Source organism: Oryctolagus cuniculus, chromosome 18 (assembly GCF_964237555.1).
Source record: "Oryctolagus cuniculus chromosome 18, mOryCun1.1, whole genome shotgun sequence".
In the NCBI taxonomy this organism is placed as follows: Eukaryota; Metazoa; Chordata; class Mammalia; order Lagomorpha; family Leporidae; genus Oryctolagus; species Oryctolagus cuniculus.
The window spans coordinates 16859121-16921683 of NC_091449.1; the positions used below are offsets into that span (position 1 = coordinate 16859121).

Below are 62563 nucleotides of genomic sequence, written 5' to 3' on the forward strand. Positions count from 1 at the left end.
TCTCCTGGTCTCCCATGGGGTGCAGGGCCCAAGCACTTGGGCCATCCTCCACTGTACTCCCGGGCCACAGCAGAGAGCTGGGCTGGAAGAGGGGCAACCGGGACAGAATCCGGCGCCCCGACCGGGACTAGAACTCGGTGTGCCGGCGCCGCAAGGTGGAGGATTAGCCTAGTGAGCCGTGGCGCCGGCAGATTTTCTTAAATTTAACAATAATTTATTTGGACTGGATGGATTTTATAAATAAAGCATAAAAAATAAGAACTGGGGCCAATGTTGTAGCACAGTGGGTTAAGCTGCCGCCTGAGACACCAGTGCCCCATAAGGCTGCAGGTTCAAGTCCTGGCTGATCCACTTCCAATCCAACTCCCTGCTAATGCACCTAGGAAAGCAGCAGAAGATGCCCAAGTACTTACACTCTTGCCACCTATGTGGGAGACTTGGATGGAGTTGAGTTCCTGGTTTGGGTCTGGCCCAGCCTTGGCCATTATGGCCATTTGAGCAGTTAACCAGTAGATGAAAGATTCTCTCTCTATATATAACTCTGCCTTTCAAATAAATAAAATCTTTAAAAAAAAAAAAAACACAAAAACTAACAGCATTTCTAACTTCTCTGAATTTTCTTTTAATGCAAATATACTGAAAATAATAAAGAAACATAAATAAAGCTTTCCTATGTTATATAAAAATATGGTATCTGGATGTAAATATTTGGATGAGTTAAAAAACTTGAAATATTATTTATATTCTCAAGGGTTCTCACCAAACTAATGCTTTCTAAGAACTAAACCATACCTAAAAACATTTGCACATTCTTTCCTAATTGTTTCTCAATGTAATAAATATACTGTACATCATCTAGTAAACACATATGCCTTTCCACAGCCCTTACATTCTTAAAGTTTCTCTCGACTATGAATTCTCCGGTGTACTTTAAGACTTGAACTATGCCTAAAGTACTTACCACACCTGTCACATTCAAAAGGCTTCTTGCCACTGTGAATACTCTGATGTAGAGTAAGTCGTCCACACACGCTAAAGGCCTTCCCACATTCCTTACATTGATAGGGCTTCTCACCTGTATGAAGTCTATGATGTATAATCAGTTGACGGCGACTCCTAAAAGCCTTCCCACAGTCTTTACATTCATAGGGCTTCTCACCAGTATGAATGCGTTGATGCTTAACAAGGCTTGAGATATAACTAAAAGCCTTCCCACATTCTTTACATTCATAGGGTTTCTCACCTGTATGAATTCTCTGGTGCATCCTAAGGCTCCCACCATGTATAAAGGCCTTCCCACATTCTTTACATTTATAGGATTTCTCACCAGTGTGAATTTTCTCATGATGAATAAGTACTGAGGTATGATTAAAAGCCTTCCCACACTCGTTACATTCATAGGGTTTCACACCAGTATGCGTTCTCTGATGTGGAATGAGCTGATAGACGTGACTAAAGGTCATCCCACATTCTTTACACTCAAAGGGCTTCTCCCCAGTGTGAATTCTCTCATGTTGAACAAGATTTGAAGCACGACTAAAGGCTTTCCTGCATTCTTTACATTTATAGGGTTTCTCACCGGTATGAATTCTATGATGTACTCTAAGATCTATAACACGACTAAAGGTCATCCCACATTCATGGCACTCGTAGGGTCGTTCTCCAGTATGAATTCTGTCATGTTGCATAAGGTAAGAGGCTTGACTAAAAGCTTTTCCACATTCCTTACATTCATAGGGTTTCTCCCCAGTATGAATTCTCTGGTGGATTTTAAGTCCTCCACGTTGACTAAACGCCTTCCCACATTCATGGCACACATAGGATTTCTCACCAGTATGAACTCTTCGATGCTGAGTTAGGTAAGAGGCACGACTAAAGGCCTTCCCACACTCTTCACACTCATAGGGCTTCTCACCTGTATGAATTCTTTGATGAACCCTAAGGTCTATACTACGACTAAGGGTCATGCCACATGCTTCACATTTATAGGGTTTTTCACCAGTATGAATTCTCTGATGCTGCAGAAGGTTGGATGCACAATTAAAAGCTTTTCCACATTGCTGACATTCATAGAATTTTCCACTAGTATGAATTTTCTGATGTACTATAAGGTCTGTATGATGAGTAAAAGCCTTCCCACATTTGTCACATTCATAGAGTTTCTCTCTGTTATGAATACTCTGATGCAGAGAAAGAGGTGGACATTTTGTATAAACATGCACTTTTCCAGAACTGATTACTTCTTGCCTTGATTCCAAATCTAAAAAAAAAAAAAGAAAACATTTTGTTAAATATTCTATACAATTTTTAAAATCTCTAATTAGAGGTAAATACTTGAAAGCACTCTATATAATTTACAATAGTTACTGCAACAAATGTCTCCATGAATTATCACACTTCACTACAATGATTAAATATACTTTCTTCTATCAGTTTTTATATAACATAAAAAATTAAATGCAACATTTATATTTTATCTTCCTCTAATTACATTTTTCCTTAAAAATAGGTGCTGTGGTTCACTCCTTCCTATGCGTAGCCATGTGAAATTGTTGTTGTTAACCATATCAAAATATTGAGTTTTCATTACCTTTGCTGAGGCTTTTCTTATCCATTCTACAAATTCTCCATTTTCTTTATTCCTTTCTACCTTTTCCCAGGTCCTCTCGCACTTTCCATTTAGCCACAGCTGGCCATCGTGGTAATTTTCAGAAGTGTTTTAAGGAACTTTCACACACGTACTAGTTACGTTGCTGGGCTTATGCTCTACTTAAAATCTTATAGAATTCCGAGTATTTGAACACTTCAAAAAATTAGGCTACATAATGAAGGAGTCTAGAAAAAGAATAGCCAGGAAATATATGGAAAAGAACGGAAAGATTTATACTGGAGGATAACAAGGTATAATAAGGAATGCCTTGAGCAAGTTCAACCGTTCTAATGCATCATTTAAGGCCATGAAATAGCTCATTGTGAGTACAGGATACTGTCCAAAGACTGAAATAATATAAATAATATTCTCTCAAAGATAGTATCAGTAGAAATTAATCAGAAAATCAAAACTCTCTGTATGAAGACAGAAATATCCTCTCCAGAATAACTGTTGAGTCAATATGAACTAAAAATCGATGAAGAAAAATTATAATAATAGAAAATAAGTATATGATAGAAATTTAGGCATTCAACACTCAAAGAATTCAGATTCAACTAATTAACTCAATAAAAATGAAATAAATGTGAAGGATCCAATCACAAACTTTAGAAAATAAAAGCAGAAAAAAATGATAAAAGCAAAAATATAATGAGGTGGAAAGCTGTAGTGCTAAATAACTTAAACAGCTGGTGCCTAAAATTTTTAGTAAGTAAAATAGTGGGAGTAAAGCCAAGAAAAAAAAATAACAAGGGGGGAAATGTGCAATAAAAATAATTTGCTCAATATTATGCATAATTCTGAATTTTATCATGAATACTTTTGAAAATATAATGGAATGGTACATTCCCCGGTAAGTCCACTTAAATCCATCTTTTCTCTGACAAAATGCTAGATTAAAAAAAAATCAACTACCTGAGATTAGTAAATAAGAGTAAACAAAATAGAATTGTGGGGGCTGGCACTGTGACGTAGCAGATAAAGCCTCCACCTGCAGTGCCGGCATCCCATATGGGCACCAGTTCAAGTTCTGGCTGCTCCTCTTCCAATCCAGCTCTCTGCTATGGCCTGGGAAAGCAGCAGAAGATGGCCCAAGTCCTTGGGCCCCTGCACCCACATGAGAAGACACAGAGGAAGCTCCTGGCTTCAGATCAGCGCAGCTCCAGCCGTTGCTTGAATGGAAGACCTCTCTCTCGCTTTCTACCTCTCTTTCTCTCTGTGTGTAACTCTTTCAAATAAATAAATAAATCTTTAAAAAAAAATAGAATTGTGGAGAAGAGTCAAAAGTTTGAACAGTGAGCTTCATTGGTCTGAGTTTCCTGCTATTTTATCTATTACTCATGGCCTTGTTCAAAGCCTGTTTTGGTGGAACAGGGTTGTGAAACACCAACATATTTCTTGCTATAGAAAAGAAGGTAAGAAGCACTAACAAACTGGAAAGGGAGGGTGGATTATGGTGGAGAATATTGACCAAAGTAGGTTTTCTAATTTTAGGTATGAATTAGTATAAACCCTGGCTTAATGCTAAATCACACATAAATAGAAAGGACGCAATAGAAACTGACAAAGCCTTAGAGAAGAGAAAAAAAGAATAAAACAGGAATTAAACCACTGCCCGAAACATGAAGATAAAAATTAGATTCAAATTTTATTTCTTTTTAAACTGAAAAGTATCAACACACAAACCTACCAACATTCTCCAGAAGAATGAACACAATTCAGAATTGATCAAAACAAGCATTCACAATGTCCAAGACACAACTCAGAATCATTCTGCACATACAGAACCAAAAAAAGGCGGACTACCCTTACAGGAAGGCAGATCACAGATGCTAACCCTGAGATGTTGGTATTACCAAATACTTATATGCAGCTATTTTAGTTATAGTCTATGCGATACAAAAAACACACACTTTTAAACTGAAATGAGAGAAAATATAACCTGAAAAAGAAAAACTGCATCAAGAGAAAATGAAAATTGTAGAACTAAAGAATATAATTTTAGGGTTGGCACCGTGGCACAACGGGTAAAGCCGCTGCTTGCAGTGCCAGTGTCCCATATGGGCCCTGGTTCGAGTCCTGACTACTCCACTTCCGATCCAGCTCTCTGCTATGGCCTGGGAAAGCAGTAGAAGATGGCCCAAGTCCTTGGGCCACTGCACCCACGTGGGAGATCCACAAGAAGCTTCTGGCTCCTGACTTCAGATCAGCAGAGCTCCAGCCGTTTGTGGCCAACTGGGGAGTGAACCAGCAGATGAAAGACCTCTCTCTCTCTCTCTGCCTCTCTGCTTTACAAATAAATAAATAAATCTTTTTTAAAAAAAGAATATAATTTCTATAATTGTTGGATGAGCTTAGAACAGAAATGACAGAGTAAATGGTATACTTCATAGGACTATAATAGATGGTATTCAAAATGGAATTTATAGATGATACAGGTTGAATTATTTATAAAAGAACTTCAGGGATCTGTGGGAATATATCAAAGGATATGGCTGGAATAAAAAAAAAAGAGAGAGAGAGGGGCCAGGGGCTGGCACTCCAGCGCAGTGGGTTAAAGCCCTAGCCTGAAGCACTGTCATTCCATATGGGTACCAGTTCTAGTCCCAGCTGCTCCTCTTCTGATCCAGCTCTCAGCTATGGCCTAGGAAAGCAGTGGAAGATGGCCCAAGGACTTGGGCCCTTGCACCCACATGGCAGACCCAGAAGAAACTCCTGGCTTCAGATTGGCGCAGCTCCGGCCGGTGTGGCCATGTGGGGAGTGAATCAGTAGATGGAAGACCTCTCTCTCTCTGCCTCTCCTTCTCTCTTCTGTGTAACTCTTTCAAATAAATAAAATAAATCTTAAAAAAAAAAAAAAAGAAAAAGAGAGGGATCTAAAGAGCTGTGGCATAGTGGGCTAAGCCTCCATCTTTGGCACCAGCATCCCACATTGGCACCAGTTCAAGCCCCAGCTTCTGCTCTTCCGATTCAGCTCTCTGCTATAGCATGGGAGAGCAGTAGAAGATGGCCCAAGTGCTTGGGCCCCTGCACCCACATGGGGAGACCTGGAAGAAGCTCCTGGCTCCTGGTTTCTGATGGGCCCAGCTCTGGACATTGCAGCCATTTGGGAACTGAACCAGTGGATGGAAGACCTTTCTCTTCTGTCTTTCCCTCTCTTTGTCTATAACTCTCCCACTCAAAGAATTAAATATTAAAAAAAAAGAGAGAGAAAAAGATAGGAAAAATATTTGAGGATATAATGGCTGGAAATATCCCAAGTCTGGGTATTTTAATCTACATAGTTTAATTTGGGCATTTAATGTACATAAATTTGTAGATTAAAGATGCCCAGTGATTGCCAGATAGGAAGATGAAAGAAAAACCACATCCAGACATGTCATAATCAAACTGCTTAAAAAACAGATGAAACAATCTTGAAAGTCGAGAAAAATTAAATATGATATTCAAAGGAGAAATAATTCAAATGGTATAGATCACTCGCCAGACATTGTAGAGGTCAGAAGAAAATGAACAGGATATTTACAGTGATAAAAAGATTGTCAGCCCTGAATTCCAGCTTCATTGAAAATATCACTCAAGAATGAGGGTGAAATAAAGACATTTTAAGATAAGGTGAAATTGAGAGGATCTGTTATCAGCAAAATTGTTCTAGAAGAAACACTAAAGTAAATTATTCAGGCTCATGGGAAAGGATGCCAAAAAGAAACCTGAATCTCTTCAAGAATGAAAACAAGTAACCAGAAAAGGTAAATAAATAAGATCATTTATTCCCCTCTTAATTCTTTAAGACATGTATGACTGTTGAAAGCAAAATTTAGAATACTATATTTATGGTGTTTGCAATGTATGTAGATTATGAAGGCGAAAGGTGGTATAAAAATACTAACAGCGCAATATTTTTTTTGAAAGATGTATGTATTTATTTGAAAGAGTTACAGAGAGAGAGGTGTTTTCTGTCTGATGGTTCACTCCCCAGTTGGCCGCACAATTGGCCACAACGGCTGGAGCTGCGCCAATCTGAAGCCAGGAGCCAGGAGCCAGGAGCCTCCTCTGGGTCTCCCATGTGGGTGCAGGGGCCCAAGGACTCAGGCCATCCTCTGCTGCTTTCCCAGGCCATAGCAGAGAGCTGGATCAGAAGTGGAGCAGCCAGGTCTTGAATCGGTGCCCACATGGGATGCCAGCGCTTCAAGCCAGGGCATTAACCTGCTGCGCCACAGCGCCAGTCCCAGGCACAAGATTTTCATAATAAATTTTATAATAAATGGTATAATATCAACTGTAGATTATGAAAAGTTGGATATATTGTAACCTCTATGGCATACATTAAAATAAATTAATCAGAGATATAGCATAAAAGATAAATTTTTTTTTAATTATAAGAAAAGTCAGCGAGAGATCTAAGATGGTTGAAGAGACAGCCCCTGTGCTACCTCTAACACAGAGAAGAACCAGAACAACAAAGTGAAGACCATGTTTTTAGAAGACAGACTGGGGGAAAACTTCTTTAAAGAGACTTGGAAAGCAGCAGAGAGAGGGGAACAAGGCGTACAACCCATGCTCTGGCTCCATGGCCAGGGGAACTCCTACTTGCCAGGAAAAGCTAAGTGGGAAAGCTCAGCCATCCCTATTGTGGTAACAGACAGGCAATCCTACCACTACGAGATTCCACAGTCCTCAGTGGTTTTAATCCAGTCAAGCAATTTGACTGGGCTCCAAGCAACAGGCTTGCTCCAAAAAAGGAATCCACGGGGGCCAGTGCTATGGTGCAGTATGCTAAGCCTCTGCCCGCAGCACTGGCATCTCATCATGGGTGCTGGTTCATGTCCCCAGTGTTTCTTTTTCATTCCTGCTCTCTGCTTACGGCCAGGGAAAGCAGCAGAAGATGGCTGTGTGCTTGGGCCCCTGCACCTACACGGGTGACCCAAAAGAAGCTCCTGGCTCCTGGTTCTGGATCAATCCAGCTTCAACCACTGCAGCCAGATGGGGAGTGAACCAGTGGATGGAAGACCTCTCTCTGTGTCTCTCCCTCTCTGTCTATTACTATAATAAATAAATAAATAAAACATTGAAAAAAATAAATAAAGGAATCCACATTGTCTCCCCCTTTGAAAGCCCCAGACCCAAGCTGATACGGCACAGTCGCTGCAGACTCCTTTCTGTCTTAGGGTCCAGCAGGTAGCCCCATCACAACCAGAAGCCTAGGGAGCCAATAAACTTCACAAGGCACACAGCAGGACTCTCTGTGCTTTGGAGCTGCAAGACTGCTGGACACAAGCCCCAGAGCTATGCTTGCTCACTCTGTGTGATCGAGGGAAGTTCCCCTCCACTTTTTGGAGCTCAGTGCTAAGTGGTAGCCAATACACAAGCCCAAAGGCCAGATCTGAGGAATTTCACTTCTGTGTCTCTTCGTTCAGGGCTCTGGGGAGGTGGTTATGGCTTTACCTATGTTTGTCCTGTTGTAGGGTAATTTTCTTCACCATATACTTCACCACCTGATATTATTTTTTCTACTTCTTTATACATTTATTTTACATCTTCCTTAATATTTACTAATACTCCCATTTTATATGCCAAATATAAGAATGAGTATATTTTTAGGCAACAGAGCCACATATATAAATCTAAGAAAAGAGGATCTCGAATCAGTTGAATCCAAGATTGGTAAAATGTTACACTAGGGGAGCCTACACTGTGGCGTAATGAGTAAAGCTGCCACCTGCAGTGCTGGTATCCCATATGGGTGCCAGTTCAAGTCTCAGCTGCTCTTCTTCTGATCTGGCGCTCTGCTATGGCCTGGGAAAGCCACATAAGATGGCCCAAGTGTTTGGGCCCCTGTACCCACATGGGAGACCTGGAAGAAGCTCCTGGCTTCTAGCTTTGGATCGGCTCAGCTTCAGCTGTTGTGGTCATGTGGGGAAGGAACCAGAAGATAGAAGACTTTTCCCTCTGTCTCTCCCTCTCACCGTCACTTAAATATTTTATTTATTTCTTTGAGAGGGAGAGTTACAGACAGTGAGAGGGAGAGACAGAGAGAAAGTTCTTCCTTCCATTGGTTCACTCCCCAATTGGCCGCAACGTCCAGAGCTGCGCCGATCTGAAGCCAGAAGCTTCTTCTGGGTCTCCCACGCAGGTGTAGGGGCCCAAGGACTTGCGCCATCTTCTACTGCTTTCTCAGGCCATAGCAGAGAGCTGGATTAGAAGAGTAGCAGCTGGGACTAGAACCGGCGCCCATATGGGATGAAAGAGCTGTAGGCAGAGGATTAACCTACTGCACCACAGCGCCGGCCCCCCAAAAAATCTTTTTTTAAAAAAATATTTATTTTTTTGCCATGGGAGACCAGGAAAAGCACCTGGCTCCTGGCTCCTGCCATCGGATTGGCGTGGTGCGCCGGCCACAGCGCGCCGGCTGCGGCGGCCATTGGAGGGTGAACCAACGGCAAAGGAAGACCTTTCTCTCTGTCTCTCTCTCTCACTGTCCACTCTGCCTGTCAAAAAAATAAAAAATAAAAAATAAAAAAAAAGATTTATTAAAAAAAATATTTATTTTTTTGAGAGGAAGAGTTAAAAACAGAGAGAGGGAGAGACAGAGAGAAAGGTCTTCCTCCTGCTGGTTCACTCCCCAAATGACTGTTACAGCCATAGCTGAGCTGATCTGAAGCCAGGAGCCAGGAGCTTCCTCTGGGTCTCTCATGCAGCTGTAGGGGCCCAAGTCCTTCAGCCATCCTCCACTGCTTTCCCAGGCCATAGATTGGAAGAGGAGCAGCTGGGACTGGACGCAGCACCCATATGGGATTAACCCACTGTACCACAGCACCAACCCTTAATAAATACATCTTTACACTAGGAAAGACAGTGCCCATCACTTAACTGGGATGGGAAAATATGAGAATAAAGAGAGGAATGATTAATTCAGGTAAAGAGGAAGGTCAATGGGTACCTCATATAGAATATTTATCTCCCCTCTAGATCACAAGGCACTCCTCTACTGTGAATTGAGATTTCTAACCAATATTCCAAATGTGTGTTACTGCCTTGAGCACTTGGGCTGTTACCTACAGAGACAGCTAACTGCAGCCAGAATTACTTTTACTTACCAATACACCATCTTCTTGTTTCTTCCCTTAAAATCATCCAGGGCTCTTTTCCTTGCTCTAATAATGTGATTACGTCAGGCTTAGAAATGGAATATCTGGCTTATAAAGAAAAAAAAGTCACATGATCGAGAAAAAATACGCAGTCAAAATTATACTAAAATAAATGTCAAAATGATATTGAGTAAGATTCTGGAAAACAAATTAAAGAATAAGAAATCAGTTAAGCAGAACAAGCTTTTTTTTTTTTAAAACAATTTACACACCTATATCCTTTTTCCTTGAAAGTACAAATAATATGCAGCTCAACATACAGATTCTGTACGCTGGTATCCATTCCTGCTTTACCATATTCTGGCTGTAGGTGAACTTGGGTAAGTCACTTAACCCCATTGTTCAGTATTTGCATTTGGAAAATGAGAATAATAATATTAAGGTTGATGGATTTAATAAGAATGAGACCATACGGACACACACACATAGCACTTGGAGTATTATCTATAGTAAAAACAATGCTAACTATTTTTTTTTTTGACAGGCAGAGTGGACAGTGAGAGAGAGACAGAGAGAAAGGTCTTCCTTTGCCGTTGGTTCACCCTCCAATGGCCGCCGTGGCCAGCGCGCTGTGGCCGGCGCACTGCGCTGATCCGATGGCAGGAGCCAGGTGCTTCTCCTGGTCTCGCATGGGGTGCAGGGCCCAAGTACTTGGGCCATCCTCCACTGCACTCCCTGGCCATAGCAGAGAGCTGGCCTGGAAGAGGGGCAACCGGGACAGACTCCGGCGCCCCGACCAGGACTAGAACCCGGTGTGCTGGTGCTGCAAGGTGGAGGATTAGCCTAGTGAACAATGCTAACTATTAATATCATTGCTTAACAGTACACAGAAGAGATACCTACAGAATATCCACTCCATTTAAAGTGTAATGTTTATAGATTACATCAACCCACAAATCAGATTCAGTTGGTCTTAGGAAATGGAATGTGTGTGCTTCAGTTTTAAATGAATTCTGCTGATCCAATCCATCACTATATGTACATCAATAAAGGTTTTTTGATTATTAGAGCAATTGAAGACCTTCTGTCAAACTGATCTCCTTGCAGGTGTATCAAATAATATAATGGAGTATCTACATTTAGCATACATAAATAGGAAACCATAATCATTTGTCACTAATTACACAATATTAGAGTTCTTCAAAAAGTACATGGAAAATGGAATTAAAGACAAGTTTGGGCCAAGCACGGGGATATTTAGGGAACAAGTCAGTGGAGGGAAGATCTCTCTGTCTCTGTCTCTTTCTCTTTTTCTGATGCTTTGTCTTTCAAATAAATAAATCTTGAAAACAAAACAAATTGGCTTTGGTGCCAAAAAAAAGTGAAATCCATACTTTTTCATAATATGAATATATATGAACTTCCTGAAGCCACTGATCCTACTCTAGGCCTTCCTCACAAAGGAAAAAAGCAATTCCAAGTAGGACCAGAGAAAGCTTAAACATCACTAAAAGACAGGGAAGATGAATGTGTTTAATGGAGTTAGAATTTCTTTGGAAAAAAGTGGAAAAGAAAAGTAGTAGTTTCCTAAAAGGCAGCCCTGAAAATTAAGAGTAGGAACAAACATATAAGCTAGAGAGAAGATTCTAAAGTACCCTAAATTACTTGAGGCAGAAAATGTACCCAGTGAGACCAAGTTAGCATAGTTCTCCATCATCACATCCTGGTATAAGGTTTTCTGAGTAAGGTTAAGACATTCCCATTCCTGCCGAGAGAAACCTACAGCCACATCTGTGAATGTCACTGATCCCTGAAATGGAAAATCCGCATAATATTGGAAAAATGAAAGGAGTATTTTCAAGAGGGATGGAGAGGAGATAAGGCTAGTATTGCAGGGAGTGAGTAATATGGGAAGTATGTGGGCCACTAATCTGTACTATGAGAGGGGACTGAAGTAGAATGTATATGTATTTTTAAAGATTCCTATCATAAACAAAACTATGGAATGCTTTTAAATGGATAAACCATTTGGGACTAGATAAAATAATGTCTGCCTATTAAATAGTGAATATAAGCATAATGTGTGACTGCTATCTGTCACATAAATTTGCTAAAGTACACGAGTTGCTGGGGAAAAAGTTTTTGAGAAAAAAATGTAATCACATTTTTTTTTTCAAAATACAGTATAGGGCTGGCATTGTGGCACAGCAGGTGAAGTCACCAGTGACCATATGGGATGCCAGCACTGCAAGTGGTGGCCTCACCCACTATGCCACAGCACTGGTCCCCCGCTATCATGTTTTAAGCTGTTCTACTCAGATTCGCATAACCATAAACCAATAGTAGCCTCCAGCCAATAGCTAATGAAGAATTTCGGTCTTCAGTCCAACAGTCCGTGGGGAATTGGATCTTTTTAAACAACCAGTTAAGTCCGGAAATACAGCCACTCAAAATTGAATCTAATGATTGCAGGGGCAGGCATTTGGTACAGTAGTTAAATTGCCATTTGGAATCTCTACATTCCATATCAGAGTATGTGGTTTGAGTTCTAGCTCTGCTTTCAATCCAGCTTCTTGCTACTGTACACCCTAGGAGGGCGGCACATGATGGCTCAGGTACTTGGGTCCCTATAACCCAGGGGGAGATCTGGCTCCTGGTTTCGTCTGGCCTAGTCCTGGCTGTTACAGGTATGCGGGGAGTAAACGAGTAGATAAAGATCTCTCTAAAGCTTGCTGCCTGCCCCCTCTTCATTCTTGCTATCTTTCTCTTTCAAATAAAATGAAAATAAATAAAACTGTTTAAAGAATGACTAAAGCCCTTACCCACACCTTAACTGCCTTGTAAAAGACTCATAGCCAGGGATGTAAGCTAAGCCATGCCTGGATTTCTGATCCCCAGAAATTATAAATTAAATGCTATTTTAAATCATTAAATTTCAAGGTAGTTATGTACCATCTCTCACCAAACATCTGCTTACGCTGAGTGTGGTCAGCACCTTCTTTGTAGGTTACCAATGTTGTGTAATAACTGACAACAAATACACTGAGTAAAAGAATCCTGAGGAAGGATCATGAGTTATAATCATAGCACCCATTATTTATAAACATAGCACCCCACTATGTCCCATTTAACAGAATCATCTTGGTATTTCTCTCTCAGGGACTTCCTACCAAGATCCATGACCTCTCAGTCTAGTTTGCAAGTCCCAATCATCCACTAACCCACACAAATCAAGAAATTACAGCCTACACTGAAATTCGGTCAATCAATACTAAATTTCTGCCTTCTCTACAGGAAATTGCAAGTCAATGAAAATTTAAGTTGTGTCACAGATGGCCAAATACAACCACTGTCTCTATCTCACCAAACTCGGCTTTACTCAAAAAACGTCAATCTTTACTTTAAATGACTTAATTCCATCATGCATCATGGCATCTAAGACATGCTGAATTATCTGGTAATTATGTGATCACTAATAAGTTTAGAATGGGTCACATAAGAAGGATGCTGGGTAATTTGGCATCACAGTTCACTGCAAGAACAAGAGCTGGAAACAGGTTATTCAAGGGGCTTCTGGTAGGAAAGCTTAGGTAAACTAACAAAAATACTTACATAGCCAAAACACACAAACATATTTTAACAAAGAAAAAAAATCAACTTACATGCGCCATGGTTTTAGATCTGCAAGAGCAGATCAGTCCTGAGGGTCATGCTATCAGAAAAGTACAGATGCCGATCGTCAGAGCTGGGAGAAGAGAAAGACACTGAGACCAATATTGCTTTAATGTTCTTGAGTGACTTTAACTTACTTAATATTGCTCTTATACTCACATATTTCAGATTCCAAAATATTTGCTAATACACAAACACACATAACTTGTAAACTTAAGGGTCTGGATAAATAAAGTTCCTCTGCCAAACCATAAGTGTCTCCACTGGACAAAGTCATAGAAAAAAGACACTTTTGCCTTGAGGACAAACAAGCAACTGTAGACCAGTGATTAAGCAACAGAGTCCTACTTGGAGTAGACTTTCCTTCTATTCCACACCTCCCAAGACAGAAAAGGGCCCTCATCATGCAACTCACAACTTCTTGTGGCTTGGGAATTGAGTAAAATTGGCTTAAGATGCTGAAGCCAGGGGGCCAGCGCTGTGGCGCAGCAGGTTAATGCCCTGGTCTGAAGCACCGAAATCCCACATGGGCGCTTGTTCGAGAACCGGCTGCTCCTCTTCCGATCCAGCTCTCTGCTATGGTCTGGGAAAGCAGTAGAAGATAGCCCAAGTCCTTGGACCCCTGCACACAAATGAGAGACCAGGAAGAAGCTCCTGGCTCCTGGCTTCATTTCGGCGCAGCTCCAGCCTTTGCGGTCATCTGGGGAGTGAACCAGCGGATGAAGACCTCACTCTCTGTCTCTACCTCTCTCTGTAACTCTGTCTTTCAAATAAATAAATAAATCTTAAAAAAAAAATGCTGAAGCCAGAAAGGCAGTGTTCACTATTTTGAGTCTGAGAAAGCTTACTAGTTAAACACATACCATCATTATACTAACACAGACCATTAAACAGACCATCATTATACTAGAATATCAAGTAGACATCAAACGTAAAGTAGGGAAAATACTTATATTGCCAAAAGAAAAATCAGGTGAACCAATATAATTATAATTGTAAAATACACAGAAACATCAATCAATAGAGACAAAGATTAGCAGACACACTATTGAAATCAGTAGATAGGAAAGTTTGGAAGGTTATAGGAACATTTGTTAACAATGTTTTTCTTTTTTGTTTGACATTTTCTTTTTAAAACTGTTTTCCTAATTATAATAATGCCCATAGGTTAAACTTGAAATCAGTGTTCTTTTTGGTTTTGTTGTTAACAGGAAGATACTCTCCAAAAAAGAAAGGGACTTGCAGACAATTCCTTGTTCTCTAAATTTAGGTTGTATTATGGAAAGAACGGCTTATCTTTGTTTCTTTTGGATCCCCCTATCTGAAATCACTTGATCATTTCTTCTCACATATAATAGAGCTCTGTCTAGACAACATGGGGAGAAGTCCCGGAGTCATATCTTTTTTTTTTTTTTTTAAGATTTATTTTTTATTTACTTGAAAGGCAGAGTTACAGAGAGAGGAGGAGAGACAGAGAGAGAGATCTTCCATCTACTGGTTCATTCCCTAAATGGCCGTGGATGTCTAGAAGACATCATAACCTAGCTGACAGGTTTAGAAACAAAATAAACCTTTCCACTGAGAAGCCCTAAAATACAGCTCTGTGGGAGACCATCATGAATTCTTACAAGAGTACCCAGGAGGTTGGTGTGTGGTGCAGCAGGTTAAGCTTATGCCTGCAAGGCTGCCATCCCTTTTGGGTGCAGGTTCAAGATCTGACTGCTGCACTTCTGATCCAGCTCCCTGCAAATGTGTCCGGGAAGGCAGTGGAGAATGGCCCAAGTACTTGGGCCCCTGCACCTGCATAGGAGACCTGGATGAACTTCATGGCTCCCCGCTTCAGCCTGGTTCAGCTTTGGTCGTTGTGGCCATTAGGGGAGTGAACCAACAGACGGAAGATCTCTCTCTGCCTCTCCTTTTCTCTCTGTAACTGCCTTCCAAAAAAATCTTATTTTTTTAAAAGATTTATATATTTACTTGAGAGGCAGAGTTACAGACAGAGACGGAGAGACAAAGCTGGGCCAATCAGGAGCCAGGAGCTTCTTCTGGGTCTCCCACATGGGTGCAGTGGTCCAAGCACTTGAGCCATATTCCACTGCTTTCCCAGGCCATCAGCAGAGAGATGGATCAGAAGAGGAGCAGCTGGGACTCCAACGGGCGATCACATGGGATACCAGTGCCACAGGTGGAGGCTTGACCTACTACACCACAACACCAGACCCAAATAAATCTTCCTTAAAAAATGTTACAGCACACTGGGCCAGCGCTGTGGTGCAGCAGGTTAATGCCCTGGCCTGAAACATTGGCATCCCATATGGGCACCGGTTCAAGACCTGGCTGCTCCTCTTCTGATCCAGCTCTCTGCTATGGCCTGGGAAAGCAGTAGAAGATGGCCCAAGTCCTTGGGCCCCTGCACATGTGAGGGAGACCCAGAGGAGGTTCTTGGCTCCTGGCTTCGGATTGGCACAGCTCCGGACGTTGCAGCCAACTGGGGAGTGAACCAGAGGATAGAAGACCTCAGACCTCTCTCTCTCTCTCTGCCTCTCCTCTGTGTAAATCTGTCTTTCAAATAAATAAATAAATCTTTTTTTAAAAAAAAGATGTTACAGCACAAAATCCATTTATGGCTATAGATTGCTCAGAATTGGCATAATTCATTCATATCCTGATTGTTGCTATAAGCAGACTAAAGTACTTTTCCAGTGAATTCACAAGATAGGTCACCTAAACCTTTCCAGTGGCCTCCTGCATACAGTCTTAGACTATTTCTATTCAGATTTTACCTTAGTTGATACATACTAGGCATTATCAAGGAAATAAGTCTCTTCAGTGACTATATTGCCCCAAATACCACAAATTCCAAGTGTACCATACAGATGACATTTGTTAAGTGTCTAAATGTTGACAAAATTTGACATCTAGAAATGTTTTTTAAAACAATAACTATAGAAGAATACTAGATATATGCACAAGGATGTTCATGAGAGTATTTCTGATAACTGAACATTTAAACAAATATCTCACAGTAGGAACAAGTTAAACATATTTTGGTCTGCTAAACTGTAACATATTATGCCATCACTGGTAACTATCACAATAGCCCATTTCTTTTTTTTTTCTTTTTTTTGACAGGCAGAGTGGACAGTGAGAGAGAGAGACAGAGAGAAAGAAAGGTCTTCCTTTGCCGTTGGTTCACCCTCCAATGGCCGCCGCGGCCGGCACGCTGCGGCCGGTGCACCGCGCTGATCTGGTGGCAGGAGCCAGGAGCCAGGTGCTTTTTTCCTGGTCTCCCATGGGGTGCAGGGCCCAAGCACCTGGGCCATCCTCCACTGCACTCCCTGGCCACAGCAGAGGGCTGGCCTGGAAGAGGGGCAACCGGGACAGAATCCGGCGCCCTGACCGGGACTAGAACCCGGTGTGCCGGCGCCGCTAGGCGGAGGATTAGCCTAGTGAGCCACGGCGCCGGCCTAATAGCCCATTTCTATGGTGGAAAAAAACTTTAACTCAGTGAAGAAGCCAGGTTTTAAAAGGCACAAGTTAAAACATGATAATCTATTGAAATTAAGACCACAGGCTCTGTTGTTACTTTCAGGAATAGAAAACGGGCTTTAGCTGTGAAAGTTAGTAACAGCTTTGTGCCTCTGTTTCCACATCCCTGCAGAGAGAAGATGAGAGTATCATATACTATATGATTGTTTTGACAAGGAGATAATCCACACTAAAAAGTACACTACCCTGGTTGATCTACGCTATTATTACTGATGATGAAAACAGTTATATCTTCCTTAATCAATCATTATACAATAACGCTAATATTGATGACTCCTGTTTTGCTTACAGTAAAATTTGTTTCTTGGGGTTTTGCTTTCCTTATAATCCCAGTTTTAAAATTCCGGTGCATATGTGTATATATGTGGAGCAAGAGAAAGAGACAGAGTGGGGTATCACACAGGAAAGGATAAAATTTCCCTTTCCTAAGGCCCCAGCAACTAGAGACCAAGAAAAACCTCATCCAGCATTATGAATCTCTTTCAAGAACATAATATGATAAAATGGAGAATCTCCACAAAATATGAAAATTTAGGTGTATTAAGTATTGCAATCTTTGGAAATATTGTTTGTACTTGCAATATACATGGACATCAGATATTGCTGTCATTTTCTCTGAGAGTAACCTTAAAACTATAAATTACTAATTCTGAAAGTATGTCTCCGGGTAATTACATTAGATAATCTTTCTAACATATAAAAGTGTTGTAAATAATCAGAATAGTTTTCCTAGTCAAATGATTATTTGTGGTTTACAGGACACAGCAGGGAACCTGGAACCTGGCGCTCACGTCGCCCCCGCACAAGGACAACCATGCACCTGCCAGCCTCACACTCGCGCCCACCGTCACGGGGCACGGCGTGGCCTCTCGCCCCACTCCCGGGCTGTCTCCCCCAAGCTGCCGCTACAGTCCCCGCAGCTCAGGCTCCCACGGACCTACCTGACGGGCGGGTATACACGCCCGGATCGCGCTCGCGACCCCGCGCTTTGAGCGCCTGCCGCAGCCCCCTCCCACCGCCACGCAGGTTCCCGCGCGCGCGGGGAAATCTAGGTCCGCAGGGTCCTTTCCTCAGCGACCCACACCAACTCCTTCCTCAGACTGAAACAACTCACGGGCAGCGCGCGAGCAGAGAGAAGGAAGCCAAGTTCTCTCCCGAGCCCATGCCCACGTCACCCGGGGGGGAAACGCAGCCCTGGGTCCGAAACCCTGACAAGAACCCCCGGCGGCGTCCTCCGGTTTCGCGCGCGCCGCCCACGGCTCGGGCCCCAGCGCCTTCTGGGAGTCGCAGGCTGCACCTGGGAGTGCGCAAGCGTAGATCGCCCGGCTGCGGGGGGCCCCAAGGTGAGACCCGGGGCGATCTCCGTGCCTTCTCCGAGCGGAGAGGGGACGCGTTGGGTGGAACGGTACCCTGCTAGTCTCTACAGGGAACTCCGGGGCTAGTATATTTCGAGGCATCAGGCCCACATGCGAGGGTCTGCAGCCCCAAATCAGCGCTGTGCCCCGCACGCAGATCGCGGGCTTGACTGTCTGTTACAAGCTCCTGGGAGTGGGCTCAGTTGATCTTGCTGTATGCTTCTGTGTCCTCGGGTGTGCGTGCGCCCTCCTGTGTGGTCCCTGTGTATTCCATCTTCTCCCTAAAATCAAATGTACAGTAAAATCAAACGTACAGTAAAATAAAAATGTAGACTCTACAAAGGGGTACTGTATACTGGGGTACGTGGAAGGAAAGGTTGCTTATCTTTTGACAAATGTTTTTGTACCTTTTGCGTTATTTTCCTATGTATACATTGTTAGTGGAGGGGAGGGTGGTTAGCGGAGCGAATTTCCTAGATGCTTTTCCTCAGCTTTGTATAACAATAAAAAGCCAGGAAGCATGTTGCAAAAAAGCGGATACTTTAATTACTTGTTTTGCAAGGCGACAGAAAAAGCGACTCGTCTGAGAGTAGCCAAGACAGTGCCTGGATGGGACGATGGCTTTCAGGAAGTGCCCTGGGTGTTGCTGTTTTTTTTTTTTAATTTATTTTTTATTTATTTTTATTTTTTGACAGGCAGAGTGGACAGTGAGAGAGAGAGACAGAGAGAAAGGTCTTCCTTTGCTGTTGGTTCACCCTCCAATGGCCGCTGCACTGCGGCCAGCGCACCGCGCTGATCCGATGGCAGGAGCCGGGTGCTTCTCCTGGTCTCCCATGGGGTGCAGGGCCCAAAGACTTGGGCCGTCCTCCACTGCACTCCCTGGCCACAGCAGAGAGCTGGCCTGGAAGAGGAGCAACTGGGACAGAATCCGGCGCCCCGACTGGGACTAGAACCCGGTGTGCTGGCGCTGCAAGGCGGAGGATTAGCCTAGTGAGCCGCAGCGCTGGCAAGGGTGTTTAAGGTCTTGCTGTTTTTATTTTTTAATGAGGCACCTATTGAGCAGGGGTTTTTACATAATGTATGCTTTTTTGCTTGGGGCACATGGAGTTAACAGGGGTCTTTTGGGGACAGTCTAGATGGGAGTAGCTTAGAACCAGCTTCCTCTCTGGTGCACTCTAGTTCTGGGTGGAAGATTTGCGACTAGCTTGAAAATGTGGCCGTAGGCTCATACACAAAACGACAAAACGTGATGTTAACAGTGGGGAGAGGTCCTTGCAGCCAGCTAAAAGCCTGAGGGACCCACAGACCTCTAGCCCAATCAGAGGGCCTCATACATTATAAGTTTAAAATATGTAACAGTGATTTTCTCATTTGCTCAACTCTCTCATGAAAGTGAATACATACGGACACAGCATTCTGTCAGCACGTCCATCCCCCCAGATTTGGAGCCTCTGGCCGGCCATATGAGTGAAAAGCAAAGGATTTTTCAGTGGGATCTCATGACCTAAGCATTGGCAATGAAAGATGTTTCTCAATCTGTAAGGTTTTAAAACACTTTTTTGGAAGATGTATTTATTTGTTTGAAAGGCAGAGTTACTGTTAGGAAAAGTTTCAGATTGGTGCCTCTTCACATGGGGCACCAAATTGAAATCGGACAAGACCCCCTAAAATTTACCCTGAAATGTGGCCCCTTGAAGTTCCCTAGAAATGCTACTGGAATTTGGGGTGTCTTATGATCTCACCATGGGCTTATTACTAAATCCCCGATATTAATAAGCCCAAGAGGGTTCTTGCCTAATATTTAGAGAAGAATTCTAAATACCGGCACAGATAAATGAGGCAGCATGGTACGTTTTAAGCTTTTATTTAGTGAGAAAGATGCATAGGAGAGTGAGAGCTTTATTTAGGGGAGAGAAGTGAATGGGGGTTCATAACGAGCGCCAGGAACCAGCCACGTGGAAGAGCATCTAGGCCAGGAAGCCCAGAGCACATGGCCCGAAGGCCATGCGCCCTGGAGGGGCAGGGCTACAGCAAGCCCTGTCCTGGCAAGAGGCCAGGGAAAAAGAGCAGGGCCCGGGCACACTGTGCCCTAGGCTTTTAACCCACACCAAAGAGGAGTGGTTAATTAACCTGATTGGCTGGTGGGCACCCCGGTGTGGCCAGGTAGGGGAATGAGGCCACACAGGGGCGTGGCAAAGGCATCAGGTAGGAGCATGAGGTCACACAGGGGCGTGCTCTTCCAGTTCACAAATCTGATCAATTTTAACCTGTATGCCTGCCTACTTCAAAATGTTAGGAAAGGAGGCATAGAATAGAAAGGAGGCAGTGTATGAATACAGCCAGACTGAATTTATTCAAAGAAAATAAATCCGTAGAAGTGAGTGACCCATGTGCCCATGATGGAACACGTGGCAGAGGGCCCTGACCCTAAGGGGCCGGGACTTTTTATATTTTAGGAGGGCTGGGGATAAGGGTGAGGTAAGGGGCAGCAGGCAGAGGGGAATCCCTGGAACTGGTCTTTCAATCGTTCAGAGCAACTGGTCTTTCAGGTGGCTGTGGGGGGTGGGGTATGAAGGCAATAGCGTGTGAGACCCAACTGAGTTTCAAGGGCAAAGAATACATTCCAGTATTTATCTCTTGAGCAATGAGGGAGAATGGCTGAGGCCTATGTCCTTGTTCCATCAGCCATCTAGGGAGTGAACCAGGTGATAGAAGATCTGTGTGTGTGTGTGTGTGTGTGTGTGTAACTCTACCTTCCAAATAAATAACTCTTTGCAAAAAAAAATAGGGCTTACTACTGAAACCTTATGAATCTTGTGGTTAGATTCCCAGAGCATAGAAAATAAGCCTGACATGGTTTCTGATGGAGCAAGGACAAAAGCTTTAGATCTATTTTAGTCCCTTGCCTATGTGACTAAGAGCGGACCCCAACTCACTGCATTCTTCCTTGACCAGCTCAACCCTGCCCTGACCATTACCCCAAACTCTCCCAGGCCCTCTCAACTATATCTTAAGAGCTCAACTTTAGTCCAAGCTCCCCCCTCAACCCCAGACATATGCCATGTGAGCCTCTAGTGAGTGCGAGAATGTCTCTCTGCCATGCATTTGCTGGGAGTGAGCCCCTCTCAAGTTTGTCCCCTGAATAAACCTGTTCTGTCTGTGTCTCTTGCCTCCTCTTTGTCTTGCTCTTCTATTCTTATGGTTTCTGTCTTGAAGGACTTAAAACCTAAAGTGGAAAGAGTAACAGGCACAAATACATTAACACATGTAGGGATAGAGTCCCTAGCTTGCTGAATATCAGTTTCTCACTCTGGCTTGCTCGCTTGCCAGCCGTAAGGCCATGATAGGCCTCATTCTGGACCGGGAAGGAGGCAGGCCGGGTCCTTGAGAACAAAGAAAGTAAGCTTTCCTGGAATGCATGACCTTCTGCTCCCCACCAGCTGCCCTGGAATTTATGGCCCAATGCTTCCCGCCAGTGCCTCCCTGTGCCATCCCCTTTGTGTAGCCTTCCCACCACGTAACGTATATAGCCTACACGTTTAAATGAACCAATGAACGTGTTAGGTCCCAATACCTTGCCATATAGAGAGTAAGAAGATTACCTATGTAGGAGATGACCTGCACCCTTGCACGTGTGAGGCTATAAAAACCTCTCTTATGCAAACGAAGGGGCCTTTTGCCTGTGCACTGCCAAATGGCTGTGTGCAGGTAGGGGTTCCCAGCCGGCGGGTAACAAATAAACCTCTGCTTTTGTATCCGCCACTGTGCCTTGTGCATTAATTGGGAAATTCAGACACAACACACATACACAGTCTCAAGAGGTAATATAAGAAGGAATGTATGTTTACACTACAAAGCACCGCAGATTCAGATCGCTCACTCTGAGCCCCCAGTGCGTGGACACATTAACTGCTGCTTCCTTCTCCAAGTCTAGGTCCCAGCAAAAACTTGATAATCTAGCTTGGGGCAGGAGAAGGGACGTCAGGAAGGAGGGCTGGGAAAGGTAGCAGAATCAGACACCTCCCCACATCTCTGTGGCAGCAGAAAAAATTCACGCTGATGGCCCAGAACTGATGCATGTGAGCGATTCCTGCAGTTTTCTTTCTCTCCCGAGGAAGCCCCTGTATCCCTTCCACTCTGGCTCTATCTCTGGGGGACCCCTGGAAACTGAAGAGCTAGACAAGGACTCTCCTTCTTCACTTTCTCTGTGGCACCGTCAGGCCACCAGGGGTTGGGGTGGGGCGGGCCCATTCCTCTTCCACTGTAATGGAACCCGGGGTGGAGCCCTGTGAGCAGGTGCTGGCCTCTCACAGGTGCAAGAGCTCCCACAAGAGATTGGCAGTGTGTTTGTGGGGACTGCCTTCTAAACGCCAGGAACATAGATTTCTTTTCAGAGACCTACACTTGGGCCCAAAAGAAAAGAGGCCTGCTCTAACCACCATATTTTTTTTTCCATTTAACTTCTTTATTTCTCAGTGGGAAACTGAGGCTCTAGACAATTGTGACTTAACCTGAACATAATTGTAAGTATTTTCAAAACCAACAATTTTCACATAACACAACCAAAATTAAGCTGATTCCATCTTTCCAAAGCCACAATTAATAAAGAGCAATATATAGCATTTAGCAAGTCAACCCAAATCTTGGTTGTATCTGAACAAAATAAGTCTATTACAAGAGAGCTATCATTAAAGAACACTATTGACAAGTTCTTAGCACCATGATGCAACTAAATATTTTACCAAATAGGAAGTTTCCAGCATAATTTTCCACTTCCATTCCTATCATTAGTCTAAATTTACTAATTGTGAATTAGGCAGGTGTACTCTACTAGGCCAGACCTATGAGATGAGCCCCTGGAGAATCCAGATGCCGAATGGTTTACTGATGGCAGCAGCTATATGAAGGAAGGAGTTAGAAAGGCAGATGAGATATATACAGATCACAGAGATGCTTTCCTTGTGGTACATGCACACGTAGCATCTGGAAAGAGAGGGGCTTACTGACTGCAAAGAGGTCCCCTGTTAAATATGGAAGAGATACTTGCTCTACCTCAGGCAGTACTGGAGCCTGTAGAAGTGGCCGTCATCCACTGCAAGGGATATCAAAAGGGAGATAATTATATTAACCAGGGAAATGCGTTAGCAGATAGAGCAGCTACACAGGAAAGTTGGGAAATGGCCCTTATACGTCCATCTGTGGAAGCAGCTAAGGAATCTCACTATACAGAGCCTGAAAATGAATGGGCTCAACATCGAGGCTATACTAAAAACGCAAATGGATAGTGGATGCTAAGTCACAGAATTATGCTACCAATGGCCACTTAATGGAAAATTACACAGCTCTACCCACTTGGGAAGAGATGCCTTAGTACAACTGGTCTCCTGAGCTTTTTGGTCATAAAGGAAGTGACTCGCTCTTGGCCACTATGTTTACAGAATAACCCTCACCATGTAAGGCCACCTCCCCTGTTGACTACTGTGCAGAGGAGGGGAACATAAACAGGTGTAGACTGGCAGGTTGATTTTACCAATATGCTCCCAACAAGCAATTATAGTACCTTCTAGTCTTTATTGATACTTTTACAGGATGGATAAAGGCCTTTCCGACCCGAATGGAGAAAGCACATGAGGTGTTTAAAGCTATGTTGAAAGACATCGTGCAGCACTTTGGATTCCCACGGTCACTCCAGAGTGACAATGGACCTTCATTTATATCTAAAAGAACCCAGTAGAACCCAGCAGCTTCTGAGAATAACGATGACCATGCAGGAGACACTGAGAATGCTGGTAACTGAAAGAGATCCAGCTCGTGAAATGAACTCATCAGATGAGATAGGCAGAGATTTCCAGACCAGAACAGGCAGGGTCTGCACCCCTAATCAGCAGGAAGTAGCTACAGAAGATGGAGACTCGACGCCCATCAACATCCCCTTAAGATTAAGGTCTGGAGTCTCTGAGGGGGGAATGAAGTAGGCAGGCATACAGGTTAAAATTGATCAGATTTGTGAACTGGAAGACCACGCCCCTGTGTGACCTCATGCTCCTACCTGATGCCTTTGCCACGCCCCTGTGTGGCCTCATTCCCCTACCTGGCCACACCGGGGTGCCCACCAGCCAATCAGATTAATTGACCACTCCCCTTTGGAGTGGGTTAAAAGCTACATGCTGTAGCCCGGGCTGCTCTTTTTCCCTGGCCTCTTGCCAGGACAGGGCTTGCTGTAGCCCTGCGCCTCCAGGGCGCATGGCCTTAGGGCCATGTGCTCTAGGCTTCCTGGCCTAGATGCTCTTCCACGTGGTTGGTTCCTGGTGCTTGGTATGAACCCCTATTTACCTCTCTCTTAAATAAAGCTCTCACTCTCCTATGCATTTTTCTCACTAAATAAAAGCTTAAAACGTACCATGCTGCCTTGTTTATCTGTGCCGGTATTTAGAATTCTTGTCTAAATATTAGGCAAGAACCCTCTCGGGCTTATTAATATCGGGGATTTAGTAATAAGCCCGTGGTGAAATCGTAAGGCACCCCAAATTCTGGTAGTACATGTGGCACCCCAGATAGCATTTCTAGGGGACTTTAAGGGGCCACAATTTCGTGTAGATTGTAGGGAGTCTTGTCAAATTTCAATTGTACCTGCTGTTCCATTTGTTTCTGCTGCATCTCTTTTAAATTTAATCTGTCCACTTCTCAGGATTGTTTTAATAGGCAAAAGAAGTTAAAAAATACATTAAGCCCAAAAATTCAAATTTAAAAATCAAATGTTTGAGGGTTTTCTAATATCTTTTCCAGATGAAACATGCTATTATTTGTAAATTTCTATGTGTTCCAATAAACCTTTGTCCCTCTGCTACCTACACAGGGTTTCTTGACCACCAAGCAAACCCTGGAGCTTCAAACTAATTTATCAAGGGACCATAGCCTCCATGGTCATCTGATTACATCAGTAATCATCTTAGGCTCTTGGCATGAGTGGCCAAGGCTATGGAAGCCTCTTGAGTTCACAAACTCCGACCTTATTTAGACAAGGCCATAATCAAAGCGGAAGTTCTCACCTCCCTTCAGAGAAAGGTATCTCTTTCTCTGATGGCCCATTCTTTCCGCTAGGATCTCACTCACAGAGATCTTTCGTTTAGGTTATTTTTTGTTCCAGTGTCTTGGCTTTCCATGTCTGAGAAACTCTCATGGGCTTTTTGGCCAGATCTGAATGCCTTAAAGGCTGATTTTGAGGCCAGAGTGATGTTTAGGGCATTTGAGTCTGGTGTGTATCCCACTTCCCATGTTGGATCATTTTCTCCTTTTTAATTCTATCAATTACTATTAGCAGACACTGGTCTTATTTATGTGATCCCTTTGACACTTGATCCTATCTTTATGATCGATTATGAACTTAAACTGATCACTTTAACTAGTAAGATGGCATTGGTACATGCCAACTTAATGGGATTTGGAGTCCCATGGCACATTTCTAGCTCTATCATTAGGGGTAAGTCTGAGTGTGTGCCAAACTATACATCTCCTCTCTCTCTTATTCCCACTCATATTTTTAACAGGGATCAATTTTCAGTTAACTTTAAACACCTAAGAATAATTGTGCGTTAATTTGTTAATTAAAGAGTTCAACCAATGGTATTAAGTAGAACAAGAAAATACTAAAAAAAATAAAATAGTAAGCCGTTCCTTGACAGGACAAGGGCTGATCAAGTCATTGTTGCTCATAGTGTCAGTTTCACTTCTACAGGTTTCCTTTTAGGTGCTTAGTTAGTTGCCACAGATTAGGGAGAACGTATGATATTTGTCCCTTTGGGACTGGTTTATTTCACTCGGCATAATGTTTTCCAGATTCCTCCATTGTTGCAAATGACCGGATTTCTTTTCTTTTCTTTTTTTTTTACTGCTGTGTAGTATTCCATATAGTACATATCCCGTAATTTCTTTTCTTTTCTTCTTTCTTTTTTTTTTTTTTTTTTTTTTTTGACAAACAGAGTGGACAGTGAGAGAGAGAGAGAGACAGAGACAGAGAGAAAGGTCTTCCTTTGCCGTTGGTTCACCCTCCAATGGCCGCCACGGCTGGCACGCTGTAGCCGGTGCACCGCGCTGATCCAAAGGCAGGAGCCAGGTGCTTCTCCTGGTCTCCCATGGGGTGCAGGGCCCAAGGACTTGGGCCATCCTCCACTGCACTCCCGGGCCACAGCAGAGAGCTGGCCTGGAAGAGGGGCAACTGGGACAGAATCCGGTGTGCCGGCATCGCTAGGTGGAGGATTAGCCTATTGAACCCCGGCGCCGGCCATATCCCATAATTTCTTTATCCAGTCTTCTGTTGATGGGCATTTAGGTTGATTTCCATGTCTTAGCTATTGTGAATTGAGCTGCAATAAATATTGAGGTGCAGATAGCTCTTTTATTTGCCAATTGAATTTCCCTTGGGTAAATTCTGAGGAGTGGGATGGCTGGGTCGTGTGGTAGGGCTATTTTCAGGTTTCTGAGCAATCTCCAAACTGTCTTCCATAGTGGCTTTACCAGTTTGCATTCCCACCAACAGTGGATTAGTGTGCCTTTTCCCCCACATCCTCGCCAGCAACTGTTGTTAGCTGTTTTCTGTATGTAAGCCATTCTAACGGGGGTGAGGTGAAACCCCAATGACCACCACATTCTTGAACAAGTCTGTTCTGTCCAGTTCTAACTGGCTTTAGAGAGGACTTCTTTTGGGGGCCTGAATGAAACCGGTTTGGAACTGGTAGCGGAAACAGATTCTTGAGCCCACTTATTTTTTCAAAGAAGTTCCTAACACAGGGGACAAGCCTGGCCACCAAAGCAGGAGGGCAGTAGGGAAGTAGGTCACAGGTCGAGTGTTGGACCCTGTCTCCCTCTTGGTAGATGAGGAGTGTGGCCATCAGTCTGTGGGTCGAGGCAGCTGTGGCGGAGCTGGTGCGTGGGGGATGTGAAGTGAGCACTTCACCACTGTTCCTCCCACTGCTCTGGGATCCCTTCTGAATGTCCTGCTGCTCAGTTTGCCCAGAACTCCTATTTGGCTACTCTTTTCCTGCTGTCTCTTCTTCTGCAGTCTTGGGGACAACTGGATGTCCCAGGCAGTATCAAGGTGACTACTGGCTCATGTGGCACAGTTTTCCTCATGTAGTAACTGAGCCACAGAATGTCTTCCAGTTGTGAGCACAAAGCACTCAGTTACTTTGATTTCGGGACCAGAGCTTTGAGATAAGGTTGCCTGGGATCTGTGGGGTGTACGTACTGCATCCTGCCTGAGAACCCATTGAGTGGCAGGTGCAGCCTGAGCCAGCAGGGTACGCAGAGGGAAGGCAGCCAGGCGGGGGCGCGGCTCATGGGGAGCAGCTCCGTGAAGCAGGACTGCAAGGAGGGGAGCGCGGGGGAAGCTGAGTTCTGCACTCCCCACTCGGCCAGAGGCATTGCTCACTCCTTTCAGTCTGTAGCTACAGAGGCCCAGGTAGAACCTGCGAGCCAAGAAAGGCACGGGATCAAAGTGTGTGTGTGTCGGGGGGGAGCACACACGCGCAAAGACTGCGGGGAAACAGCAGCACCAATGGCCGGGCCCAGCTGCCCCTGAGCCCTCTGACTTTCAGGGCCTGCTGCTGCTGCTGCTTCTGACCAAACGGAGCGGGCGTCCTGGGAAGTGCAGCGGTTCCTCCTCTGCTTGGGTTGTAGAGTCCTCCCCAAATGGCAACAGGGCCCGTTTGAAGCCAGGAGCCAGGAGCTTCTTCCAGGTCTCTCACGTGGGTACATGGGCCCAAGGACTTGGGCCATCTTCTACTGTTTTCCCAAGCCATAAAGAGAGCTGGATCGGAAGAGGAGCAGCCAGGACTAGAACCGGCACCCATATGGGATGCCGGCGCTGCAGGCGGAGGCTTAACCTAGTGCGCCACTGCGCTGGCCCGGAGCCTTTAGTCTTACTGTAGTATTTTCCCATATGTTGACAGAAACAAATTGCTAGTACACAAAAGTTGAAATATATTTAAATATGCATTGTTTAATATGTTTACTATACCTTTCATATCTAAATAGTCTATCATTTGGTTCCAAGAGTTATATATGATGGTGGTTATAAATTGCCATTCATTTTTTAATTTCACTGTTAATTGGCATCTGCTGTGAGTTATTGTGGGGAGCAAACCGGACTAGACTGAGTTACTGGAATTAAGACTTATTCTATGCATCTGCTCTCCCACAATATGGCGCTGGGAGAGAAGTAAACAGCTTCCGCACAGCTGCCTCCAGTTCAGCTAATAAACTGTAGGACTTGCTCCTGATTGGAGGAGAGCAGCGTACTCGGCGTGTGGGCAGCCGAGTTAGGATTGGCGGAGGAGGACTATAAAGGAGGAGAGAGACGGCATGCACGAGGAACATCTAAGGGAACACCTGTGCAGCCCCCGAGAAGAGCCGGCCGGCGGTGTGCCGCTCCCCTGCGGAAGTGGGGAATGTGGCCAGGGGGAACCGCCCTTCCACGGAGGTGGAAGGGACAGTAGCCAACCTGGGAAGAACCAGCAGCAAACCCGGGGAGGGCCGAGCAGACGAAAGAACAGCGCAGGGTTTAGTGTCGTTCCTCCACGAAGAGGGGGAGCGACATAATGGTGCCGTGACTCGGATATGAAGCCTAGGCAGGGTTTAGTGTCGTTCCTCCACGAAGAGGGGGAGCGACAGTTATTATAAGAAAGTGTTCAGCAGGTTAATTCTCTGCCTGTGGTGCCAGCATCCCTTATGGGCACCGGTTCCAGTCCTGGCTGCTCCTCTTCCAATCCAGCTCTCTGCTGTGGCCTGGAAAAGCAGCAGATGGCCCAGGTGCTAGGGCCCCTGCACCCGCATGGGAGATCAGGAAGAAGCCCCTGGCTCCTGGCTTCGGATTGGCATAGAGGCCCTTAAGATCATTTGGGGAGTGAACCAGTGGATGGTATACCTCTCTGTCTCTCCCTCTATGTGTAACTCTACCACTCAAATAAATAAAAGTGTTCAGTGCTTTCTGAAGTCTACCACTGAGATATCACTTTTTCATATTACCTTTAAACTAAAGAAAGTTTACTTAAATCCACTGTCCTGGAGTGAATTTTGTGACTTTAACTTTAAAAAGTTTAAATTAACATTTTCTCATTCTTCATAGTCCAATACATTTTTAAGCCAGAATTAAATATTCACAGACTGTGATGGTAGATTTTATTAATAAACTCTCCCCCATTGATATCAGAACTAGTCCCCTAAAATATTACATCCGAATATGGTCCCTAAGAGTCCCCCAAAAGTCCCATCTGGGGTGCCATATGATATCACAGTGTGCTTATTAATAAATTCCCAATATGAATAAGCCAGTGTGGGTTCTTGCCTAATATTCAGAGAATTCTGAATACTGGGGTAGATAAATGAGGCAGCATGATTCATTTTTAAGCTTTTATTCAGTGAGAGAAGTGCATAGGAGACTGAGAGCTTTACCTATAGGAGAGAGGTAAATCTGGGTTTATACTGAGTACCAGGAACCAGCCAGTGGAGGAGCATCTAGGCCAGGAAGCGTGGGGCGGGTGGCCTGAAAAAGCCAAGGAAAGGAGAGGGCGGGCATACTGTGTCCTTGGCTAATCCACTTGCAAAGGGGCGTGGTTAATCAACCTGATTGGCCGGTGGGTGTACAGGTGCGGCCAGGTAAGGGCGTGCAGTCACACAGGGGCGTGGTCCTCCAGCTCACAAACCTAATCCATTTTATTCTATATGCCGGCCTACCACACAACATCACCCAAGAACTCCCTCTCACCTGCCTGGGCCGGTGCGAGCCGGCAGGCCCCGGGTCGGGTTGAAAGGCGGCGGGTTGGCGCCGGTCCCCGCGCGCCTGCGCACACCGGACAGGAGTCATTTTTCAGAGCTGGGGTCTCGGCGCCTGGGGGTCGGGGCGCCGAGCCAAGAATCAAAAGAAAGGCGAATTATACAGCTTTCTGATCTCGGACTCCGGTTGCTAAGGGAGACCCGGTTATCCTCACCAGTGTTACCAAACAGGTCCCCTCGCAGGGCTGTGGCACCCGACACCGGCCCCTCCCCGCCCCCCGGGACCCCGCCCCGCTGGCCCCTCGGAGCCCACAGTGGCCGCGGGCGCCTGCGCAGTCGCCACCGAGCCCGGCCTTCTCCGGAGTCCTGGCGCGGCTGACTGGACCGCCGGGCCGCCCTCGGAATCTGGTGAGCGCCGAGCACCGTGGTCCAGGCTGCGCTGTGGCCGGCGCTTTTCGGGGGGACGGAGCGCGGGGCCGGCCAGGCTCTGAGGGACAGACCCCCGGGGCGGGGGGCGGGAGAAGGGTGCTGTGCATTTTCTGGTCGTGGAGCCGTGCGCTCCGGAGGCCGGGAGCCTGGTGCGGCGGTAACCACGGTGCGGGACCGGCTTTGTGGGTGCGGCCTAGCGTGGACTGCGAGACCTTTAAGGTCCCTCGCCGCTGCCACCGGCTGTAGAGAAAGACTGGAGAGGGAAACCAGAGGTAGCGCCCCACTATGAGAGTCCCCTGCAGGAAGCCAGGACTTCGACTGGGGGCTGGACAGTTGGTGTCCTCGCAGAGAGCCGCGAACCCAGACCTCAGTGTCGGCGGCTCCTCTCGCGTCTGACTCCAGCTTCCATTCGTGCACGCCAGGTGGGAGGAGCTGGGGCCGGGGCAGCGTGGGCGGTGGGCTCTGACCGGCCCCGGAAAAGCCTGGGGTGTCTGCTGCCCCGGCTCTGCCCGCCGCCGGAGAGGGAAGCCCCTTCGGGTGACAGGAGCCGCTGCTGCTCCTCCACAAGCCGGGTTCCGCGTGGGTTGGCGGCGTTTCTTTGTTTCCGTGGCGTGCACTTGATTGGGTTTCCTCCGCTCGACAAGTCCAGTTTAAGAATGATTTATTGGTTTGCACTTTAGGGTTTCCCTACCTAGTTGATGTTCTGAGGCGTCACGAATAGGTTTCTGTTCATAGTGTCCACTTCATGTGGTCGTGCAGTTAACTATGTGCCGTGTTGAGCTGCGCCGTGAGCCCTGGCCTTCTAGGGAGATACCGCGGCTGTAGGTTAACGATCACCTTTTGTTTTTGTTAGAGTGTTTAGGGCTTGGATATCTTTAACGATACCAGAGTAGGAGTGGAGACTTTTCTTTTTTTTTTTTTTTTTTTTTTCCGAGGAATTAATGGGTGGAACTTTTTGGAACCGGCCAGGCATGGTTGAGATTGGGTATCCTGAGTTTCTTTTGGCTGTCTCTTCGGGTAGACTGAGAGAGGTGTAGTGTAGTGGTGAAGGTGTGCAGCCGGCATTAAGAGGGTCTCTCAGTCCTGGCTGCCACTTCGAGCGGAGTGAGTTTGGGCGGTCTCTGTGCCCCGGGTTTCCTTCTGTGGAAAGTCAAGGGTTATTATTATAAAGCTCTCAGAAGAGAACCTGGCACGTAGTCCTTCATTAATACTAACTACTGCTGTTAAATGATGATGTTTATTTATTGCCTGTCAGCTTTCTGTATTCCCTAGGGTAGTGAAAATGTGAAGTTAATTATGATGGATGTTTGCAAGCAGGAAACTGAACCAGATGCTCAAGTGGACCACAACAGAGATTCAGAACAAGGAGTCTTTGATCTCTGTCTCTCTGCTTTTAGGGCAACAAAAATCTCTTAAGAGTGTATACAGAGCTATTGTAAATATTTATAAATGATTAATTTTGGTGGGAGGAGGGAAAATCCATGAAAGCACTAAATTTCTTATTTAAATAAAAAAACTAGCAATCTTGGGATCTTAATCTATTTTCAGAAATAAAACCATACAAAAACTCATGCTTATAGAAATGTTTTGGGAAAATAAACTCTAAAGTAGTAATTATTTCTGGATTTGTGAGCAAGAATAATTTTTGTTTTTTAAAGATTTATTTATTTAGGCTGGCGCTGTGGCATAGTGGGTAAAGCTGCTGCCTGCAGTGCTGGTTCGAGTCCTGGCTGCTCCACTTCCCATCCTGCTCCACTTCCCATCCGGCTCTCTGCTATGGTCAGGGAAAGCAATAGAGGATGGCCCAAGTCCTTGGGCCCCTGCCCCTACATGGGAGACCCAGAAGAGGCTCCTAGCTTCGGATCGGCACAGCTCCGACTGTTATGGCCAATTGGGGAGTGATCAGCACCGGCCCCAGAATTGAATTTTTTAAAAAAGATTTGTTTATTTGAAAGTCATAGTTACAGAGATAGGGAGAGCTGGGGTGGGGGTGGGGATCGATCTCCATCTGCTGGTTCACTCCCCAGATGGCTACAGTGGCTGGATTGGGCCAGATCAAAGCCAGGAGCCAGGAGCTTCATCTAGGTCTCCCACGTGGGTGGCAGGGGCCCAAGCACTGGGGCCATCTGCTGCTTTTCCCAGGGAGTTAACAGTTAGCTGGATTGGAAGTGGAGCATCTGGGACTAGAACCAGTGTCTGTATGGGATGTTGGCATCATAGGCAGTGGTTTTACCCACTATGCCACAATGCTGACCCTAGATGAAAATTTTACCCTCATTTTTAATGACTACTTAATTTTCCATTGTATGAATACAGGATAACTTATTTAACAATATTGAAGGATATGTAGATTCTTTTCAGGTTTTTTTGATCCCATCAATAAATACTTTTTTTAAAAAAAAGATTTATTTATTTTGAAAAAGTTACAGAGAGAGGTAGAGACAGAGAGAGGTCTTCCATCTGCTGGTTCACTCCCCAGATGGCTGCAATGGTTGGAGCTTTGCTGATCTGAAGCCAGGAGTAAAGAGATTCCTCTGGATCTCCCACGTGGGTGCAGGGGCCCAAGGACTTGGGCCATCTTCTTCTGCTATCCCAGGTCATAGCAGAGAGCTGGATTGGAAGAGGAGCAGCTGGGACTAGAACCGGCGACCATATAGGATGCTGGCGCTTCAGGCCAGGGCTTTAACCCGCTGTGCAACAGTGCTGGCCCCAATAAATACTTTCTATCCACACACCATTTATTTATTTTTATTTTTTTTAGAGGAAAGGTTTATTGTTGGGTGGAGGAAGCCCAGCAGGCCTGGGCCAGGTGGGGAGAGGGTGAGAGTAAGAGAGCATAAGAGAGCATGTGTTCTGGAACAGCTCCTGTTAAATTTTGGCCAGAGGTGTGGGGGAATGGGGTGGTGGGCAGGGAAGTAGGAGCAGGGAATCCCATTAGGGTGGGGGTGGAGCTGACACGGGTGATTGCTTCTAGTCCACACACCATTTAATTCTTTGTACTTCATACCAGTGAATATCCATTTATCTAAAAGCTTAGTAAATATGAATATCAATTTTTCAAATATACTGATCCAATTCCTATAACATGCATTTTTTAATTTTTTTATTTTTGACAGGCAGAGTAGACAGTGAGAGAGAGAGACAGAGAAAAAGGTCTTCCTTTTTCCATTGGTTCATCCCCCAATGGTCACTGCGGCCGGTGCGCTGTGGCTGGCGCCCCACACGTATCTGGAGCCAGGAGCCAGGTGCTTCCTCCTGGTCTTCCACACGGGTGCAGGGCCCAAGGACTTGGGCCATCCTCCACTGCATTCCCGGGCCACAGCAGAGAGCTGGCCTGGAAGAGGAGCAACCGGGACAGAATCCGGCGCCCCTACCAGGACTAGAACCCTGGGGTGCCAGCGCCTCAGGCGGAGGATTAGCCTATTGAGCCGTGGCGCCGGCCAGATTTTTATACTTTTTTAAGAGACGGAGACAGTTAAAGACAGAGAGTTCCCAACCACTAGTTCACTCCCCAAAAGCCCATTTAATAAATGAATCAACAGGTTATTTCTATTTCCTGGAGAATTATCTATACTCAGGTTTCATAAATTTACTTCTCCCCAGTCTGGGTGCCAAGAAAGAGTGAGTGGTACTAGAGACTGTGCTGGCGATCTTGGTGATCCTAAACAGGAAAAGAGTGAGCATTAAGCTCTGAGGATCTGAGAATGGTAGGTAGGTAAGCCTGGAAGAAGGGAACCCACTTAGTGCAGTGTCACTGTGGTAAAGGCTACTGGGCATGATCTATGCAGGTGTTTTTCTCAAATAGTGGCATCGGAACCAGTAGCATCAACATCACCTGGAAACTTTTTGGAATTCAACTCAAGTTGGGCCACAAAGCTACTGAACACTGAACTCTGGGAGTGGATCCTAACAATCTGTGATTTAACTAGCCTTCCAGGTGATTCTGGTGTATACTAGAATTTGATTACCAAACTTTGCTGCACATTATAATCACCAGAGGGAGATTTTAATTTTAAAAATCCTGATTCCAAGTCCCACTATGATAATTCAGTGTTTGGGTTTGGGAGCCAGGCAGCAGGAACTTTTAAAAAAATATTTATTTATTTGAGAGGCAGAATTAACAGAAGAGGCAGAGAGATCATCCATTCACTGGTTCACTCCCCAAATGGCTGCAACTACCAATCTGGACCAGGTTGAAGCCAGGAGCTTCTTCCAGGTCAGGGGCCAAGGTCTTGGGCCATCTTTCACTGCTTTCCCAGGCACATTAGCAGGGAGTTGGATCAGAAGTGGAGCAACTGGGATTTGAACCGGTGTCCATAGCAGATGGATGCAGGTGCTGTAGGCTGTGGCTTTGACTGCTGAGCTGCAGTGCCAGTCTCCAGGGCGTCGGTAATTTGAAAAGATCTTCAAGTGATTCCAAGTTGCAGCAATGTTTGAGCAATTCTAACGCATGACATTTTCTGTCTGCAGGTTTTGGGAGGTTGCCAAATTCCTAAGACCAAAAAGGAAGTTCTAGTTAGATGGCATAGCCCCTTCTCAGCTGGGAAGGTAGGAAGAGGATCTGCCCACGGCGGGTCTGCGTAGAAGTCCCCCTGCCCAAGTGTCTGGGCGTGTGCCTCCCTTTGGGAGGCTCTTCTGTCCATCTGTCTCTCTTGTGGGCTGATTTCGCTGTGGTTTTAGGGATAATATATATTTGACTAACTTACATCTTACTTTCATAGCTTGTCCGTGTGCTGGAGGCAGGAGTTGTGTGTAGGAATGGAGAAGTAAAATAGATTTTTAATAGATTTTGGAAACTCTGAGGCAATCGTTTTTCTCATGATTTTACATTCTTCCCCCAGCCCTGCTTTCTGTGGATTCTGCTTCTCCAGTAAATGAACCCCCGGGAAAATGACCAGTTCTTGTAATACTAAAATAATGGCTCATGTAAGTTGGTGTTTCTATTTGAAACTGTCATTGTTTTTCAAATTATGTTAACATTCCCATTTGTTGTTCTGAAATTTCTTAATGCCCCATTCAACAGATGCTCCCCAGTCTCTCTCATTCCACTGAGGGGTACCCCTCCTGTGTGCTTGCTCTGCCTCTGTCTAGAGCAGAGCTGGAACAGAGTGAAGTCCCAGGAAGAGGGTATTTTTATCTGAGAGTTTTAAGGCTGAAAAACACCTTAGAATAGCACTGTCCAAAATAATTATAATGTGAGGTAGATATGTAATTTAAAATTTTCTAGGACTCATATTTTAAAAGTGTACAAGGCACACACATGATCTTAAATATTTTAGTAACAAATTAAAATACAAAGAAACAGATACAATTAATTTTAATGCTTTATTTAACGCATTGTAGTCAAAAGGTTATTTCAAGGAATAACCAATATAACAAATATTTCAAAGAATAACCAATATTATTAAGATATTTAAAATATTTCCTTTCTAAAGGCTTTGCTCTCTGGTATATATTTTGCATTTACTCACATCTGAATTTCAACTAGCCAGCATATTTGACATTGCAATTTTAGGATTTTGTATAACATAAATTTTAAATTTAATATATTTAACATTATAGAAAAACAGACTCATTACTAAGTCTGACATATCCATAAAATGGACTATTGTGTGGTAAATTTAAATGTTCAATACAGGATTTATTATACTGAGGAAAAATACTAATAATACCATATAATAAAGTTGGATCTGGAAAAAATTATTTAATTTTGTGGAAGTTCTACTCTTTGAAATAGATATTTTACAGTTAATTTGAGGGAAAAATTTCCAAGTTACCATTTTTCTAATTCTTAAAAGCAAAGAAGAAACAATAAATCACATTTATTTATTGAGGATTTTTCTAGCCTTTAACAGGTGGTATCTTTTTAAACCTATTTGAGTTAATTGGAAAATTCCAAAGATTACCTGAGCATGTCTGGAAATAAATAATTTTAGATATCCCATGCTATATAGAAAGTTTTGGCTGTCGCAATGATGGACAAACTACAAATACTATGAACTTGGCCTGTAAGCAAGATTGGGCACATGACCTATATTTGTACAGCCTGCAAGCCAGTTACATTGTAAAACAACTGTTTAACCAAAAATGGAGATGAATGTGGGACTATTTGTGGCATGCAAAGACTAGAAGATTGCCCTTTACCAAAAAATGTTTGCCAACCTCTAGATTAATAGAAATCTTTAAGAATATGTAGAAACTGTTTCAGTCACACACACTTCCTTATTGCCACCTACCCATATCACGGGCTTCCAGCCCCAGCCTGTTCATGGAAAATTTCTTCCATCATGCAGATATTTTCTTTAATCTTACAAATAATACACGGGTTTGTCGTTTCAGGATTTGGTGATGTTCAAAGATGTGACTGTAGACTTTTCTCAGGAAGAGTGGGAATGCTTGAACTCAAATCAGAGGAATTTGTACAGAGATGTGATATTAGAGAACTATAGCAACTTTGTGTCCCTGGGTAAGATTATGTATGTCAAATAATTTAGAAATTCACAAAACTGAATTTCAAGTTTGCCTTTTTAAAACCCAGCTGAGTATCTGCTTTGAGGTTTGGAAATAGAAATCTTAATCACTTTCCTCTTCCTCAATAGTTCTATGACCTTTACATCTTCCTTTGTCTTTTCTGTTACTGCCTCTCCCTCCCTCCCTCCCTCTCTCTCTCTCTCTCTCAAAGATTTATTTATTTACTTGAAAGGCAGAATTACAGAGAGAGAGAGAGGCAGAGACAGACGAGAGAGATCTTTCATCTGCCAATTCACTCCCCAAATGGCTACAACTGCCAGAATTGGGCCCGTCCGAAGCCAGGAGCCTGAAGCACTTTGGCCATCTTCCGCTGCTTTCCCAGGCTCATTAGCAGGGAGTTGGATCAGAAGTGGAGCAGTTGAGATTTGAACCAGCATCTATATGGGATACCAGTGCTACAGGCAGTGACTTTACTTGCTGTGCCATAGTGCCGGCCTCTGTTGTCTCTTTAATTTCAGCTGGGTATTAATTCTTAAATGCAGCAAAACCACCGTCAAAAAAATCTGGTTTCATACTGTTACATATGGGCTGTGTTTATTCACGGACTCACCTGTAACAACAATAGGAAGACAAGTGTCTGGTTCAATATACCTATTTTGTTTTTTTTTTTAAAGGATTTGTTTTATTTATTTGAAAGACAGAGTTACAGAGAGAGAGGTCTTCCATCTGCTGGTTCACAACCCAGATGGCCGCAACGGCCGGAGCTGCGCTGATCCGAAGCCAAGAGCCAGGAGCTTCTTCTGGGTCTCCCATGCGGGAGCAGCGGCCCAAGGACTTGGGCCATCTTGTACTGCTTTCCGGCCATAGCAGAGAGCTGGATCAGAAGAGGAACAGCCTGGACCAGAACTGGCGCCCACATGGGATGCTGGCACTTCAGACCAGGGCTTTAACCCGCTGTGCCACAGCACCGGCCCTTCCATATATCTGTTTAAAAGAGTTTATACAAGGAGTGGACATTTAGCATAGCAGTTGGGACACCTGGCTCCTGATTCCAGCTTCCTGCCAATGCCTACGCTGGGAGGCAGTAGTGATAACTTAAGTAATTGGGTTCCTGCCACCCATCTGGGAGACCTCCTGGTTTCAACTCTGGCCCAGCCCCAGCCATCAGTAGATGGGACCTCTCCCTGTTTTTGTCTCTTTTTGTGCTCTCTCCTTGTCATACCAAAAGCCTTTATGGGGGCCACTTCTAATGGCCTGGGAAAGCAGCAGAAGATGGCCTAAGTATTTAGGCCCCTGCTTCTGTGTGGGAGACCAGGAAGACGCTTCTGGCTTCTGGTTTTGGCCTGGCCCAGCCACAGCTATTGCAGCCATCTGGAAAGTGAACCAGAAGATAAAAGATCTCTCTCTCTGTCTCTGCCTCTCTATATGTAACTCTGACCTTCAAATAAATAAATCATTCTTTTTTTAAAAGTAACTTTAGGGGCTGGCGCTGTGGCATAGTAGGCTAAGCCCTTGCCTGTGGTGCTGGCGTCCTATATGGACATCCTATATTCACTCCCCAGTTCGTGTCCCACTGCTCCTCTTCCGATCCAGCTCTCCGCTATGGCCTAGGAAAGCAGTAGAAGATGGCTCAAGTCCTTGTGCCTCTGCACCCATGTGGGAGACCAGGAAGAAGCTTTTGGCTCCTGGCTTCAGATTGGTCCAGCTCTGGCTGTTGTGTTCATTTAGGGAGTGAACCAGCGGAAGACCTTTCTGTCTTTGTCTTCCACTCTGTCTGTAACTCTGCCTCTCAAATAAATAAATAAAATCTTTAATAATAAAAAAGCACCTTTATAAAAAGATGGATTTATTTATTTGATAGACAGAGTGACAGAGGGAGAGACAGACAGAGATCTTCCGTATATCTAGTTCACTCCCAATGCCTGCAATGGCTAGGACTGGGCCAGGCTAAAGCCAGGGGCCAGGAACTCCATCTGGGTCTCCCACATGGGTGGCAGGAACCTAGGTACTTCAGCCATTGTCTGCTGCCTCCTGGAATGTGTATTAGCAGGAAGTCGCATCAGAGGCAGAGGCAGGACTTGATCCCAGACACTCTGATAGAGGATGTGGGTATCCCAGCTGATGAATTAGCCCATGTAACAGAGTATCTGCAAAAATTTTATTGAAATTTATCTTTTCATGGCCGGCGCCGTAGCTCACTAGGCTAATCCTCTGCCTATGGCGCATGCACACCAGGTTCTAGTCCCGGTCAGGGCGCCGGATTCTGTCCCAGTTGCCCCTCTTCCAGGCTAGCTCTCTGCTATGGCCAGGGAGTGCAGTGGAGGATGGCCCAAGTACTTGGGCCCTGCACCCCATGGGAGACCAGGATAAGTACCTGGTTCCTGCCATTGGATCAGCGCAGTGCGCCGGCCGTGGCGGCCATTGGAGGGTGAACCAATGGCAAAGGAAGACCTTTCTCTCTGTCTCTCTCACTGTCCACTCTGCCTGTCAAAAAAAAAATTTTTATCTTTTCGTTCCATTTTCCATTAACTTTTTTAAAATTAACTAATTAATTTGAAAGGCAGAGTTAGATCTTCCCTTCACTGGTTCACTCCCCAAATGGCCACAGCAGCCAGGAATGGGCCAGGCTGAAGCCAGAAAGCAGGAGCTTCATCTGTTACAGTGTGGATGGAAAGGGCCCAAGGACTTGGGCCATCTTTCACTCCTTTTGCAGGTGTATTAGCAGGGAGCTGGATCAGAAGTGGTGCAGCCAGAACTCAAACCAGTTACCCATATGGGATGCCAGCGTTACAGGTTACAGCTTAACCTGCTGCACCACCATTCCGGCCCCTTCCATGAACTTTTGTTTTTTGTTTTGACAGGTAGAGTTATAGGCAGTGAGAAAGAGAGGCAGGGAGAAAGGTCTTCCTTCTGTTGGTTCACTCCCCAAATGGCCTCCACGGCCGGTGCTGCGCCAGTCTGAAGCCAGGGGCCCAAGCACTTGGGCCATCCTCCACTGCCCTCCTGGGCCACAGCAGAGAGCTGGACTAGAAGAGGAGCAATTTGGACTAGAACCCGGCGCCCATAGTGGGATGCCGACGCTGCAGGCAGAGGATTAACCAAGTGAGCCATGGCGCTGGCCCTCCATGAACTTTAAAAAAAAAGGATTTATTTATTTGAAAGACAGAGAGGGAGAGACAGAGGTCTTCCATCTGTCGATTCACTCCCTAAATGGCTGTAACTGTCAGGGCTGGGCCAAGCTAAAGCCAAGAGCCAAGAACTCCATCCAGGTTTCTCATAGGGATGGCAGGGGCCCAAGGACTTGGGCCATCTTTCACTGCTTTCCCAAGTGCACTAGCAGGGAACTGAATCAGAAGCAAATCAGTGGGGACTCAAACGGGTGCTCCACCATGGGATGCCAGCATTTTAAGTGGTAGCTTAACTCATGGTATCACAATGCTGACCCCCCCATAGTATTTTTTCTGTATAAAAAGCAGCTTATACAATGTGTATGATGCTGGATTCAATAAACAATTTGTTAAAACTTAGGTGGACATATTCAGTTTCTTTTTTTTTTTTTTTTTTTTTTTTTTGCATTTTTCTACTTTTGATTCACCAGACATCTTAATTGTGGCACATTTTTTTTTTTAAGATTTATTTATTTATTTGAAAGTCAGAGAAAGAGAGGCAAGGAGAGGTCTTCCATCCGCTGGCACACTCCCCAATTGGCTGCAACAGCTGGAGCTGTGCCAATCCGAAGCCAGGAGCCAGGAGATTCTTCTGGGTCTCCCATGCAGGTGCAGGGGCCCAAAGTCCTGGGCCATGTTCCACTGCTTTCCCAGGCCACAGCAGAGAGCTGGATGGGAAGTGGAGCAGCTTGGACTTAAACTGGCATCCATGGGGATGCCGGCACTGCAGGCAGTGGCTTTACCTGCTATGCCACAGTGCCTGCCCCCATATTCAATTTGTTATAACAGACATACTATCTTTTGACTGCTTTGTGGTGAAAAGCTTAAAATACATGAACTTTGCATTAAACATTGAAAGAGTATACTGACAAATAACTTACTATTTTCCTCTTAGCAAATTATCAGGAAATAGCACCTAATAATATAAATAATACTTACTTTGTACTATACACTTGTATTAAATCAAACCTTACAACAATCCTGTATATACATAGTACTATTATCCACCCTTTACAACTAAGAAAATTGAAGCATAGAGAGATTAAATCATTTCTCTAGTGACTAAGGTTACAGGCAGAATTTGAAATCAATGCTCTTAAGTATTACTTACTCTTCAAAAGGGAAAGCTTTTATGAGTTTAAATTAAAATAAGACCATGTACCTACCTCTCTGTTCTTGTTTTTCGTTGTGACCTTAAAGTAACTGTAACATGTTTTTTTCAGTCCTGACAACCATTTGTGTTCTGAAAGCAATATCAAATAAATTGTTGCATTTTATTTTCTGTCATTTTCTCTCAAACAGGATGCTCTATTTCTAAGCCAGATTTGATTACTCTATTGGAACAAGGGAAAGAGCCCTGGATGGTTGTGAGGGGTGAGAAAAGAAGATGGAGCCTAGGTGAGTAAGTCCTAACCAGGCAGAGGTAAACCATCATAGTGTGGCACAGACCTGCTAGTTGGGGAGGAAGCCCCTCAGATGTTGGTTGTGAAGAGGAATCCTGACTCTTGGGAAGAAAACAGATCTCAGCGTGAGCTATCAAAGAAATTTCATCTCTCTCAAATGTGCTTTCCTCCCGTTTCAGTAGGCAAAAGCTTTCTTCCCCAGTGATAACCATTGTACCTATAATTTGAATTCAGTTCCTTTCAAGTTCCTCTTTCATATTTTGACTTTAGGTATTTTTTCTTCATTGCTTTCATGAACTGGCATTTTAGTCAGGAAGACATAGGAAAAAGCAAATAAGTAGGTTACTAAATATCCTGAAATGATTAGATGTTAAGAAGAAAGGCAAATAAGGCAAGAACATGAGGAATTATACAGAGTGAATGGGGTCATTTTATGTATTTTTTAAAAATTTTTTAAAGATTTAATTTATTTGAGAGGTAGAGTTACAGACAGTGAGAGGGAGAGACAGAGAGAAAGGTCTTCCATCCACTAGTTCACTCCCCAGATGGCCGCAATTCCTGGAGCTGTGCTAATTTGAAGCCAGGAGCCAGATGCTTCTTCCTGGTCTCCCATGCAGGTACAGGGGCCCAAGCACTTGGGCCATCTTCTACTGCTTTCCCAGGCCATAGCAGAGAGCTGGGTTGGAAAAGGGGCTGCTGGGACTGGAACCGGAGCCCATATGGGATGCCAGCCCCACAGGTAGAGGATTAATCAACTGTGCCATGGCGCCGGTCCCTCTCTTTATTTATTTGGGGGGGCTCATTTTAGATAGGATGGTCAAGGAAGAGGAGCCAATTTAGAGGCTCTGACAGGACCATCTGAGCATCAATTCCTGCAGTAGCTATAATGTATTGCCACACATAAAATGTACTTAATTCCATTAATTCTTAATGATGCCCATAGAAAATTATTTACTATTAGAAGGTACTAGAAAACTAACTTATCTGAATCACATGAATGTAAAGAAGCATTTATCATACCTTTCTTTTAAGAACTGTACCAGTAGGTTAAGAGATGGGTATATGTTTCTCTTAATAAAATTATTCAGTGAGTAAATGAAGAAGGAATGACAGAATACTACCACTTTGGAACACATAATAAACTATTGGATCTAAATATTGAATATTAAGGTTGATAAAACCATAGAACTAGAGACAGTCAGACATTATTTTTCTCCTAATGAAAGACCTCAATATCACATATGAAGTACCCTTGTCAACAAAATTGGTCCTGTGTCTCATCAAGTTTCTAAACCCAATATTCATGGGAAAAAGAGGAAATGTTCTACATTCCCAAATATAGTTAATGAAATTCAGAGTATGAGGAACTATAGGACTAAAAGTAGTTTCTTCAACAAATAAATTACAAGGGAGGTAAAAAGATTGTTAAGAGAAAATATAGATTAAAAGTTATATGTTAAAGATGGATTTTGCTTCATGAATTATCATATATCAGATACTTGGAAGTATAAACACATATTTGATGATATAAAGAAATGTTATACATTTTTTTAGGTTTGAATAATGGTATTGTGGTTGTGCTTAAAAATCTTTTTGGAGATTAATACTGAAATAAGTATGACTACAATGAGATAATATCTGGTATTTGCTTCAAATAATGGGAGGAGAGCAGATTGGGCTGTACACAGGCCAGGATTGGGCATGGGTTGATGATTGTTGGTGCTCAATACATGGAGACTTAATAAACTATTATGTTTACCTTTTAGTATGTTAGAAACAGTGTGTAACAAAGTTTTCTTTTGCTTTGGAGTAGGGTTAAGGAAGGTCTGACCCTTGGGATGTATAAGGCCTGAGAAATTATTTGGGTCAGGACCTGCCTCCCGAGGCAGCCTCAGGTGGGAATTGAAAATCAGTAAATCTATAGCAGGCTTATTTTTTTAATAAAGATTTATTTCATTTATTTTAAAAGCAGAGAGAGAGGTCTTCCATCCACTGGTTCACTCCCCAAATGGCTGCAATGGCCAGAGCTGGGCCGATCCAAATCCAGGAGTCATGAGCTTCTTTTTGGTCTCCCATGTGGGTGCAGGGGCCCAAGGTCTTGGGCCATCCTCTGCTTTCCCAGGCCATAGGGGCGAGCTGGATTTGGAAGTAGAACAGCCAGGACTTGAACCAGCATCCATATGGGATGCCGGCACCATAAGCAGTAGCTTTACCCACTATGCCACAGTGCTAACCCCTAGTAGGCTTACTTTTAAGTTGATAATTTTGTATGGCCTATGAATAATGTCATAAATATCCATATGGCCTTCGGCAGAATAAAGGTTCTCCATCCCTGTTACAGAGTTATTGAGAGATGAAAAGAAAAATGAGATGTGGGGCAGTGATAAAAATAAGTATCAACAATTCTTTAGAAGAAGTTTGCTGTAAAAGGGAGGCAGATACAAAAGAGGGGACGTATTTTAAGATGTGATTTATTAAAACATGTTTATGAAGGCATTAAACAGGTAAGTAAGGATTCTTAGATATTGTTTTGCATCCAACTAATTTGGTCTTAACTCATGATTTTCTTTGTTCTTCTCTGCTCTTTTTTGAATTGCATAATTATTTTAGATTTTCTTAGTCCATTTACTTCAACTAGGCTTTATTTTGTGTTATGCTTTTTTTTCTATTAAGTTTTTATTTGCTGCTTTATTTTCTCTAGAATAGGAATATACCATGTGTTTATCTTGTTTTCTTTCAGATTTGGAATCCAGGTATGACACTAAAAAATTATTTCAAGAGAAAGATAATTATGAAATGAAATTATCTCAGTGGGAAATAATGGAAAGAGTTAAAAGTCGTGGCCTTGATGACTCCTTTCTTGGAAAAGGTTGTGAATATAAACAGTTTGAGGGACAAGAGGGTCGTCCCTACACGATACATTTCAGGCAAGTGACAAAAACCACCCCTGCAAAAGTGCCCACTTACAGAAAACTAGCATCTCTTACTCTGTGTCAGAAAACTCATAATAGAGAAAAACCTTATGAGTGTGGGGTCTGTGGGAAGGCTTTTAGAGTCCGCCAGCAGCTTACTTTTCATCAGAGAATTCATACTGGTGAGAAACCTTATGAATGTAAAGAATGTGGAAAAGCCTTTAGACAGTGTGCCCACCTTAGCCGACATCAGAGAATTCATGCTTCTGACAAACTCTATGAATGTAAAAAATGTGGAAAGATTTTTACGTGTAGCTCAGACCTTCGAGTACATCAGAGAAGTCATGTTGGTGAGAAGCCCTATGAGTGTAAGGAATGTGGGAAGGCCTTTAGAGTGCGAGGACAGCTTAATCTTCATCAAAGGATTCACACTGGTGAGAAACCCTATGAGTGTAAGGAATGTGGGAAGACCTTTAGGCAGTATGCACACCTTACCCGACATCAGAGACTTAACATTGCTGAGAAGTGCTATGCGTGTAAGGAGTGTGGTCAGGCCTTTCTGTGTAGCACAGGCCTCCGAGTGCATCACAAACTTCACACTGGTGAGAAACCCTATGACTGCAAAGAGTGCGGAAAGGCCTTTAGAGTGCGGCAGCAGCTCACGCTCCACCAGCGGATTCACACTGGCGAGAAGCCCTATGAATGTAAGGAGTGTGGGAAGACCTTTAGTCGTGGCTATCATCTAACTCTCCATCAGAGAATTCACACTGGAGAGAAACCTTATGAGTGTAAAGAATGCCAGAAGTTCTTCCGTCGTTATTCAGAACTTATTTCACACCAGGGTATTCATATTGGAGAGAAACCTTATGAATGTAAGGAATGCGGGAAGGCCTTTAGGCTGTTCTCACAGCTTACTCAACATCAGAGCATTCATTTTGGTGAGAAGCCCTATAAATGTAAGGATTGTGAGAAGACGTTTAGGTTGCTCTCACAGCTTACTCAGCATCAGAGTATTCATACTGGTGAGAAACCTTATGACTGTAAGGAGTGTGGGAAGGCGTTTAGACTTCATTCATCACTTATTCAACATCAGAGAATTCATTCTGGGGAGAAGCCATACAAATGTAAGGAATGTAAGAAGGCCTTTAGACAGCATTCACACCTTACTTACCATCAGCGAATTCATAATGTAACTTAATTATGAGAATCTTCCCATTGTGAATTTTGTGTTAAACAGCATTAGGAAATACATTCTAGAAGAAAAGTTTAGAATGTAGGAATCCCTTTTGCTTCGTACTCAAAACTAACTTGGCATAAGAGGTTTTCTTTAAAAGAAAGAAGAATGTGTTAATTTAATGAGTATGTAGAAGCCGGTCACCACCTCTTAAGCCATGCTGAACTTCAGAAGTCATTCTGGAAAGCAACTGTATTAGAGGAATGAATGAGGAAAAATTTTTTTATCTTAACTATTACCATCTTTATATCCTTCCATCTGTTTAGTATATCTATGGAGATTGCCAGGGTACAGCTCATTCTGAAAATTGATAAATAAAAGGAAAGAAAAGACATTTAGTCTGCATTTCCTATATAAACTGTATTTCAGGACAACCAGAAGTTAATGAGGTAAAATTCTTGATTAGAGAATTCCAGCTAATGAATGTAGAAATAGAATTACAGAATTCTATTAGGAAAACCATTCTGTAACATATAATAATAGATCTAGACACAATTCTGATTAGGTGTTAAGACCATTAAATGGAAGGTTGACATGGATTTCATAGTGAATAGATCAGGCTCAAATCATTTGAACCCACTGATCAATCTTAACCTCACAAAAAGTAGGACAATAAAACATGCTCCTACTGTGATTCAAGAAGATGTACACATCTTGCCAAAAATATTGAACCTGAATTTAAGCCTCAGGATCTAATTCCAAGTTTAAAGAAAATGAGAGAATGGAAGACCAAGTTACATGGCATAAAAAGAAGCAATTAAATCTAAATTGTAGGTAATTCTACAAGAGGAATGACGTGGATCTCAACCAATAAAATGACACTGAAAAAAGGAGGTGGGACTCTTAGATACTGAAAGAGATATAGGAGACATCAATCAATTGCAATGAAAAATTCATTCTTATTTAGATCATGAATTAACTGATTGTAAAGTAAGTAATTTTTACAATAATTGGGAGATAAGAATGTTAATAGTATTAGATAACTGTTTTGTTATGTCTGATAGTAGCATCATGCTTATGTTTTTAAAATGTCTGTTTGGTAGAGATCTGAAATGATATTTGAAATGATGTCTGAAATATCCTTTAAAATGCTCATGCAGAAGAAAAAGTAGATAAGTATGGCAGAATCATGGTGAACTGAGTACATAGGTTTTATTTCATTTTAGTTATTCTCTTTTTTAAGAATTTTTATGTGTTTAAAAATTTCTATGATCTTTTAAATATGAAATTAAACTTGAAAGTTCAACCAGTTTGAAGTGTGATTTATTTAAAATGCCTATATACCAAAACTTGTGGATGTTTCCAAAGCTTAAAATTTAGGATAGTAAATGCACTATAATGTGTTCAGGAGGTTAAGATTGAGTCTAGACTTTTCCCACTTGAACTCCTATCTCTGTTTCTATTTTAGTACCTGTCCCATAGTAGTCACTCCATGTTCAAAGAATAAATACAGGCAAACAGTTACTGTAACTAAATGTGGAAATTAATGGACAAGATCTGCAGTGTCAAATATGGTAGTCATGTTGGTCACTAGAAATTGAGGTAATGAGCGTTTGAAATGTGATCAGTCCAAACTGAAAGTGCTAAATGTAAAACATAGTACTCTTATTTCAACAACTTAGTTTTTTGTTTTTTTGTTTTTTTTTTGACTTATTTATTTATTTGAAAGGCAGAGTTATAGAGAGGCAGAGGCAGAGAGAGATCTTCCATCTGCTGGTTCACTTCCCAAAATGGCCGCAACTGCTGGAGCTGGGCTGACACGAAGCCAGCACCCAGGAGCTTCTTCTGGGTCTCTCAAATGGGTACAATGGCCTAAGCACTTGGGCCATCCTCCACTGCTTTCCCAGGCCATACCAGAAAGCTGGATTGGAAGCAGAGCAGCCTATATGGGATGTTGGCACTGCAGGTGGTGGCTTTATCTGCTATGCCACAGCACCAGCCCCACGGCAACTTACTTTTATTTATTTTTAAAGATTTATTTATTTATTAGAGAGGCAGAGAGAGACATCTTCCATCTGCTGGCTCACTTCCCAGATGGCCACAACAGCTGGAGCTGTGCCGATCAAAAGCCAGGAGCTTCCTTTGTGTTTCCCATGTGGGTGCAGGGGCCCATGGACTTAGGCCATAGCAGGAGCTGGATCGGAAGTGGAACAGCTGGGACTTGAACTGGTGCCCATGTGGCATGCCGGCACTGCAGGCGGTAGCTTTACTGGACATCTTAATTTTAAAGAAAAATAGTAAGTCTCAGTTTTTCAGAGTACATATTGAAATAATGTTTTTAGATATATTGGTTCAATACATTATACATTTTGATATGATGTATGTAAAATTTATTGTATTTTTGTTTATTCAAACATTTTATTTGGAAGGCAGAGTTACAGAGAGAGAGAGAGAACTTCCATCTGATTCACTCCTCAAATGTCCTTAATGGCCAGGTTAAAGCCAGGGGCCAGGAGCTTCTTCCAGGTCTCCCATGTGGGTGCAAGGGCTCAAGCACTTGGGCCATCTTTTACTGCTTTTCCAGGTGTGTTAGCAGGGAGTTGGATAGGGAGTAGAGTAACCAGGAATTGAACCAGAGCCTGTATGGAATGCTAGCACCACAGGCAAAGGCTTAACCCTCTATGCCATGATGCTGGCCCCTCATTGTATTTTTAAATGTGATGCCTGGAAAATTAAAAATTAAAAATAATTATGTATGTGGTTTATTTACTTCTATAGTCAGTACTGGTATAAACAATAAAAAAGTAGACTGGCCAAACCAATATACCCAAGACCTTGGCAGATTTCATCAAGGAAAGCAAGTAAGAAAGCTTACAAAGGAGCAGGTGTTTGGTTTAGTGGGTAAGACAGTGTCTGGGATGCCTGTGTTCTGTATCGTCGTGTTCAGACTCAAGTCTGCTGTGTTCCTGATTCCAGCTTCCTGCTAATGTGTGCACTGGGAGACAGCAGATGATGGCTGAACTTGGGCTTCTGGCATCCTTGTGGAAAACCCAGCTCTGACCTGACCCAGCACCAGCTGTTGGAGAACCTTTGGGGAGTGAACCAATGGATGGGAGATCTACCTTTCTCTCAAATAACATTAAAAAAAAAAAAAAAAAAAAAAAAAGGAGAGGGGCCAGCAACGTGGCACAGTAGGTTAATCCTCTGCCTGCTGTGCCAGCACCCCATATGGGCGCCGGTTCTAGTCCCGGCTACTTCTCTTCCAATCCAGCTCTCTGGTATGGCCTGGGAAAGCAGTAGAAGATGGCTCAAGTGCTTAGGCCCCGGCACCCACATGGGAGAACAGGAAGAAGCACCTGGCTCCTGGCTTTGGATCAGCCATTGCAGCCATCTGGGGAGTAAACCAACGGAAGGAAGATCTTTCTCTCCCTCTCACTGTAACTCTACCTCTCAAATAAATAAAATATTGAAAAAAAAAGACAGTTACAACTATGTGAATACTTAAAATGTCAGCTATAGATTTTTCAAATTAAAATTTTGCTATCCTATGTATATATAATGTGTGTATTTATAATATACATGTATTTGAAAATATCCAAAAATATAGAATTTTTTCTGGAAAGAAATGTCAACATTGACTCAAGATGCTGAAGAAAACCTGAGTAGACCAAAAACAGGAGAAACATTAAGACTTAAAAGGTATTCTTGGGCCGGCGCTGAGGCTCACTAGGCTAATCCTCCGCCTTGCGGCGCCAGCACACCGGGTTCTAGTCCTGGTCGGGGCGCTGGATTCTGTCCAGGTTGCCCCTTTTCCAGGCCAGCTCTCTGCTGTGGCCAGGGAGTGCAGTGGAGGATGGCCCAAGTGCTTGGGCCCTGCACCCCATGGGAGACCAGGATAAGTACCTGGCTCCTGCCATCGGATCAGCGCAGTGCGCCGGCCGCGGCAGCCATTGGAGAGTGAACCAATGGCAAAGGAAGCCCTTTCTCTCTGTCTCTCCCTCTCTCCACTCTGCCTGTCAAAAAAAAAAAAAAAAAAAAAAAGGTATTGTGGGCCGGCGCTATGGCACAGTGGGTTAAAGTTCTGGCCTGTAGCACCAGCATCCCATATGGGCGCCAGTTCGAGTCCCAGCTGCTTCACTTCTGATCCAGCTCTCTGCTATGGCCTGGGAAAGCAGTAGAAGATGGCCCAAGTCCTTGGGCCCCTGCACCTTTATGGGAGACCAAGAGGAGGCTCCTGGCTCCTGGCTCCTGGCTTTGGATCGGCACAGCTCCCGCTGTTGCGGCCATCTGGGGAGTGAACCAGATCTTTCTCTCTCTCTCTGGCTCTGCCTCTCTCTGTAACTCTTTCAAATAAATAAAATCTTTTTTTAAAAAATATATTCTTTCTAAAAATATATATATTTAGAGTCATTCTTTTTCAAGAAAAAACTTTGAATAATTCTATCAGTTTTTTTCCTACCATGTTAATCTACAAGACTAACTATCAATTATGAAACTATACAAGGAAGGCCCACAAAAACAAAATCTAGATGTTTTCCTTATGAAGAGAAATCTCATTCTAACTTATACTAACAAATTGTTCCAGCAGATTTATTTAAATAGATAATTGAAGATTGTTGGTGTGTAAAATCTTGGGTATGTTATATCTCACTTTAGTTATCACCTTGATTTTAGGCTTCTGACCCTTAGATCATGAAAGTGAAAGAAGTGTGATCCAGTCCCAATATATTTCTAATTCTTGCTGATTTTTCTTAGATATATATATATATATATATATATATATATATATATATATATATATTCAAGAGTGGGCTGGATTCTATGAATGCAAAATTATAACCCAACACTTAAATTACCTTCTCAAAAGTAATAAAAGCAGTTTATATTGATGACATCAATCAGACTTCAATGTTTCCACTGCAGTCATCCATTTCAATTGCATTTCCCTGCTTTGGGAAGCTGTAACCAGTGTATAGCATCACTACGTGATTGATCTTTCAGTTTTTCTTTAATAGCAAGTGAAATTTCAATGTTTCTACTCCCAAATAGTGAGATCTTCAAAATATGACAGTTAATCCAGCATTTCTTAAATGGAATGTGAATTTTTTTAAGAGTTCTTTTTTTGAAAGAGTTACATAGAGAGGAGAAGAGACAGAGAGAGGTCTTTTCATTGGTTCACTCCCCAGATGGCTATAATGGCCAGGGTTGGGTTATGCTGAAGCCAGGAGCTTCATCAAGGTCTCCCTTGTGGGTGGCAGTGGCCCAAGCACTTAGGACATCTTCCGCTGCTTTCCTAGGCCATTAGCAGTTGGGCCATCTTCTGCTTTCCCAGGCCACTAGCAGGGAGCCAGATCGGAAGTGGAGCAGTAGGACGTGAACTGGTGCCCATATGGGATGTCAGCATTGCAGGCTACTGCTTTACCTGGTATGTCATCACAATAGTGGCCCTGGAATTGGAAACTTTAGTAGTATTTGGAACCATTTCCCAGAAAACAGTAACACTTGATAATATGTTAAAAATTGTTCTTTGGTTAAATGAGCATACATTAAGTACTGTGTATTATAATACATTTTTTAAAGAAAACTTGTTTGTCCAAAGAATGAAGTACTGAGAGTTTATTTGATTTTACTTAATCTAGTGTATCTGAAGCACATTTTACCAAGTAAATTTTATTGTCTGTGAACCCAATTAAGCAGTTATTCTAACCAAAATAGGTGACTACAAATGTGGAAAGTCAGACCTTCCGCAAAGTGGTTAGCTGTTGGAGGGTGGGTGCAAGGTACATTTCCCTGGATGTGGTATTGTGTTTTATAGTCAGCTTTCTTATGCTTTCCTGCAGAAATAAACATCTAAACCAACCTTACTGCAATGAAAATGGATAGCCTGACTGAGCAACAGTACTGATAAACCTCAAAGCATAATTTTGGGCAAAAGAAGCAAACTATAAAAGAACATATCGTATGATTCTGTTCTGTAACGTGAAGGGATATGGGGGTATACATTTACATGTGTTACAGTTCAAAGTTTTTTAACTTACGAAAAGAAAAACTATGAGTTCATATTGATTGTGACAACTGAAATTCAGTGCATGATTTTTTCCCCCAAAGATAATTATTCAGTTGAAAGGCAGAGTGAGACAGAGACTGAGAAAGAAATCTTCAGGTTAGCTTCTGCTTGCTCTCAAGTGACTGCAACAGCCAGGTCTGGACCATGCCAAAACCAGGAACCTGGAACTTCAACGTGGTCTCTCATTTGGGTGGAAGGCTCTCAACCACTTGGGCCTTTTTCCACTGCCTTTCTAGGAGTATCAGCAGGAGGCTTGCTCAGAGCAGAAGAGCCAGGGTTTGAATGGGCACCGTGATACGGATGGCTGCATCACAATTGGTGCATGATTTTTAAACTTTATTTTTGTATTTTTTTTTACACTGGAAATCACTTTGTAACAAGGCAATCATTGTTGTGTTCTTTCAGAGGTATAAAATAGTTGTAACAATGTAATGCCAATATTAATAATGCTAACTGAAGTTTAAGATTTCTTTGTATCTCTATCTGCCCTTAAATTCACTTAATTCACTAAGAATGTAGAGTCAAGAGGCTTGATTGTAACCAACTTGATATATGGTTAAATCCATTTATTTCTATTCATTTTCAAAGTTTAAGGACCACTATTTTAATTTCTGATTTAATTTATTTAAATGTAAAACATTTCCAAGATATCAAAGTTAGAAACATGAAATATGTTTGGAGAAAATTTCCATCAATCTATGTTCCATTCAAATGTTCCATTGTTCCCCTTTGAAAAGCGTTCTGTTTCTTTTTATTTAACTTTACAGTAGATTTTTTTTTAAGAAATATTTCAGCTCTGTGATTTACTGTGTAATAACTACCCAAAACATAGTGACTTAAGACAACTTTTTTGTTATGCTCATTGATTCTGTGGGTCAAAAGTTCAGCCAGAGCATAGCAGGGCTGGTTTTTCTCTGGAGCCACAGCTGGAATACTTTGAATGACTAGGGCCAAGTCTAGCTAGCGTTGGAATATACACTTTTTTTTTCCCCAAAGATTTACCCATTCATTTGAAAGAGTTACACACAGAGAGGAGAGGCAGAGAGAGAGAGAGAGAGAGAGAGAGAGAGAGGTCTTCCATCCAATGGCTCACTCCCCAATTGGCCGCAACAGCCAGAGCTGCGCTGATCTGAAGCCAGGAGCCAGGAGCTTCTTCCTGAGGACTTGGGCCATCCTTCACTGCTCCCCCAGGCCACAGCAGAGAGCTGGATCAGAAGTGGAACAGCCAGGTCCCGAACCAGCGCCCAGATGGGATGCCAGCGCCTCAGGCCAGGGTGTTAACCCACTGAGCCACAGCGCCAGCTGCACAATATACACTTTCAAGATGGCTCCTTCCCTCTCAGATCTGAGGTTTGGACTTGGGTGACAAAATCTCAAGTCAGACTATCAAGAAGCACCTGCATGTGCCTTAGACTTCTTAAAATAATGGTTTTGTTCCAAGATGAACATCCCAAGACTGAGCATTCAGGGAGAATCAGGCAGAAACTGTATGGTCTTTTCTGATACAGCTTTGGAAGTATTTAGCACCACTCCCTCTTATTTTATTCATTATTAGTGAGATTGAACGCCAGTCCAAATTCAAAGGAAGGGGAATTTGATTTCATCTCTTCATAAAAAAGACAATGTATTGTAGAAGATCATTTGGTATGGGAATTGTTATTGCAACTATCTTTGAAAAATACAATCTGCCAGTTCCTTTTAGTGTTCCCTAAAATTATTTTCTTTGGCTTTTCTCCCTGAAATCTCTTCCAAGACATGCTGGCTTTTTTTTCTTCATAAAAGGTAGCTCATGTTTGCAATTAAGTAGTTTTCTCCTACTTTTTAACTTGCAGACATGTAGGAATTGGAAGGCCCCTTAAATCCAAGCGTGCAGTGCTTCAAGTGCAATTCTCTGGAAAACTGCATGTTTTCTGTGAATTTTATTAGGGTTCACTCAGAAGACATACCTACAGGCTCTTTATTGGGCTCCCAAAGAAGCTTTTGTAGAAAAATGAATCCCCTGTTGTTTCACAAAAGTGATAACAGCACCATAAATGTGTTTCTTTCCCCCTTCAGACCTTTTATGGCTTTGGGAGTACTTTGCTACCTGGAAAGACTATGGAGCATCTATATTTCCTTGCAATTATACTGGAAATTTGCATCAATTGGTGTAATGAATATAATGTGATTTTTCTTTAGTCTGTTAATGTAATGAGTTATATTCTTGGATTTTAAAATATTTCAACCAACCTTGTCTTACTGGAATAATCTTCCTTCTTTGTGGTGCACACTTTAATTTTTATTATTAAAATTTTTCATTTTTTTGGGAGGGAGAGGGGAGTAAGGAGAGAAAGAGAGGAGAGAGACTGCTGGTTCACTCTCCAAGTGCAAAGAATTGATTCTTTTTATCAAATCTGTCATATTTACACATTTATTTATTTTAATGTCATACCTACAGGGATACCTCCTTTTGTTTCTGATATTGGTAATTATTTATTTGTTTGAAAAAGTTACAGAGAAGGAGAGGCAGAAGCAGAGAGAGAGAGAGAGTGAGCTTATTCCTGGTCTCCCACGTGGGTGCAGGGGCCCAAGCACTTCGGCCATCTTCTACTGCTTTCCCAGGCCATAAGCAGAGATCAGAAGAGGAGCAGCCAGGACACAAACTGGCACACATATGGAATGCTAGCACTTTGAATTTATTTTTGTCTTTTCTAATTCCTTATAGTGGGAGCTTAAATTATTGATGTGATTTTCCCTTTTCTTCTGAGGTAAGGATTGGATAACTGAAAATTTTAATAGCAGTAATCTCCCAAAAATTTAATCTTTAGCTGCATCTTACACATTTTCATGTTGAGTTTTATTTTCATTCAGTTAAATGAACACTTAAATTTCTCTTAAAACTTACTCTTTCAACTATGTTTAAGAGTTGTTTAAGAGTATGTTGGTTAGTTTGCAATGTTATGACATTTTTCTGTTGCATATCTGTTATTGACTTCTAATTTGATTCCATATGGTCAGAAAACATACTCTGTATGAATTCAAGGGTTTGTTTTATGATCTATTTTGGTGAGTGTTCCATGTTGCTTGAAAGGAATACATACTCTGCTGGTGTTGGGTGGATTTTCTGTAATGCTGAATAGATTCTGTAGTGTAGTGCTGGTATTCGTTTCTTGCTGATTTTCTTCTAGTGATTCTGTCGATTTCAGAGAGAGGTAGATTAAAGTTCTAAGGTATAAATGTAGATTTTCTGCTTTTCCTTTATCTTCCAGTAGCTTTTGCTTCATATATGTTGAAACTCTGATACACAGGGCATACATATTAGGATTATATTTTCTTGAAGGCTTGATCCTTTCATCATTTCATGTAATTTTATAATCCTTGTGTATTCTAATTTTCTTTGAATTGACGTCTGATATTAGTATTGGTGTTTGTTTTTAAAGATTTATTTACTTGAAAGGCAGAGTTAGAGGAGAGAGAGGTACTGATTTTCTGTCCGCTGATTCACTCCGCAATGGCTGCAATGGCTGGGGCTGGGCCAGGGCCGGGATGAAGTCAGGAGCCTGGAACTCCTTTTCTTTCTTTCTTTCTTTCTTTCTTTCTTTCTTTCTTTCTTTCTTTCTTTCTTTCTTTCTTTCTTTCTTTCTTTCTTTCTTTCTTTCTTTCTTTCTTTCTTTCTTTCTTTCTTTCTTTCTTTCTTTCTTTCTTTCTTTCTTTCTTTCTTTCTTTCTTTCTTTCTTTCTTTCTTTCTTTCTTTCTTTCTTTCTTTCTTTCTTTCTTTCTTTCTTTCTTTCTTTCTTTCTTTCTTTCTTTCTTTCTTTCTTTCTTTCTTTCTTTCTTTCTTTCTTTCTTTCTTTCTTTCTTTCTTTCTTTCTTTCTTTCTTTCTTTCTTTCTTTCTTTCTTTCTTTCTTTCTTTCTTTCTTTCTTTCTTTCTTTTTTTTTGACAGAGTTAGTGAGAGAGTGAGACAGAAAGAAAGGTCTTCCTTCCGTTGGTTCACCCCTCAAATGGCTGCCGCGGCCGGCGCACTGCACCGATCCGAAGCCAGGAGGAGCCAGGTGCTTCTTCCTGGTCACCCATGTGCGTGCAGGGCCCAGGGACTTGGGCCATCCTCCACTGCCTTCCCAGGCCACAGCAGAGAGCTGGACTGGAAGAGGAGCAACCAGGACAGAATCCGGCACCCCAACCGGGACTAGAACCTGGGGTGCCGGTGCTGCAAGTGGAGGATTAGCCTAGTGAGCCGCAGCGCTGGCCAGGAGCCTGGAACTCCATTCAGATCTCCCACATGGGTGGTGGGGGCCCACGTTCTTGGGCCATCTTTGACTTTTTTCCCAGGCACATTACCAAGGAACTGGATTGGAAATGGAGCAGTTGTGACTCAAAGCAGCACTCATGAGTTGCTGGCACCACAGGCATTGGCTTAACCAGCTGTGGCACAATGCTGCCCCCCTCCCTTAATCTTTATCCAGTTACTTCTGACCTATATCATTACATTTGAAATTAATTTTATATATAAAACATGCCTATATCCATATAGGAGTGCCTGTGTTTCAGTTCAAGATCTGCTTCAGATTCCAGCTTCCTGCTAATGCACACCATATGAGGCAGCAGGTGATGGCTCAAGAATTTGGGTCCCTGCCACTCACCTGGGAGATTTAGAGGGGTTCCAGGCTCTGGGCTTAGGCCTGGTCCATCCCCAGCCATTCTGGACATTTGAGAAGTGAACCAGGAAATGAAAGTGCTCCCTCTGTCTCTGTCTGCCTTTCAAATTAAATAAATAAGTAAATAAATTTAAAGGAGAAGAAACATAAAGAGGAAAAGGGTAGGAATTTTTGATAAGGAAGAGAAAACTAAGCAACAGGACAATGGAAGAAATATTTAGATTTCAAAATTTGAAAGCCTAAAGCTAAGGAGAAGTGGTAGTCTTAAAGTGAGGGGCAATCTCTACAGAAAAATTTTTTATTATATATTTGAAAGGCAGAGTTACAGAGAGGCAGAGAGGGGTCTTCCATCTGGTGGTTTACTCCCCAGTTGGCTGCACTGGCCGGAGCTATGCCGATCCAAAGCCAGGAGCCAGGAGCTTCTTCTAGGTCTCCCATGTGGGTGCAGGGGCCCAAGGAGTTGGGCCATCTTCTACTGCTTTCCTAGGCCATAGCAGAGAGATGGATAGGAAGTGGAGCAGCTGGGTCTTGAACTGGCACCCATATGGGATGCTGGCTCTGCAGGTGGCAGCTTTACCTGTTATGCCACAGCACTGGCAGCCAGAATATTCTTCTTGAAGGAATTATCAAGGAGACAGGTGAGACCATTCATCAGACACTTGCTTTTTCTCTTGTTTAACTTAATGATTTCAAAGAAAATGGATTCCATCATTAAAACACAAATTGCAAATCAGTAACATTGCTATAGGAAACAGAGTTTACTCACATGTACTGTGTAAGCATTGGCCTTTGTGTGTGTGTGTGTGTGTGTGTGTGTGTGTGTGTATGTGAGGGGTGTCATCACCCAGTTATCTGCCACAAATAACTTAAATAGCAACCTTCTAGTTTCCTCAGAAGAAGAAACTGGACATTTATGGCCATGACTTGTGAGGGCAACAGCCCAAAGTGGCTAAGTGTCTATAAGCTCTGAACCGCAGGTGGAGTTACTGTGAATCACTGTTAAGCTCAAACATCAACTGATGGGCTGCTCACTGCACAGGCTGAAAGCACAATGTAATCTCTGTAACTTTCCATATGACTTGCTGATGACAATGGAATCATCTCAGTGACTGCTGCAATAGCAGATTAAACTTTCCAAAAATTACGCACAATAATTCAGATAAATTTCCCTAAGTTACAAAATCCCAGGTTTCAGTTTAAAAATGCTCACACGAAGGAGGCAGTCGAGCAGCCCGCAGAGAGAGGCGCAGATCTTTGTAAATACCCTGACGGGCAAGACCACCATCCTCGAGGTCGAGCCCAGCAACACCATGGAGAATGTCAAAGCCAGCATTCAAGACAAGGAGGGCATCCCCCTGACCAGCAGCGTCTGTCGGTCTACAACATTCAGAGCGTTCAACCTGGGCTTGGTGCTCTTCCTGTGAGGTGGCATCTTGGAGCCCTCCCTCCGCCAGCCCCCCAGAAGTACAACTGTGACAAGATGATCTGCCCCAAGTGTTAACCTCACCTGTGCCACATGCTGTCAAATGCCGCGAGAAGAAATGTGGCCACACCAACAACCTCCACCCCAAGAAGGTCAAATAGGGCCCTGCCTCACAGGCAGTCTCCTGCCCACGTCCCACGGCCCGGCCCGGGGACCTCAAACAAGTTTCTCTTTTTGTTGACTGGAGAACAAAACTACTCACATGGTAATCCTGTCAGTGTTCAACAAAATCAAGCCCAAAACTTCAGAGCACCCTGTTATTTATATGACCAATTTGAGTTTTAGACATATCCACTATCAGTCCTGTGAGCCACATTTGCTAGGCTAAGGCTAAGAAAAGAAATCAAGTCAGAAGTCATCAGTTGATAAAAAAAATCAAATTGATAGTTGTGGCGTGCACAGAGCAGCCCTGAGCAAATCACAAGGCTTGCCAGCGTGTCTCTAAGACACCGTGATCAGAGTGCTGCTCTAGTAGGAGCATGCCTATGGTGGATCTGACTAGCAAGGGCAAAGTGCCCTTTATGCTAGGCTACAGGCCTTGTCAGGAGCTTAGAACTGCATAGTAAAAGACAGAAATTAACTTCTGGGTGGGCCTCTTTCTTACCAATTTCAAGATGCTACCGGTAAATCAGCAGGGGATGCTACATAGCAGTCTGTTCATTATCTCCAGATGCTGCTTTATAGAAAATGTTCTGCTTTCATTTTTGTTTAAAAGAGTGCCTTTTTTATTAAAAGATTTATTTATTCATTTGAAAGTCAGAATTACAGAGAGAGCAGAGGCACAGAGAAAGGGAGAAAGAGAGAGAGGTCTTCCATCCGATGGTTCACTCCCCAGTTGGCTGCAATGGCCGGAGCTGTGCCGATCTGAAACCAGGAGCCAGAAGCTTCTTCCAGGTCTCCCACATGGGTGCAGGGGCCCAAGCACTTGGGCCATCTTCTACTGCTTTCCCAGGCTGTAGCAGAGAGCTGGATTGGAAGAGGAGCAGCTGGGACTAGAACCGGCGCCCATATGGGATGCTGGCGCTTCAGACCAAGGCATTAACCCGCTGTGCCACAGTGCCGGCCCCTGCTTTCATTTTTAAGTAGAGCACTTTGGGGCCGGCGCTGTGGCACAGCATGTTAAAGCCCTTGGGCCCCTGCACCCACGTGGGAGACCCTGAAGAAGCTCCTGGCTCCTGGCTTCGAATCAGCAGAGGTCCGGCCATTGTGGCCATCTGGTGAGTGAGCCAGTGGATGGAAGACCTCTCTCTGTCTCTACCTCTCTCTGCAACTCTGTCTTTCAAATAAATCTTAAAAAAAAAAAAAATAGAGCACTTTACTTTCTGGTTCTGTAGCTTTCAGGATAGATCATCAGTCCCACAGCTTTCATATAACATTGCAGATGTTCTGCAGTTCTACTTGTCTTCTTGCTGTTACCCTTTTCCCATTGGCTGCCACTTCTCATTCCTCTTGGCTGTTCAGTGCCGGAGGTGGCATTCCCAGAAAAGCAGTAGAACCTATCCTGGTCTTGCAGGTGATGGATAGCAGACTTCTGTCTTCACTGTGCGTGGTCTGTGACTGCCCTGAAAGCTACACCTAGCTGCAGTCAGTCTGCCCTTCTGTGCTGGGGCAGGCACTTCTGTCCACGATCATTCCCATTGAAGGCTGCAGGGTGCAAGCATGCTTCCCAGTGAGACCCCAAGACTTACTTGGGGTTTCACTTATTCTCAAGCCCAGCTCCCCAGATTCCGGAATGGATGCTAGAGGCAACAGTTCCACTTCTGCTCAGTCACAACTTGTGCTCCGGCCCAAGCTCCAGACCCAAGTCTAGTAATTCTTCTGTCATTTTACACTGCTGTTGAATCCTAGTGGGTTATTTTTATTGTTGTTGTTGTTGTTATAGTTTTCAGTTTTGGGGCCAGCACTGTGGTGCAGCAGGTTAAGCTACCACCTGCAGCTCTGACATCCCATATGGGCACCGGTTTCTGTCCCAGCTGCTCCACTTCTGATCCAGCTCCCTGATAATGGCCTTGGAAGGCAGCAGAAGATGGCCCAAGTGCCTGGGCCCCTGCCACCACGTGGGAGACCTGGAAGAAGCTTCTGGCTCCTGGCTTCGGATGGGCGCAGCTCTGGCCGTTGCAGCCAATTGGGGAGTGAACCATCGGATGGAAGACCTCTCTCTCGCTGTGTGACTCTGACTTTCAAATAAATAAATAAATAAATATTTAAAAAAAAAACTCAATGTTTCAGGATTACAGAACTTTTTAGAGTCCTGAGCCTATTTTCACAGGATAAAGCAATAATGTTTGATCTGCTGGTGTCGTGTAAGATTTCATTATGCAAGTCACACTCCAAAGAATAGATTAACAATCACAGAAAGAGAGTGAGGTGCTAGAAGTTATAAATATTCACCTTAATGTTTATGTTGGCCATATTGAACCTCTTGTTCATGTTTGTAGTTGTGTAGCTTATCACATCCAGTTCTTTCAACTGGTTTCATGATGCAGACAGGTGTTTCTTGTCCTGCAGCTATTGGGAGGCAAGAGATGGAAGTGCTCCGAGATTTTTAAAAATTTTTGGCCTTTCAACCGGTGCCGCGGCTCACTAGGCTAATCCTCCGCCTTGCGGCGCCGGCACACCGGGTTCTAGTCCCGGTTGGGGCACCGGATTCTGTCCCGGTTGCCCCTCTTCCAGGCCAGCTCTCTGCTGTGGCCCGGGAGGATGGCCCAGGTGCTTGGGCCCTGCACCCCATGGGAGACCAGGAAAAGCACCTGGATCCTGGCTCCTGCCATCGGATCAGCGCGGTGCGCCGGCTGCAGCGGCGGCCATTGGAGGGTGAACCAACAGCAAAGGAAGACCTTTCTCTCTCTGTCTCTCTCTCTCACTGTCCACTCTGCCTGTCAAAAAAAAAAAAAAAAAGACCTCTTTATTTCATTGACATTTTGTATTTTATAATCTCTGTTTTGTTTCTGATCCAATCTTTATTATTTAACTCCTTCTATGAACTTTGCGTTTGTTTTTCTAGTTCCTTGAGTTGCATTGTTTATTTCAAATCTTTTTCTTTTTTGTTAGATGTGCTTCCTCTATAAATGTCTTATTTATTTATTTATTTATTTGACAGGCAGAGTTTGACAGCGAGAGAGAGAGAGAGAGAGAGAGAGAAAGAGAGAGAGAAAGGTCTTCCTTTTCCATTGGTTCACTCCTCAAATGGCTGCTACAGCTGGCGTGCTGCTCCACTGCCTTCCTGGACCACAGCAGAGAGCTGGACTGGAAAAGGAGCAACCAGGACAGAATTGGCACCCCAACTGGGACTAGAACCTAGGGTGCCAGCGCCGCAGGCAGAGGGTTAGTCTAGTGAGCCACGGCGCCAGCCTTATAAATGTCTTTTAAAAAAAATGTATTTTAATCTGCTTGAAAGGCAGAGTAACAGAGGCGTGCAGGAGATATCAAGATCTTCGTGTGCTGATTTACTCCCCAAATGCCCTCACAGCCAGGATTGGGTCAGACTGAAGCCAGCAGCCAGAACTCCATCCTGGTCTCCTTTGTAGGTAGCAGGGACCCCGAGCACTTGAACATCATCAGGCATCACAGCAGGAAGCTAGATGAGAAGGGATGTAGCCAGGACTTAACCTGGCACTGTGATACAACCTGCACCACAATGCCCATCCCTAAATTTCCTTCTTAATACTACTTGTGCTGTGTCCCATATGTTTTGGTATATTGTACTTGCATTATCATTCGTTTCAAGAAATTTTTAAATTTCCCTCTTGAGTTAATCTTTGACTCAATGGTAATTTAAGAGCAAGTTGTTAAGCTTCCAGGTATTTGTGTAATTCTAAATTTCCTCTTTCATATGATATGATTTTGATTTTTAAGAATTTGGCCTGGCGCTGCGGCTCAATAGGCTAATCCTCCACCTGCAGCGCCAGCACACCGGGTTCTAGTCCCGGTCGGGGCACCAGATTCTGTCCTGGTTGCTCCTCTTCCAGTCCAGCTCTCTGCTGTGGCCCAGGAAGGCAGTGGAGGATGGCCCAAGTCCTTGGGCCCTGCACCTGCATGGGAGACCAGGAGAAGCACCTGGCTCCTGGCTCCTGGCCATTGGAGGGTAAACCAATGGTAAAGGAAGACCTTTCTCTCTGTCTCTCTCTCTCTCTTACTGTCCACTCTGTCAAAAAAAAAAAAATTGTTGAGGCCTATTTTTTGTTCTAGCTTATAATCTATCCAGTATAATGTTCCATGGGCTGATAAGAATATGAATTCTGCAGCTGTTGGATGGAGTGTTTTGCAGCTCCATTTGATCTGTAGTATGTAGTTTTAACTCAGATGTGTCTTTGTTGATTTTTTTGGTCTGGGATATTTCAACCGTTCTGGTGAGGGAGAAGGAACATGATAGGGGGGTGCCCTTAGGTCCAGTGCTGGCATGCATCCACATCAGTAGTGGAGAGAGGTAAAAGCAGGGACTGGCGCCAGGACCCAAGCAGAAATCACCTTAGTTTCTCACCTTGGCATCCCCCACCATGCCAAACTACCTATTTCTAGTAGTGAGGAATGCTGCACGGGCTCGAGTGCTGGGTCACAGTTGCACTGCTGGGCTGCGTTTGTGAGCCTGCAGCCCTCTCTGCAAGTGTGGTGAAGTGTCTGTGGGCCCTCCGGGATACTGATAGGCGGAGGTTTCTGTTCCTGAGGGCTCTATAAATCTGACAGTGGCTCCAGGTGGCAAAATGATGTAGCAGCCGTGGCTCCAGGTATTGGGTGTAGA

The 62563-nt window shown here is 43.6% G+C and overlaps 2 protein-coding genes and 1 pseudogene across 7 annotated transcripts; 2 read left to right on the forward strand and 1 right to left on the reverse strand.

Annotated features, from left to right (window-relative positions):
* Window positions 1-598: 598 nt before the first annotated feature.
* On the reverse strand, window positions 599-18842 carry LOC100347810 (zinc finger protein 420). 3 transcript variants are annotated; one of them, XM_070062353.1, is made up of 5 exons: window positions 17901-18842; window positions 13826-14032; window positions 13401-13483; window positions 9748-9842; window positions 599-2260 (listed from the first exon to the last, which is right to left on the reverse strand). In XM_070062353.1, exons 4-5 carry the CDS (start codon window positions 9782-9784, stop codon window positions 894-896), a joined length of 1404 nt encoding a protein of 467 aa, XP_069918454.1. In that variant the 5' UTR covers window positions 9785-9842; window positions 13401-13483; window positions 13826-14032; window positions 17901-18842; the 3' UTR covers window positions 599-893. The 3 variants fall into 3 exon arrangements, with proteins under 3 accessions (XP_069918454.1, XP_069918452.1, XP_069918453.1); XM_070062351.1 differs by lacking the exon at window positions 13826-14032; XM_070062352.1 differs by lacking the exon at window positions 13826-14032 and having other exon boundaries at window positions 9748-9846.
* Window positions 18843-30038: 11196 nt separating this feature from the next.
* Window positions 30039-46949, forward strand: LOC100352832 (zinc finger protein 30 homolog). Of its 4 annotated transcripts, XM_008257225.4 has the most exons (6): window positions 30039-30491; window positions 34983-35060; window positions 35354-35438; window positions 36852-36978; window positions 41453-41548; window positions 44294-46949. In XM_008257225.4, exons 3-6 carry the CDS (start codon window positions 35403-35405, stop codon window positions 45661-45663), a joined length of 1629 nt encoding a protein of 542 aa, XP_008255447.2. In that variant the 5' UTR covers window positions 30039-30491; window positions 34983-35060; window positions 35354-35402; the 3' UTR covers window positions 45664-46949. The 4 variants fall into 4 exon arrangements, with proteins under 4 accessions (XP_008255447.2, XP_008255445.2, XP_002711542.3 ...); XM_008257223.4 differs by lacking the exon at window positions 34983-35060; XM_002711496.5 differs by lacking the exons at window positions 30039-30491; window positions 34983-35060 and adding an exon at window positions 33976-34449.
* An 8533-nt stretch (window positions 46950-55482) lies between these two features.
* Window positions 55483-58622, forward strand: LOC138846466 (ubiquitin-ribosomal protein eL40 fusion protein-like; annotated as a pseudogene).
* Window positions 58623-62563: the final 3941 nt, after the last annotated feature.

Coding starts and splice junctions, on each gene's coding strand:
- LOC100352832 (XM_008257225.4), top strand. CDS start 35,403: ATGACCAGTTCTTGTAATACTAAAATAATGGCTCAT. Junction 35,439..36,851: donor ATACTAAAATAATGGCTCAT/GTAAGTTGGTGT, acceptor TTGTCGTTTCAG/GATTTGGTGATGTTCAAAGA. Junction 41,549..44,293: donor GAAAAGAAGATGGAGCCTAG/GTGAGTAAGTCC, acceptor GTTTTCTTTCAG/ATTTGGAATCCAGGTATGAC.
- LOC100347810 (XM_070062351.1), bottom strand. CDS start 9,784: ATGATTTTAAGGGAAGAAACAAGAAGATGGTGTATTG. Junction 2,261..9,747: donor AACAAGAAGATGGTGTATTG/GTAAGTAAAAGT, acceptor TTTTTTTTTTAG/ATTTGGAATCAAGGCAAGAA.